At 47.1% G+C, this 71,399-nt stretch overlaps 3 protein-coding genes and 1 pseudogene across 4 annotated transcripts in view; all 4 read right to left on the bottom strand.

The window, feature by feature from the left end:
- GLOD5 (glyoxalase domain containing 5) overlaps positions 1-3,962 on the bottom strand; it is a gene marked incomplete at both ends in the record, with an annotated part of 8,893 nt that extends 4,931 nt beyond the window's left edge. Inside the window, 2 exons of the mRNA XM_081081810.1 lie at positions 637-774; positions 3,900-3,962. Coding sequence (XP_080937936.1) covers positions 637-774; positions 3,900-3,962 — 201 coding nt within the window. The remainder of the gene's footprint in view (positions 1-636; positions 775-3,899) is intronic.
- A 14,646-nt stretch (positions 3,963-18,608) lies between these two features.
- On the bottom strand, positions 18,609-28,095 carry LOC308511981 (annotated as a pseudogene). Its single transcript, XR_013997343.1, has 2 exons — positions 28,014-28,095; positions 18,609-19,233 (listed from the first exon to the last, which is right to left on the bottom strand). The product of XR_013997343.1 is annotated as an uncharacterized misc_RNA (transcript).
- Positions 28,096-28,730: 635 nt separating this feature from the next.
- Positions 28,731-40,561, bottom strand: SUV39H1 (SUV39H1 histone lysine methyltransferase; the record flags this gene model as incomplete). Its single annotated transcript, XM_081115289.1, has 6 exons — positions 28,731-28,875; positions 29,628-29,757; positions 29,839-29,985; positions 36,092-36,754; positions 38,226-38,371; positions 40,543-40,561. 6 exons carry the CDS (start codon positions 40,559-40,561, stop codon positions 28,742-28,744), a joined length of 1,239 nt encoding a protein of 412 aa, XP_080971415.1. The 3' UTR covers positions 28,731-28,741.
- Positions 40,562-45,481: 4,920 nt separating this feature from the next.
- WAS (WASP actin nucleation promoting factor) lies at positions 45,482-53,803 on the bottom strand (the record flags this gene model as incomplete). Its single annotated transcript, XM_081081158.1, has 12 exons — positions 45,482-45,608; positions 48,126-48,240; positions 48,479-48,897; positions 49,318-49,471; positions 49,673-49,715; positions 50,658-50,832; positions 51,508-51,561; positions 51,655-51,696; positions 51,815-51,917; positions 52,020-52,106; positions 53,159-53,299; positions 53,672-53,803. 12 exons carry the CDS (start codon positions 53,801-53,803, stop codon positions 45,553-45,555), a joined length of 1,521 nt encoding a protein of 506 aa, XP_080937284.1. The 3' UTR covers positions 45,482-45,552.
- Between the last annotated feature and the right edge of the window lie 17,596 nt (positions 53,804-71,399).

Here is a 71,399-nt window from a genome sequence, read left to right on the forward strand (position 1 = left end):
CTCTGATGCAAATTTTAGGAAATCTGACGTCTGCATATTTCTTTTTCCATTGTAGTTGAACTACTTTTCTTTTTAACCTCTCTGAAATTTCCTAGGGTTTTCATTTTCACTTTGATGTTCTTTAACTTCTTAAGAACACAGCTAAGTGTCAATGTACTGGATATTCAGCTAACGCTTTCCATGTAAGGACTGGAAATTCTCTTGAATTATTTCTATGGTAATTTCCTCCCCTCCATTTCTCCATTCTCTCTCTGGAAGTTCCACTATTCAAAATTTGGAATCTCCTTCACTGATCCTTTAAATTTTTCTCACAGATTTGTTGTGGGTTTTTTAAAGTTAATTTAAAAAGTATTATCATCAACTTTTACTCCACCTATAATTTGGCATTTGTGTAAATAATTACCTTGAGCCCTAGCTGGTTTGGCTCAGTGGATAGAATGTTGGCCTGCAGACTAAAGGGTCCCGGGTTTGATTTCAGTCAAGGGCACAAGACCGGGTTGCAGGCTCGATCCAGTAGGGAACGTGCAGTAGGCAGCCAATCAATGATTCTCTCTCATTATCGATGTTTTTCTCTCTCTCTCCCTCTTCTTTCCTCTCTGAAATCAATAAAATTATATTTTAAAAAATAATAATTACCTTGAATGTTATGATCTCCATGCCCAGAATTTTGGAATAAAACATGGTGGTGTCTTTGATATTCTTTACTGTCATCACGATGTGGTCAAGTCTATGGATAAGACATGGGGAAGGGGTCTGACTGCTGTGCCTCCATGACTAAAAAAAAAAAAAATCAGAAGAGATCACATTGACGCTGGTCACACCCGTTTCCTATTTCTTTCTCCTTACCTCCACTCACCTCCCCAATGATTATACTTCCTCCTCACCCCTATTTCAAGGGGAAAGTCCTGAGAGGAAACTTTAGTAGAATCATATTGCCCATGTGTGGCTTCACAAGAGCCCATGTGTCTGCCATGACCACTCTCCATTGCTTTCTTGTTCTCCTTTTTCTTCCAGAGGGGGAGAGGTAAAGATGAGGGGAGTGGAGACCAGGATCAAACCCTCTCTTGTTTTCCCCAAACTGGAATTCATCTCTTTTGCAGGAAATGACAAGATCCAGAGGAGGCCCAACGCTATGAGCACAAGCCCTCCATTGGTCAATTTCACACACGCGCGCGCGCACACACACACACACACACACACACCTTGCCATCTTTCCCCCACTCCAAAGCTATGATCACAGAGGACAAAATAAGAAGGGAGCATTTCAGATAAAATAAATGTTTCTGGAAAGGTGTGTTTACAAATCTACCTTGACACCCAGTAGGAGGGCATACCTCCTTCCCCCAACTTCCTGCCCTCTAACACACCTCCCGCCAGATCTTTTTCTTGATTTGCATTTTTTAGTAATTTGTATATTTACATTACATCTGCTACAGGATTGTAAGGTGCCTGTGGTCTGGCACCATAGGTAGCAGAGCATAGTGGTTAAAGGAACAGACTCCGGAGCCAGACTGACATTTAATTAATCTTTCTATGCCTTAGTTTCCCCTTCTGTAAAATGGGCATGGTTTTATACATATCTTAAAGGGCTGTTGTAAACATTTAAAAAAAGAGTTGTATATTTAAGGGCTTAGAACAATTCCTGACAGGTAGCCAATAGAGTTAATGACCCCCCAATCTCTATAGCCTCATATATTGTTCTTGAACCCCAAGCCACATTGCCCTTTTGCCTATTCCTCATAAGGGCCATCCTTGTACCTTTGGTCTCAGGGCCTTTTGCACATGTTAATATCTGTCTTCTTAATTAGGATATAAGCTTCATAAAGGTAGAGATTTTTCTCTGTTTTGTTCCTCACTGTATCTCAAACAACTAGCAGGTGTTCAATAATATTCAACAATTAGGCCCAGTGCCTAGTACAAAGTCTGTCTTCTCTTCCCTTTCCTTCCTTTTCCTTCCTTTTCCTTTTCTCCTTCCCATTTCATTCCATTCCACCATATGTAATTTTATTCTGTTCCATTCAAGTTCTTACATTTTAAACAGTTGATTTCACTGAGGCCCAGCTTTAAAAAATACTGTGTGTTCTATTTTCATGAGTGGAGGATCAATTAGCAAAGTTGCTGAGTTCTGCTGTCCTCATGGATACAGAGGGTCCACAGGGACACAGAAGCAGTAAAATGAGAAAATGACTGACATGTTGTTAATCCTCACCTGAGGATATTTTTCCCATTGATTTTTAGAGTGGAAAGGAGGGAGGGAAGGAGGAGAAGAGAAAGAGAAATATTGATGTAAGACACATTGATTGGTTGTCTCCCAAATGTGCCTCGACCAGGGCTGGGGATTGAACCTGAACCCATGTATGTGCTCTTGACCAGGGATTGAACCTGCGACCCTTTGGTGTGTGCGCTGACACTCCAACCGCTGAGCAACACAAGCCAGAGCTCTTATTAACCTTTTAACATCTATAGTATCTGTAATAGTACTCTCTTTTCATTCCTGATATTGGTAGTTCATATTTTTTCTCTTAATTGCTTGAGAGAAAACAGAAGTTACTAATATTTTGTTAATCTGTTCAAAGAACCAACTTTTCTGATCTATACATTTAAAGCTTTCCTTAAGCACTGCTTAGCCACATCCCCAATTTTCTTTTTTTTTAAAAAATTTTTACTGACTTTTTTTTAGAAAGAGAAGAAGGGAGAGGGAGAGAAAGAAACATCAATGTGAGAGAGAAACATTGATCAGTTGCCTCCCATACCCACCCGACCGTACGCACTCTGACATGGGTATGTACCCCGACTGGGAATTGAACTGGCTACCTTTCAGTGCACAGGATGACGGTCAACCTACTGAGCCACATTGGCCAGGGTATGTTCCCAATTTTGATAGTCTTTGGAAATCTACTCAACCTATTCCTCTTATTTTTCTTTTATTTTTACTGCCTCTGTTTTTAACAGATTTTTATTTATTGATTTTAGAGAGAGGGAGATCAAGGAGGGGAGAGAGAGAGATCTATTTGTTGTTCCACTTATTTATGCATTCATTGGTTGATTCTTGTATGTGCCCAGACTGGAAATCAAACCCACAACCTTGGCATATCTGGACGACACTCTAACCAACTGAACTACCTGGCCAGGGACCCTCCCATTTTTTACTACCCTGCCAGGTTAGATTCACTCCCCAGATCCTGTTTTGTATATGGGAAACTCCATCTTTGTAAATTCAAGGATGAGCTGGGCTGACTCCCTTAAGGAACAGGAAGAAGGCCACTGTGGCTTAGAATCCAAGCGTGAGTGAGGCATGAGCAGGAGGGGAAGGCAAGGGCCAGATCATCAAGAAATTGCAATCACATAAGGCTTAATGTGCCTTGTTCTAAGCACTATATAAAATAAAATTTTTATTCCTCCCAATAACTCTATATGGATAATAGAGTGCTCAGACCATGATGCCTTCCCTCCTGCCTCCTTCACAGGTAAGGCTTTCTACAAAGTCCTCTATCTTTCTACAAAGTCCTCTTCAAGGTGTCAGGGGCCCCTGGAATTCTTATGGCAAACCTCAAGGTCAGTGGGGTTTCCTGGCTCCTCCCTACCCTGGCCCATCCTAATGTCCCAGCTGAACTAGCTCCCCTGAGCCACCCCGAGGGAGCAGAGCAGCTGGCCCTTAGCTCATGCCTGCACACATGTTGATCAATGACCATATGTTAGAGCAGGACCTTTCCATGTCCCTCTGCTGCCATCTGCTTGCCTTTGAAAGAGGAAGAAAGAAAGAGGAAGAGGGGAAATGTATGCCCACACACCAGGATAGCCCGCATAGAAGAGAAGCAGGTTACCAGGTCTGGGCTGGAAGGTCCTCAGCCTTGGTGACAACACCTGTGCCCTACACCCCCAAGGACCATCCCATTCACCTGCTTCTCCGAAGTCCTGCCCCACATCCTGGCTGGCAACCTGGAGGGCAGACGGGACAGCATGGCAGGCTAAGTGTCCTTGCCCTGGGAACTCCAGACAACCTTCTGGCTCAGCGCCTGGAGATCAAGGAGCAGGAAGGGGAGGGCCACAGGCTGAGGAATGCTAGTGGTGAGAGAGGTAGGCGGTGCAAGTACAAGGACTCTGACATAAAACTCAGGATCTTGAAAGCAAAAGCTTAAGGTGTGTCTTAGACAGCTCAGGCCAACATAACCAAGTACTATAGGCTATCTGGCTTAAAAAACAAAATCTATTTTCTCACAATTTTGGAGGCCTGAAGCCCAAGATCAGGGTGTCAGTATGGTCAGGGTCTGGTGACAGCTCTCTACCTGGCTTGTAGATGGCCACCTTCTTGCCATGTCCTCACATGGCAGAGAGAAAGAGCAAGTTTTCTGGTCTCTTCTTATCAGGGCACTAATCCCATCATGAGGACCCCACCCTCATGACCTCATCTAAACCTAATCACCTCCCAAAGGCCCCACATTCTAATACCATCACACTGGGGGTTAAGGCTTCAACATATGGATTTGAGGGGTTGCAAACATTCAGTTTGTGAATAACAGGCGTATATGTGTGAGGGATTACTTTGTAATACTGAAAACCCACCAATCTTGAAGTAGTGGGAGGCATTATTCTAGGGTGTGAGGCCTCTGGTCTCTTTAAGGGTATGTTCACATAGTGTGAGATCTTTGGTCTGTTTGGAAGTCTGTGTCCAGGGTGTGAAGTTAGGAGCTGAGTTAGAGTATGACCACTATGACTTATTATGGGTCTGTTTACTGGTTCTCCAAAATAGTAAATGTTTTTTGCCTCAGGGTGCAATGTTCCTGAATTCTTTTAGGGTGTGAGCTCTGGGGTCTTCTTCATCTTCGACCTTCCCTCACTCTACCCTCACCCTCCAATGCTGAAAGGCAGGGAACATTCATCAACCCCATTACGCTTGCCTTACCCTGCTCTTGTGGGTTACCTGTCCGGCCCTGGGGAATGTGAGTTTGGGATTCTTGTTCCTAGACATACCCTAGATACCTACCCCGTACACACTCTGTGCTCTGGATATTGTTTTGAGTATATGCTTTTCCTTTATAAAGAGTTATACAGCCCTGCCGGTGTGGCTCAGTGGTTGAGTGTCAACCTATGAACAAGGAGTTCATAGTTCAACTCCTGGTCAGGGTACATGCCCAGGTGCCCAGGTTGTGGGCTTGTTCCCCAGTGTGGGGCACGTAGGAGGCAGCCGATCAGTGATGCTCTCTCATCATTGATGTTTCTGTCTCTCTCTCCCTCTCCCTTCCTCTCTGAAATAAGTAAAAATATATTTTTTAAAAATTTTAAGAGTTATACAAATAATATGTGGACCTAGTTTTGTTGAAAAGGTTCCAACAATACATCAGTATATGGAATACATCAATATATGGACTACACATGTCATCCCCAGCTTCACTCTCCAAAAATGACCACTGGGATTAGCTTCTAGTGTTTTCTTACACACACACACACACACACACACACACACACACACACACGGTCACCATAACCAGCTCCCACCTGCTTTTGCTTGTCAACAGCATGTCCTGTGGAAGGCACCTCCACCCTCACAGGTAAACACAGGTCCCAGTCCTTCTGTATCACATGTGGCTGGTGCTCTGTGGTACAACACCAACTCCCACCATCATCTTACTCTGCAACAGTCATTGGCCACAAATGTACAATTACAAGGGTTTCCCAGTTGTCTGTGCCTACCAGCCTTGTGCGCACAGCTCTGGGCATGTGTGTGGGTGTTAGAAGTGGAATTGTTGGGTCGAAGGGTTCATTCATTCAACAAACACCGAATGTGTGTGTGCTGTGTACTGAGCCTTGTTCTAGGTGCTGGAGAGACATCAGAGAATAAGAAAGACAAATGTTCCTGTCCACATGAGGCTGACATTCTGGTTGGGGAGGAGAAGAGGTTCAATTTTTATTTAGATGTTTCACAAGGTCCTGGAAGGTTTTACTCCCATCAGTGGTACACTTAATGGTTTCTCCCCCACTACTCTCTGCAATGTGGGATCTGCAGCAAGAGGCTGCAGCTGTGGCTTTTTTTCTCTACAAGATCTGCAGTGTCTGGGGCTGGGACAGTCTATTTGGGGATGTGGGACACATTGTGTGTGTGTGTGTGTGTGTGTGTGTGTGTGTGTGTGTGTGGTTAGGGAGAGGGATATAGAAATTGAATGGTCAACTGGGGAAAGTAAAGGGAAATAGGAAGAGACCACTTAATGGTATTGGAGGGAGTTAGGGACAAAATGATCCACTGAATTAGGCATGAACTGCCCCTCCCAGGCCACACCCACAGGGGGTGTAGGGAGCAGCAGCCCTGAGGAATACACTACTATCTTGGAACATACCATTGTGCAGTTGTTGTGTGGGCACTCCTAGGGCCACATGGACTGGGGTGTGGACACCCTTGAGGTCATAGAGACAGAATGTGGGTAATCCTGGAGTCACACTGAATGGGGTGTGAACACTCCTATGGCCACATAGACAGGGGTGTGGATATCATGTATGGTAACACACAAAGGGGTATGGACAGTCTTGGGTTACTCAGATGCGGCTTGGGGCATTCCAGAAGTCACACACACTGGAGAGTGGACACTCCTGGAATCACACACACTGGAGACTATACAATGTTGGGATCACCCAGAGTGGGGTCAGTTTGGCTAGCATGTCAACAGTACTGGAGTCAAAGAAACTGGTGTGTGGGAAGTCCTGGGGTCAAACCGATTTGCACGTGGACACATTTGGGGTCACACACTAGGAGATGGACACTCCCAAGTCACCCAGACAGGTTTGCGGACATTCATAGGATTACACATACTGGGTTGTGGACATCCAAGGGGTCAGATAGCCTGGGTTGTAGATGCCCCTGGGTTGTGGATGCCCATGAAGTAGCACAGATTGGAGTGTGGAGCCTCTTGGGGTCATTCAGACTGGGATGTGGGCCCTTCTGGGCTCAGACCACCTAAGGTGTGGGCAACTGTGAGGTCACAGAGAATGGGTGTGCACAGACATGGAGTCACAAAGCTGGGGGGTTGGACACTCCTGGAGTCACTCAGGCTAGAGTATGGATAGACATGAGGTCACTCAGAAAGGGATGTGAACACTCCAAGGGTCACACAAACTGGAAAGTCAACATTCCTGGAGTCTCCAGAGGGAGTTTGAGACTCTTGAAGTTAAACACACTGAGGATTGGACACTCCTGAATCACATGTGTTGTAGACTGGACATTTCCTCATGTCACACAGACTGGGGTGTGAGTATCCATGGTGTTGCACAGAGGAGAGGACGCTCTTGGGGTCAGAGTGACTGAGGTGGATGTCCAATGGTCACATAGACTGTGTTGTGGACATACCTGTGATCTCAGTGAAAGGAGAGTGGACATTCTTGTGGTCAAAGAAATGATGAGTTACCACCCCTGGGGTCAGACATTAAGGCAAGGTCACTCCTATGGTCACACAGAGTAGCTGATGGACACTCCTCCATATAGACTTGGAAGTGGACACTGCTGAGATCAGAGACTGTGGTGTGGGTGGCCCTGGGGTCACACAAATGGGTATTTGGACACTTATGTGGTCACACAGACTGGGAAGTCAACACTCCTGGCGTCACTCACATGGTGGTTTGAACACTCCTGATCATATGGCCTGGGTCGTGGACACTGCTGGTGTGACACAGATCAGGGTTTGGCTACTCCTAGGATCACACACTGGGATGGGGACATTTCTGGCTTCACACGGTTGTACATGCTCATGACGTCACACAGACTGGGGAGAAAGTGATGCTGGAGGCGTGTATTGGAGACCAGGAACGAAGAAGGAAAAGTTCAAATACCACCTGTTAAAGTAGTTAGAAGGGGGCCATTAGACTGAGGTGGCTCTGATGCCTTGCTATCCTGCATAAGCAAACTGAAAACTAAGCCAGAGTCAATGCATTTGTATCCAAGAAATCAAAATTAATGAAAAACCAATGACAAACAGCCAACTAGGCCTTCCCAAATAAGGCAGCCTTAAGTCCTAACCAGTCAAATGATCACCTCGTTTTGCTTCCACATCTGCTCTATAAAAGCCTTGCCCCATGCCCAGCTGGTACGGCTCAGTGACTGAGCATCGACCTAAGAACCAGGAGGTCACGGTTCCATTCCCAGTCAGGGCACATGCCTGGGTTGTGGTCTTGATTCTCAGTGTGGGGCATGCAGGAGGCAGCTGATCAATGATTCTCGCTCATCATTGATGTTTGTCTCCCTCCCTCTCCTTTGCTCTCTGAAATCAATAAAATATATTTTAGCCCTAGCTGGTTTGGCTCAGTGGATTGAGCATCGACCTATGAACCAGGAGGTCACGGTTCCATTCCCAGTCAGGGCACATGCCCAGGTTGTGGTCTCCATCCTCAGTGTGGGGCGTGCAGGAGGCAGCTGATCAATGATTCTCTTTCATCACTGATGTTTCTCTCTCTTCCTCTCTGAAATCAATAAAAATATATATTAAAAAATTAAAAAATATATTTTTAAAAAAGCCTTGCCCCAGCTTCTGTCATGAAATGCTCCTACCCACTTCTGGGTGATGCTCAATTTGAATCGTTTGTTCAAATAAATCCACTAACAGCATGTCTTTGAGACAGTCCCTCCAACCAGCACACGTGTGTCACCATTATGTTTGTGTCTAGACCACTGAATTGTTTTGTGGTTTATGTCGAGTGTGTCTGCCCTGGCCTGTGTGTTCAAATGGTTAGAGCATATTCCCAGTTAAGGGCACATGCCTGGATTGCAGGTTCAATCCCAGACCCAGGAGCCCATGTGGGAGGCAACCAATCAATGTGTCTGTCTCGCATTGATGTTTCCCTCGCCCTCCCTTCCTTCCACTCTCTCTAAAAACCAATGGAAAAAATATATCCTCGGTTAAGGATTTCAAAAAAGTCTGAAGTATTTGCCAAGATTTTTAATATATATCCCAGGTGCTGAGGTCTCTGGGCTGTTTTGGGCTCTGTGTCCATGGCATGCGGAATGTGAGCTGTTTGGAGTTTGTGGCCCAGTGTGGAAAGTCCCTGAGGTGTGTTGTTGGAGTTCCAAGGTGTGAGAGCTCTGAGATGTTTGTAGGAGTATGTGACCAGAGGAAGAGATGTGTAAAATAACAGATTACCGACATCTCATTATGTGAGTTCTAGGAGCTTTCTGCCAGCCTGTGGCCAGAGTGTGAGGTCTGCAGGCCCTTTTGTGGTCTGTGGTCACCGTGTCCAAGCTCTTTGTGCTGTATGTCCAGTGATGTGGCATCCCTGAGCCATCTGGGGTGTGTTTCCTGTGGGGACGCCTCATTCTGTCTCACTGTCAGCCAGTTCTCCATGGTATAGCATGAACCACCTATTTTCATTAACACTTTTCCTCCTACGTGTTTGCTCCTCCCATGCTTGTGCACACAGACCTGTTCATGTGTGTTTCCTTAGAACACATATTTTAGAAGTGGAATTGTCCGTTCAAAGGAGTCATTTATTCAACAAAGTCCCTTTTTAGCAACTATTGTGTGCAGGGCTGTTGAAAACGGGGGGGGGGGGGGGGGGGCGGGACTGGAAATCCACACACACCCAGGTGGTATTGTCATTCTAGTGGGGAGAGGTGCCAATTATTATTATTTTTTTTTGATAGTTGCTGCCACACAAATTCCCACTTCTGTCGGTGGCACCAGGGGGATGAATGCCTGTGTATAGCCCAAGGCTCTGCAGCAGGGGGTGGGACACCTTTACTAGGCTCTTAATGATCATGGGGTAAAGGGATGGGATGGTCCACTGGGGGACATGTGGAGGGGAGACAGGGATGAAACGTGGGTGGGGAAGACATGAGTCTGTTTAGTTGTGTTGGGGTGAAACGAAGACTGAGCCATTCCTGGGACGTTGACATGAAACAGTCCTTCGTAGGTCGCATACACAAGGAGAGTGTGAGGGGTGGAAATGAAGAGTTAATGAGACAGGGCAGCTCCAAGACACACCCTATCGCTATGCGGACATGGAACAGTCCGCTTCGGGAGGTACCACGGGGGTAGGGGGATCGTGTATTTTGGAAGAAACTACTTTATATGTAGGTACACGAAAGGTCTCCTGATCCCATGCGTGGATCGGGCCCCACCCCAGACAAAGAAGAGAATGGCGCTGCCCTGACACACTCCACCCTGGCTCAAAAGCCTCTACCTATCCGGAAGCCGCCAACGCCATGATCTTAAGTCTAGTCCCGCCCAATTGGCTGTGCATATTCGAATCAACGGCGGAGATGGGTGGGGCTAGGGCCAGATTAAATCCTTCCCTGATCTCTGATTGGTCACCGCGAGATAACCGACCCCAAGCTCTTCCAGGGTAGCAAGGGTTTACGAATCACTTTCGGGTGGTGAGTCGGGTCCTCTGGCTATGCATTGTTATTGGCTGCCGGCTTGGCGCAGACGCTGTGGTTCCTGGGCTGGCGTTCGGGATTGCAGAGTCAGGGCTTTGGCTATTGGAGGTCACAGGTTCGAATCCTGTATAGGAACTTCAGTTTACGCACCTGTAAAAGAAGCTGGCATTATTGGCTGGCACAGAATGTGTCGGGTAATCTTTTCTATTCTCTTCTACCTGTTCTTTTTAAAGCAATGCTTATTGCATCCCATTATACTAGTTTTTGGAACCCCTGACCATTCACAACAGCACTGGGAACAATTCTTCTCCAGGGTTCCTGACATCTGTACTTTAGGCGGTCTGTAGCTCTGAGTCCTGCACAGAAGGTTCAAGATGATCTCATGATCCTCCTCCAAGCCATACCCACCTTCCCTCGGAGAAGGTGATTTGGAGGTGTCCTGTCCCCTCTGGGCTAGGGGTGTGTGGAGGTGTGTGTGTGTGTGTGTGTGTGTGTGTGTGTGTGTGTGTGTGTGGAGGAGCAGGGTGAGGGTGGGACATAAATGCTAAAAATGCATGTTTTCATGCTTTGAGATGGAAAGGTGGGTGGCAATTAAAAGAATTTTGCTAGAGGAAGGAGCAAGACTAAACTCAAAGGAGTAAACTTTTTAGTGATGGGATTTTAAGCATCAGGCAGGGAAGGTGTTGGGCTGAGTATAGATTACTAGGAGGACAGTGGTTCTCAAGTCAGTCAACTCCTAAGGTAGTTAACACATTGGATGCAGTTTGGAGGACTGTGTCCAGGATGTGAAGTCTCAGACTTGTTTTGGAATCTCAGTTCAGGGTATGACAAACTGTGAAGTCTCTCAGCTGTTTGGGGGTCTGTGTCACAGAGGTGTAGGTCTTCCAGATGTTTGTGGTTCTCTCCCAGGGTGTGAAGTCTCTAAGCTATTTGGGGGTCCTTGTCCCTGGATGTACAGGTTTTTTGTTTTTTTCTTAAAGTTGAATTTCATTTTTGTTTTGTTGTCATTTCTCTATCAAAGGGGCTTAATAATGTTTTCTGAGCTTGTTGGCAAGATGTATTCAAGGTTTTTTAAAATTGTTTTTTAGAGGGAGAGGAAGGGAGAGAGGGGGAGAGAGAGAGAAAACAACAACAACACTGATGTGAGAGCGAAACATCAATCGGCTGCCTCCTGCACGGTGCCTACTGGGGATCAAACCTAAAACCTGGGCACGTGCCCCAACAGAGAATTGGTGCACCGGACCACGCCCAGCTAACTGAGCCACACTAGCCAGGGTGACATTGAGATGAAACAGCCCTTCCTAGGTCACATACACAAGGAGAGCATGAGGGGTGGGAATGAAGAGTTAATGAGACAGGGCAGCTCCTGGCCATATGCATGTTCAGAAAGGCAGTGAGAAGTGGGAGTCACATGATTGGCTATGAACTCCTCCACAGGAATCATAGCAACCCTGGCTTCCTTGTTTAGACCATGAAGTTTAATAGTACGTAGCAACCTACTTAAGAATCTCTGTCATGCCCTTTGTTTTGGAAGTCACAATCTCCCTTGACAACATTCGTGGAGACTGTGTAGGGAGGTGCTTGTGTCTCCTGACACCAACCCTGGAGTGGGAACCCTGTGTCTCAGGATGGACATTGCTTAAATGAACATTTGAGTCCATCTCTCCTCAGACCTCATTCACACCCAGTACTACCAGTTCACACCTAGTGCAGGTGAGGTTTGGAGCCTGGTAGACCCTATTTCAGAGCCTGGAACCCCCAATTCCTGGTTTAATGGTAGGAGAGTCTAGCTTTTGGGTTTTTTAAATTAAATATTTTTATTGATTTCAGAGACGAAGAGAGAGGGAGAGAGAAAGAAACATCAATGACGAGAATCATTGATTGGCTGCCTCCTGCACCCCCCACACTGAGGATCGAGCCCGCAATCCAGGCATGTCCCTTGACCAAGAATCAGACTATGACCTCCTGGTTCATAGGTTGATGCTCAACCACTGAGCCACACCAGCCAGGCAGAGTCTAGCTTTTTGGATCATCTTTCTAAGCCTTAACTTGACCTGCTGAAGTTTTATAAGACTGCTCTGAGTCAGGACAATATACAACCCACATACCTATACTCCCCTAATTTCAGCCCCTTCCCCTTAATCACACATTCCTTCTAAAAGAATTCAGGGCTGGGGGAGAAGACATGAACCAGGTAAATGCCATCTCTGGCCAGGGCCAGTTTGTGTCTGAGACTGTCTCAGTTGAAACTTATGAGTAACGTGGACATATCATTTTACATAAATGTGTTTTGGATTCATGAAAGAGTAAAAACTCTCCAGAACTGGGTCTCCACCTCTAGTAAACCCACAATTACTTCAGCTGTTCTCTCAAGAACATTCATAACAGGCTGTGCATCATAAGGCAGGGATGCACAGTGAGAAAAAGCATTCTTCTGCTCTGGCTGGGTCAGTTGAAGCATCGTCCTATACACAAAAGGTTACAGGCTCAATTCCCAGTCAGGGCACATACCTGGGTTGTGGGTTCGATCCTCAGTAGGGGCATGTATGGGAGGCAACCTATCAATGTTTCTCTCTCTCTCTCCTTCCCCCCTCTCTAAAAATCAATAAAACATATCCTCAGGTGATGATTTTAAAAAAAGAAGTCTTGGCCAGTTTTGCTTAGTGATTAGAGCCTCCACCTGCAGACTGAAGGCTCTCAGGTTTGATTCCTGGTCAAGGGCATGTACCTCGGTTGCAGGTTCCCCAGCCTCAGTAGGGGCTTGTGCAGAAGGCAACCAATTGATGTGTCTCTCTCACGTCGATGTTTCTATCTCTCCCTTCTTCTCCCTCCCTTCCACTCTCTCTATAAATCAGTGGGAAAATATCCATGGGCGAGAATTAAAAAAAAAAAAAAGGAAGAAAGAAAGAAAAAACTGTTCCTCTTGTGAAAACGTGAATCTGGTTATAAGAGATACAGGTTTGTACATTTATGCAAGAAGCAGGGCCTGAGCTCTAGAGGAAGGCTTTAGGGGAGGGTGCAGAGGCTCAATGAGTCAAAGGAGCCTTAAGATAAATTTAAAAATACTTTGAACAAAATGAAAATTTGTGAGATGCAGCAAAGTGCTACTTAGAGGGAAGTTTAAAAGGAATTGGGCTTCCACCTTGCTCTATCTTGATCACTCGCTCTATTGGAAGCCAGCCACCATAAAAAGGGTATCCCAAAATTCACGCAAGAAGTAATTTTGATAGAAAACACAGGTTTATAATTAAAAATTGTAAATTTTTTATTGATTCATAAAGTATACAATATAGGGTTATGTATGGAATAGCATATCGGGTAAATGGCCTCCACGGCTTTGCTGGCACATACGCACTCTTTTGTTGAAATTTTCCATGACCGTTTTGCATAAATGTGGCTGAATTTCGTTGATACAGCGCTCAATTTCCTCCTTCAAGGCGTGGGTGGTCGTGGGCTTGTTGGCATAAACCTTAGACTTCAAAAAACCCCAAAGAAAAAAGTCCAATGGCGTTAAATTGCATGATCTGGGCGGCCAATTCTGATCACCAAAACGGGAAATTACATGACCAGGAAATGACTCATGCAGTAATTGAATTGTTTCTCGGGCTGTATGGCATGTGGCACCATCTTGTTGAAACCACATGTCGTCCACATCCATATCTTGCAATTTAGGCACAAAAAACTGGATTATCATGTCCCGATAGTGAGCACCAATTAATTCAAATCTTGCGACACCCTTTACAAATTATGAGGACACTCAAGCAGCCCATGGAGAGATCCATGGACCACAGAACTGATGCATCCCAGCCAAAAGCCAGCACTAAGCTGCTCCCTTTTAGGGTAATTTGTGGTGTTCCAGGGTCTTTGTGAGTCTCTGTCCAGGGTTTGATATTTCTGAGCTTTTTGTGACCTGTATCCATATAGGGGTATTTTGGGCACTCTGTCTCACTGTTTTATTAATTACTAGAGGCCCGGTGCACGAATTCGTGCACCAGTGGGATCCCTCGACCTGGCCTGCAGGATCAGGCTGAAACTGGCTCTCTGACATGCCCTAATGCAGTGGTTCTCAACCTTCTGGCCCTTTAAATACAGTTCCTCATGTTGTGACACAACCATAAAATTATTTTCGTTGCTACTTTATAACTGTAATGTTGCTACTATTATGAATCATAATGTAAATATCTGGTATGCAAGATGGTCTTAGGCAACCCCTGTGAAAGAGTCGTTCAACCGCCAAAGGGGTCATGACCCACAGGTTGAGAACCGCTGCCCTAAGAGATCCCAGATTGTAAGAGGGTACAGGCCAGGCCAAGGGACCCCACCAGTGCACGATCAGGGCTGGGGAGGAATGTGGGAGGTTGGCCAGCCGGAGAGGGACTGTGGGAGGGCTCCAGGGTGTGTCCGGCCCATCTAGCTAAGTCCCGATCTGCCAGACACCAGCAGCAAGCTAACCTACTGGTCGGAGCGTCTGCCCCCTGGTGGTAAGTGCACATCATAGTGAGCGGTTGAGCGGCCTTAGCATATCATTAGCATATTATGCTTTGATTGGTTGAATGGATGACCAGAGGACCGAACACTTAGCATATTCGGCTTTTATTATATAGGATTTTTTTAATCCTCACTGGAGGACATTTTTTAAAAATATTTTTTTACTGATTCAGAGTGGGAGAGAGAGATAGAAACATCAATGATGAGAGTGAAATTGATCAGCTGCTTCCGGCACACCCTCTACTGGGGATCGAGCCTGCAACCTGGGTATGTGCCCTGACCGGGAATTGAACCGTGAACTCCTGGTTCATAGGTCAGTGCTCAACCACTGACCCACACCAGCTGGGCAACATATTTTTATTGATTGTAAAGGGAGAGAGGAAAGGAGAGGGAGAGAGAGAGAAAAAAACATTGACTCAAGAGAAATATCCATGGGTCTCCTATCCCACCTCCCACCCAGGATGCACCCCAACTGGTGGATGGAAACTGGGCATGTGCCCTGATTGGGAATTGAACCTAAGAACCTGCAACCCTTAGGTGCACCGGACAACACTCTAACCAACTGAGCCATACTTACTAGAGCTGGTTCACATTTTTAGATCTCCAGGTTTTTAGATATTTTAACTGGGGTTCTATGTCCCCAAGTATGGGAATTCTGGGCTGTTCTCTGTTCATGTCCAGAATGTGATCATAACTATTTGGGATTCTTAATCCCAGGGTCTGATGTCTCTAAGAGACTTTGTCCTTGAGGCCAGGCTTTGAAGTCTCAGATCTCTGGCAGTCTGTGTTCTGGGTGCGGGGGCATTGAGTTGTTTAGAAGTCTTTGTCTCAGGTTTCACAGCCATGAACTCTTTGGAGAACCCTGTAGGAGTTTTGTTCCTTCTGTGAATTGTATGGATTTCTAAGTCCCAGACATCACTGAGGTGACCAGAGTCTGCATCCAGGCTGTTAGGTGTCTGAGCAGTTTGGGCCACTGAGTCCCTTAGAGAGGAAGTTTCTGTGGGGTTTGAGAGTCTATGTCCAGATATTGCTTTAATGATTTTGAGGATGGGGGAATCTGTGTCCCAGGGTATCATCTCTCTGAACTGTTTATGGGTGTGTATCCCAGGATGTAAGGTTCCTGAGCTTTTTGTGGGAGCTTTTTGTGGGTATATGTCCCCAAAGTGTGGGGTCCCTGACATGCTTGTGGCTGTAAGTTGCAGTATATGAGGTCTCTGTTCATGGATGCATGTACCAGGTGTGAGGTATCTCAGCTCTTTGAGTAGTATCTGAGATTATGAGGTCTCTGATCTGTTTGGGTGTTTGTTCTCCAGGATGAGAGATTTCTGATTTGGTGGTGGGTATATATTCCAGGATGCGAGTTCTCTGATCCGTTTGTGTGTGTGTATGTGTGTCCAGGATGTGAAGTTTCTGCTCTGTTTGTGGGTGTGAGATCTCTGGTCCATTTGTTGCTGTATACTACTATGATACTAGTATCTGTCTTCATTGCTGTATGTCAAGGCCTGTTTGTGCATATACTTCCCAGAGTATGAGGTCTCTGATCTGTTTCTGGGTGTGCTTCCCAGTAATAAGTCTCTGTGTGTCTGATCTTTTCATAGCTGTAGCAAGAGTTTGAGGTCTTTCATCTCTTTGTGGTTATAATTCCCAGGTGTAATGTCTGCATGGTATCTGTGGCTGTATGTCCTAAAATTTTAGGGTAGTTTCTGCAAGTGTGTCCCAGGATGTGAGGTCTCTGATCTCTTTGTGTATGTCCCAGTTGTGAGGCCTTTGATCTGTTTGTATGTTCATCAGAATGGAAGATCTCTGATATGTTCACGGGTGTATGTCCCAGCGTGTGAGGTGTCTGATCCGTTTGTGCATATAGGCCCAGGATTTGATCTGCTTGTCACTATAATTATCAGTGTATGAGGTGTCTTTCATGGGTGTATGCCAAGAATATAAGTTCTCTGATATGTTTGTGGTTGTATGAACCTGGGTGTTAGGTCTCATTTTTTGGTGTGTGTGTGTGTGTGTGTGTGTGTGTGTGTGTGTGATTGTGTAAGGCCTGCAAGGTCTTTCTGGGTTTGTGTTCCATTTCCCTTGGTTTGAAACCTTTAGCCTGTTTGGGAGTATATCCCAGAATACAAACTCTCTGATCTTTTAATGAGTGCCTGTTGCAAGATTTCAGGCCTCTGATTAGTTTCTGGCTCTTTTTCTTAGAATATGAGGTCTCTGACTTGATTGTGGATGTATATTGCTGGATTTGAGATCTCTGATTTGTTTGTAGGTATCTATCTATCTCAGGTTGTGAGGTCTCTGACCTGTATGTGTCTGATATCTTTGTGTGGGTTTATCAAGGGTGTAAGGTCTATTCAGTTTGCTGTTACATGTCCATGTTTGTGAGGTATGTGTTTGTGGGTTTATGTCTAAACTGTATTTCACTTTGCAATTTATGTGTATATTTCCCAGATGGTGGGTTCTCTTATGTTTTTGTGAGTATAATTCCAAGTGATTGAGGACTTTTTTTCTATATATGTCCTAAAATGTGTGTGTGTCTGTTCTTTTTGAATTTATATTAGCAGGCGGGAAGTGTTCGTCCCCCCAAAAATGTATACACACTTTAATAGCTGATAGCTCCATTTTGAAAATGAAATGTATTTTAATAAGCACTGCCTTCATAATTATTCATTTTTGGGACACCCTGTATTTGAAAGTATATGACTCAGAATGTGAGGTCTGTGAGCAGTTCGTGCATGTATGTCTCTGGTGACTGAATAATAGCACCCCAAACGTGTCTACTTCCTAATCCCTGGAACATATGATTATGTTAATTTACATGGAAAAAGAGACTTTGCAGACATGATTAAGTAAAACATCTTGAGATTAGGAAATTCTCCTATATTATCTAAGTGGGCCCAGTATCATCCCAAGTGTCCTTATATGGGGGAGAAAGAGTCAGAGAACATGATGTAGTGTTAGAAAAGGTTATGTAAGCCCTAGCCAGTTTTGCTCAGTGATTAGAGCATCAGCCTGTGGACTCAAGGGTCCCAGGTTCGATTCCGGTCAAGGACATGTACCTTGGTTGAGGGCACATCCCCAGTGGGGAGTGTGCAGGAGGCAGCTCATCGATGTTTCTCTTTCATCGATGTTTCTAACTCTCTGTCCCTCTCCCTTCCTCTCCGTAAAAAATCAATAAAATATATTTTTAAAAAAATATATATATATAATTAAAAAAGAAAAAGAAAAGGTGATGTGAGCCCTGTCAGCGTGGCTTAGTGGTTGAGCATTGACCCATGGACCAGGAGGTCACGGTTTGGTTCCCCATCAAGGCATATACCTGGGTTGTGGGCTTCTTCCCTGTTCGGGGGAGGGGGGCATGCGGGAGGCAGAGGATCAATGATTTTCTCTCATCAATGATGTTTCTCTCTCTCCCTCTCCCTTCCTCTCTGAAATCAATAAAAATATGTTAAAAAAAGAAAAGGTGATGTAATGATATAAGCAGATATAGAGGTAGAGATAGATGGATACAGAAAGAGATTAGAAGATGAAATACTAATTTCAAAGGTGGAGGAAGGGGCCATGAGCTCAGGAGTGCAGGTGTCCTATACGAACTGGATTCTCTCCTAGGAACTCCAGAAGGAAGTCAACTTTGTTGACATGACACCATGACTTTTCTTAATTTTTATTTCTTTATTTTTTTAAAATATATTTTATTGATTTTTTACAGAGAGAAAGGGAGAGGGATAGAGAGGGATAGATAGAAACATCGATGAGAGAGAAACATCGATCAGCTGCCTCCTGCACACTCCTTACCGGGGATGTGCCCGCAACCAAGGTACATGCCCTTGACCGGAATCAAACCTGGGACCCTTGAGTCCGCAGGCTGACGCTCCATCCACTGAGCCAAACCAGCTAGGGCATGACTTTTTTTTAAAGTACAATTTCCATTTATTTTTCCCCCAGAGAACTTTTCTTCAGTCCTCAAGGACTTACCTCCTTGCATGGGCTTTGGTAGAAGTGGTGGGGCAGCACCCGTAGGTCTGAATCCGGTTGGGGTGTCTGGTCCTTCCGGGCTTCACGAGAGCGATTCCTTACTACCTTGTTGTGAATGGCACAGCTCACACAGTCATGTACTTTCACATACAGCTTGGGGAGCACATAGACGTTGAAGACCCTTGCTTTGGAGATGTCCCTAATGGCTGTGGCCTCTACTATGTTTTGAATGACGAACTTCGTAATGGCCTTATCCTTGGGCACACATCAGGTGCAGTTGGTGCAATGAATAGGCTGCACATAACCACAGCCTTTTTTGGCATGACCATTATTCCTTCTTTTCTTGGTCATCTTGGAAACGAGGACCCAAGAGAGAGCTTGACTTTTACCCTTGTAAGACTCCTTGTCAGTCTTCCGACCTACAGAAATATAAGATAATAAATTTGTGTTGTTTTATGACAATAAAATGGTGGTGATTTGTTACAGCAGCAAGTCCAGAGCCCTGAGGAGATAAAAGGTCTGCTCCTTCAAGAAATGGAATAAGTATGGTCTTCTTTTCTAAAAAGGAAGGAAGGAAGACAGTGTCCCAGGTTGTGATGTCTCTGAATATTGTTGCATATCCAGGGTGAACTCCACATTTGTTTGTGTGTGTCTGATGGTGGGAGGCCTAGATATGTTTGCAAGTGTATGAACCAGGTGTGAAGTCTCTGATCTCTTTGATGGTGTGTTGCACAGAATTTGCGAGCCCAGCTATTTGCGGGTGTATGTGCTAGGAGGGGAGGTCTCTGATCTGATTTTGTGTACAGGTCCCAAGACATGAGTTCTCTGAACTGCTGAGGTATGTATGTTCAGGGTGAAAGGATTCTGAGCTCTTTGTGGGAATATTCCCTTTGCTTGAAATCTCTGATCCATTTCTGAGTTTATATCCCAGGAAGTGAGGCTTCCTGTCCTGTTTGTTTGTGTCTGTCCTGTGGTATTCATGAGACATGTTTTCTGGTGAGTGAAGCAGGGTGTATGTCCCATGGTAGGAATCTCCTCATCTGCTTGTGGGCACTTGTCTGATAATGTGAAGAGTCTGATCTTTTTGTTTCAGGTGTTTTCCTAGGAGCTGAGTGCCCTGATTTGTTTCTCAATGCATGTCCTAGGTGTGAGGTCTCTCATATTGTGTGACTGTATATCCCAGAGTGTGAGGTCTGAGCTGTATGTGGGTATATGTTCCAGGTTGTCGGATCTGATATCTTATATAGATATTTGCAAGCATTTTTTGTTTTGTTGTTAATCCTCACCCAAGGAAATTTTTCCCATTGATTTTTAGAGAGAGCGGAAAGGAGGGGGGGAGGAAGGAGAGAGAGAGAGAGAGAGAGAGAGAGAGAGAGAGATCAATGTGAGAGAGACACATCCTACATGCACCCCTACTGGGGCCAGGGATCAAACCTGCAACCCAGGTATGTACCCTTGATTGGAAGTCGAACCCGAGACCCTCTGGTACACAGGCTGGTGCTCTAACCACTGATCCATGCCAGCCAGGGCACAAGCATTCACTTGTTTGCTGGGATATATGCCATGAAGTGAAATTCTTATCTGCTAAGGCAGTGGTTCTCAACTTCAGGCCCTTTAAATACAGTTCCTCATGTTGTGACCCAACCATAAAATTATTTTCGTTGCTACTTCACAACTGTAATGTTGCTACTGTGATGAATCGTCATGTAAATATCTGATATGCAGGATGGTCTTAGGCGATCCCTGTGAAAGGGTCGTTCGACCGCCAAAGGGGTCGCGACCCACAGGTTGAGAACCGCTGTGCTAAGGTGTGTATGTGTATATATGTATATATGTGTATATATATATGTGTCTGGGATGTGAGATTTCTGAGCTGGTTCTGGGTGTATGTTTCAGGATGTGAGGCCTCTGATCTGTTTGTGGGTGCATGTCCCACATTGACAGCTCTGTGATATGTTTCTGGGTGCATTTCCGTGCATGTTGTTTCTGGGAGGATCTCTGTTCGTGAGTGTATATCCAGGATCTGAGCTGTCTGATCTCCCTGAGTCTGTACACCCCAAGATTTCAGGTATCTGTATTTATCTGCTGCATTTACCAGCATGTGAGGGTTGTAACTTCTTTGTTGGTTCATGCTACAGGATTGGAGGTATCTGGTGTGGTTTGGGTTGTATTTCTCAGATCAGATCTTTGATCTGGTTATGTTTGTATTTCACATATATGAGTGTGCATTCTCCTTGGGTATGTTTGTAAAAGAGAGGAGGTCTGTTCTCTATGTGGTTATATGTCCCAGTCTGTGAGATCTGTTTGTGTGTATGTCAGAAAATGTGCGCTTTTTCTTGCTCTGTGTGAATATGTCCCAAAGTCAAAGATGTAGTCTGTTTGGGGGGTCTTAGAATGTGGATCTCCAGTCTCTTAGTGGGGTATATGTCCCAGAGAGTGAGTTCTCTTATGTCTTTGTGGGTTTAATTCCCGGAGTGTGAGGGCTCTAAGAATTCTTTGGTAAATGTCCCAGAATGGTTTTCTCATGTTCTGTATGTATGTCTCAGGGTGGAAGGTCTCTGATCTCTTGGGAGGTGTATGACTCCAGACGTGAAGTCCTTGAGCACTTCATGGATGTATGTCCCAGGATGTGATGTTTATTTTTTGTGTGTATGTGTGTTGTTTTTGCTCAAATAATGGATCACCAAATATGTCCTCACCGCATTCTTGGAACTTGTTAATATGTTGTCTTACCTGGAAAAGGGGACTTGGCAGATACATAGTAGGCAAGCATCCTGAGATGGGCGGTTATCCTGGATTATCTAGGACAGGGGTGGGGAACATCCGGGCCGAGGCCATATAAGACCCGAGAAATCATTTGGTCTGGCCCTGCCAAGACATTAGGGGTGAGTTAATTAAATGTTTGACCAAACATAGCAGGTCAATATCTTTTGTTGTTATTAATCCTCACCTGAGGATATTTTTCCATTGATTTTTAGAGAGAGTGGAAGAGAGAGGGAAAGACAGGGAGAAACATTGATGTGAGAGAAACACATCAATTGATTGCCTCCTGCATGAGCCCGTCATGTCCGGGGAGGTGCCTGCAACCAAGGTACATGCCCTTGACCAGAATCGAACCTGGGACCCTTTGGTCCACAGGCCAATGCTCTATCCACTGAGCCAAACCAGCTAGGGCTAGCAGGTTAATTTTTAAGATGATAATTTTGTATGGCCCACAAATGATGTTATAAATATCCAAATGGCCCTTGGCAGAAAAAAGGTCCCCCACTCCTGATCTAGGAGGTCCCACTTGTAATCACAAGGGTCATTACAGGAGGAAGGCCGAAACTTCAAGATCAGAGAAGACTAAGTGACTATGTATGTCAAGACAAGGAGGGGCATGTGATGAGTGAAGTAGAGTCACAAAAATTGATGGGATGGCAGAAGCAGAGGTCAGAGAGAGATTTGAAGCTAAAATGCTGGATCCTCTGATCTCTTTGTGGACTTTGTCTACCACCTGGTGTATTTTTCAGCATGTGGAGTGTCAGACTTGATTGTGGGTGTATGTTGCGGGATTTGAAGTCTCTGATCTGTTTGTTTTGTATGATCCAGGATGGTGTCTCTGAGCCATTTGTTCATGTATGTTGTTGGATGGAGGTCTCTGACCTGTGTGTGGGTGCACGTCCAGGTGGCAAGGTCACTAATCGTTTTGTCAGTGTATATCTCAGTACGTGAGCCCTCTAATGTGTTTTTGGGTGGATTCCCCTATATGAGGGCTGATGTTTCCATGTCTGATTTGTAGGTTTTTGAGGTGTCTGACCTGTTGGTGTATGTCCAAGGATGTGAAGTCTCTAAGGGGTTTGTGGTTGTATTTTCCAACATATGGGATTTTTCTGAGCTGTTTGTGGTATGCATTCCAGAATGTGTCTCTCTCCACTCTGTGTTTTGTCGGTGGGCCTCTCTGATCTGTTTATGGCTGTCTTCCCAGGATTTTATCTGACATATTTCTGGGTGTGTGCCTCAGGATCTGTTATCTGTATTCTCTTTGTGGGTAGTTCCCAGATATGAGGTCTCTGATTTGTTTGCCGTTGTTTGCTCCAGGATGCAGTGTTTATGAATGGTTTATGGGTTGTGTTTTCCAGGATTTTATGTCTGTGATCTGTTTGAGGGTGTGTTCTAGGATGTGAGGTTTCTGATCTGTTTCTGTGCATATTTCCCAGCATGTGAAGTCTGTAAACATCTTGAAGTCTGTAAACTATATGTCCCAAGATGTGATAACTCTAACCTCTTCGTGTATATTATCAAGCTTTTGAGGTCTCTGGTTTGCTTCTTGCTGTTAGTTCCAGGATGTGAAATCCCCAGCTGTTTGTGGGTATGTTTCTCAGGGTATGTAGTTTATGATCTGTTTGTGGGCATATATCCCAGGGTTTAAGGTCTCTAATCTCTTTGTGAATGTATTTCCCAGGATTTTGAAGTGTATTTCCTAGAATATGCATCTCTGATTTATTTTGCTGTACGTCAAAGGGTGGGCAGTATCTGACCTCTTTGTGGGTGTACATTCCATGGGGTGTGCTCTGATGTTTTGCAGGCGTGCCTTAAGATAGGAGTCTCTGTTGTAATTATGGGTGTTGTGTGCTAAGACCTGAGTTCTCTTACTTCTTTTTGGGTTTATGTCCCCGGATGAGACGTCTTTCATCTAGTTCTGTGTGTCTTTCCAACTTGCAAGCTCTACTGTCTGTGGGTGTATGTCCACAGGTGTTTAGTCTGATCCATTTGAGGGTCCGTGGCCCAGGGTGTCAGATTTGTTTGTGGGTGTCCATCAGGATGTGAGGTATTTCTTATGGTTGTTTGTCTCAGGTGTGACAGTCTGTCCTTGTATGTTTGTCAACAGTATGTGGTCTCTGGTCTGTCTATGGCTGTGTGTCCCAGGTTGCCACCTATTTTCCTTTGATCTAGCATGTGAGGTCTCTGAGGTGTTTTGAGTTTATGCCCCATGATTTGAGTCTCTGGTCTCTTTGTGGGTATAGGTCTCAATGTGTGAGCTACCTGACGCATTTGGTTCATTTCCCAGGATGTGAGTGCTCTGATCTGTGTGTGGGTGTATGTCCCTGAATGCTATTTCTCTGAAATATTTCTGGGTATAAAGCTCAGTTCATGTGGTTATTTTTGTGCATATGTCACAGGGTGTGGGGTCTACTCTTTGGGAGCATTTATTTCTTAGAATTTGAATTCTCTGAGCTGTTTTTGTGTGTATGTCTCAGGGTGTGAGGTCCCTGACCTGTTTGGTTGTGTATGTCCCACAATTTGAGGTCTCTGAATGATTTGATGTTCTGTATCCAGCATATTAATTCTCTGAATTATGGATTCAAGAGTTCTGAGCTTTTTCTGGTCTACTTTCCAGGGGTGAGTTCACTGAGCTGTTTGGGTGACTGTCCTACAATACATGGTCCCTGAGCTCTTTTGGTTCAAGAGCTCCTTGACCTGTTCGGGATATAGTTTCAGGTATGAAACCTCTTCATCTTGGGAGGTCTGTCCCAGGGTGTGACTCATTAGGGGTTTGTTCCAGGGTACGGTCTGTGAGCTTTCAGTGGTGTGTGTGTGTGTGTGTGTGTGTGTGTGTGTGTGTGTATGTGCACATATGCCCCAGTTAGTTTTTCTGAGCTGAAAGCCTTTATTTTGTGTATAAAATCTCTCAATGCTGTGGTGGTGTCTGTGCAGAGTATGGTGTCTCTGAACTATTTAGAAGTCTCTTTTTTCAGGTCTGAGGGCCCATAACCCTCAGATGAGGACTCTGATGTGTTTGAGTGTCTGTGCTCAGGGTGTGAACACTTTTGAGCCCATATCCTAGGGAGGGAATGAGTTCTCTATGATGTTGTGACTTTTGTCCTCGGTGTGATTTTTCAGAGCAGTTTCAGAATCTGTTTCCTGAGTTTTGATGTCTGCTGTTTCAGACTTCTGAGGTGTGTCCCTGAGTGTGAGATCTCTGATCTCCGTATCCCTTGGTGGTGAGGTCCCTAACTGTTGGGCTGTGTTTCCAAGGGCACAGTAGTTCCTATTGAGGGAATCTCAGTTCCAGAGTCTGAGGTCTCTGAGTGGTTTGGGGTTCTGTTACCAGTGTGATGTCTCTCAGGTGTTTGCGGGGGGGGGGGGGGTGTCTGTGTACAGGTGGTTATGTATGTGAGCTGTGTGGGGATGTGTCCTAGGGTGCAAGTTGTGTTAACTCCGAGCACTTTGGCATTGTCTAACGTGTGGGGCCTCTGGAAAACCTGTGGGTCTGCTTTGCAGATTGTGAGGTTAATGAACTCCCTGAAAGTTTCTGTCCCATAATGTGAAGTACTTGAGCTGTGGGGGCTACGCAGCCAAATGTGCTGCCTCTGAGCTCTTTTTGTATCTCCCAGGTTAGAAGTTCTCTGAAGCCCTAGCTGGTCTGGCTCAGCGGATAGAGCATCTGCCTGCAGACTATAGAGTCCAGGGTTCAATTTCAATCAAGGGCACATGCCCACGTTGAGGGCTCGATCCCTAAAAGGGGGCATGCAGGAGGCAGCTGATCAATGATTCTCTCATCATTGATGTTTTTCTCTCTCTCCCCTTCCCTTCCTCTCTGGAAATCAATAAAAAATATATTTTTAAAAAGTTCTCTGAGAGCCTGTGTCCACAATGTAAGGTCCCTCTGCTGCTATGGGTCTCTGTCCGTTATGAGGTCTCTGCTGTTTGTGGCAGACTTTGCACAAAATGTGAGGTTTCTAGGCTGTTTGATCTCTGTCAATTCTAGATATGAGTACAAAGGGTAAGTTCCATGAATGGTTCTGAGGTCTGAGTCCAGGGTATGATATTTCTGAATCATTTGGAGGATTGTGCTTACAGTGTGAAGATTCTGAGCTGTTTGGGGACTTAAAGCCAGGATGTGAGGTTTATAAGCTGTTAGGGGTCTGTGTCCAGGTTGTGTGATCTCAGATATATTTGGGGTATCACAAGTGTGAAGTCTCTAAACTATGTAGAGGATTAGTATTCAGATTTTCAGATCTTTGAGCTCTTCTGCAAACCGAGTGAGGCCTCTTGGGGGTCTCTCGGTATATGAAGGCTCTGAGCTATTTTTAGGAAGTCTGTGTCCAGTACATGACCTCTCTGAACAGCAATCTGTGTCAAGATCATGGTCTCTGAGCTGGTTCAGGGCCTGTGTTCGAGTGTAGGACTTGGGAACTCTTGGGTATTGTGTTCAGGGTGTGAGGTCTCTTAGTTGTCTGGTGGTCTGGAAGAGGGTGTGAGGTCTCTGAACTACTTGTCCATCTCTCTCCCAGTGTGTAAGTTCTCTGAGGAATTGGTGGGTCTGTATCCCTGGTTCTGAAGTGTCTGAGCATTGTGGGGATCTGTAGGCAGACTTTCAGATGTGCGGGTTACAAAGCTTGAGGTCTCTGAAGCATTTGGTAGTCTTTCCTCTGGTGCCCTATTCTGAACCATTTCGGGGTGTCAGGTGTGAGGTCTCTGAGCTATACACAGATCTCCTTCCCAGCGTCAGAATTCTCTAAACATGGCACTGGGCTGTGAGATCTCTAAGCTCTTTGGGGTCTATGTCTAAGACTTGAGGCTCTAAGTTGTTGTGGCACCATATTCTAGGGAGTGAGGTCTTTCGGGTGTTTAGTTTTTCAGGATGTCTCTGAGCAATTTGGGGGTCTGTGTCCAAGAAGTAAGGTTTCAGGATCATTTAGGGATATGTGTTCCAAGTGTGAGGTCTCAGGTGTTTGGGGTGTGACATCTCAGCTGTGTGGGGATCTGTCCCAGGATGGGAGGGCTCCAAGCAGTCTGGGAATCGATTATCAGGGTGTGAAAACTCTGAATAACTTAGGTAACAGTATCCCAGGCTGTGAGGTCTTTGAGATGTTTGTACATTTCTATCCCAAAAGAAAGTTCTGTGATGTGTTTGGGGTCCAGATCCCAGCATAGGAGGCAGCATTTAGGTCTTGGGGCTGTTTGCGAGTCTGGCTCCCTAGTTTTGGTGTAGCCTGTTATTCAGGGCCTATGTCCCAGATCTCCGAGCTGGATCCCAGGTGTGAGGTCTCTGAGGTCTGGGGTTAGTACCCAGAGTACATGTCTGTGAGCTGTTTGGAGGCCTATGTCCTACATGCTGTGTGTGGAGGTCTCTTAGTTTTTTAGGATTCTGTCACCTGTATGTCAAGTCTCTGAAATCTCTGGGTAAGTGTGTCACAGCATGTGACGTCTCTGAGCAAGAACAAAAGGCACAGCCTCACATTCAGGTTGAGGGATGATCAAAACAAGTATATCTGAAACATCATCTCCTTACTCTCCACTTTCTACCCTGGTGCATATTAGGTGCTCAATAATTATTTGCAGAAAATGTAAATACAACAAAAATACAAAATTTTCTGTTTGAATGGAGTAGGCAGGCTTTGGGTTCAAAGCCTCTAAGAGCCGGGAGGGCCCAGCTAGAATTGTATCACATTTCTGTATTTCCACCGTGTTTATTTCTTGGGTTATTTTTCTTTATGGCAAATGATAATGGTTTGTCTATTGAGACAGCAATGGATTTAGTTTGCTTTTTCAGTGCATTTTAAAATTTTAAGTATAAAACAAGCTTCTTTTAAGTCAAGATGTTAGGGAGACAATGGTGGAGGTGGTATGCTGTGGGGGTGTTCTAGTCATATGGTTGAGGTTTGAGGAACATGTCCCTGGGTACCCCAGCTCCCAGCATCTCATCCCCCCAACCCCACCTACGTGAGGTCTTCAATCCCCACACCTTGGTTTGTTCAGTCAGCAACTCATTTTATTGATGCCTACCCCAGGCTGGGTTGGGCCAAGAAATATACAAGAGGAGAATGAGATTCAGTCCATGCCTGAAATTCAGTCTAGGGGCAGGGAGCACAGACACACAGACAGCCACACAGATCTGGTGGCAGGGCACAGTCTCACAGAGGGGCACTCTGGGCACAGGTACTCAGGGAAGGCTTCCTGGAGAAGACCTCACAGGGGAAGCAAGGGGTGAGGCAGCCATCAGAGCCTTCGTCTTCTGTACATCTGTGGGCAGGTAACTTTTGAGACTGTACTTGGCCTCCTGCCATATGGGCCCTTTCCTAGGATCCACCTCCACAGTTTTTAAGGCTTCCCTGAGACAATCTATGTAGACCAGGTGCTCAGCCCAGTGCCTGGCACCTCAGCACCACCCCATCAATGCACATTTTTGTCCTAAGTGCTATCTACAGCCTACCTAGGTCTTGGTTCCAGCTCTGAGTAGTCCCAGCAGTCGTCACACGCCGACGGGGCTCCCAGGCGCCTTCTGTGCACCTCATGGGCAGAGCTCAATCCCAGTCCACCTTAAGGGTTCGGAGAGTCTGGACTGCCTTCCTCTCATTGGCCAGTGACCAGTGAGCCATGGGCATCCACTCTCCTTCCAGTGGCATGTGGGCAGCTACTTCTGGGATGCAAAGCCTACATGTGAGCATAAGCAGAAACCAGTCCCCAGCCCTACAAACCCTCTTTCTTTCACCAAGTAGGCTGGGAAGTCTGAACTCTGATGTCAGCCTGCGCTGGGGCAGCTTCCACACTCCTGGAGCAGTAGGGAGAGGGCCCGCAACAGACCTCTCAAGCTCTAGGCTGAAGCAGGTGAATAACCATCTTTCTATTCTGGGGCTGGGGTTCACCCCTGGGACCCCCTTGATAGGCTGTGACTCTCAACTGCAGAAACTCCTGATGTTAACAACTTACTTCGCAAAATGGGCAGAGGGTTGTTAAGTGCAACCCATGGAGCTAGGACGGGGAGAAGGGATTTCTGAAAGTCAGTCCTCACCACAACCCCGAGCACAGGGCAGGTGGGGGTGAGTGGAAGCAGGCGGGAGGCCCTGGCAGTCATTCCTCAACAGGAGGGCAAGTGGGTACAGGGGTGGGTGAGATGGGCTTTAGGCCCCCACAGTCAGTCTGGCCTCAGATTTCGAAGGGCTAGAAGAGGTATTTGCGGCAGGATTCAGTCCCACACTTGCATTCAATACGGACCCGCTTCTTGGGGGAGCCGGGGAGCACAGCCAGGCCAAAGTTGGAGTCCATGCGGGTGCTCTCCATGTCCACGGGGTCCACTGTGGAGTCACACAGCCAGGGAGGGCAGGAGGGGGGAGGGGACTTGTTAGAAGGCCTAGGTGTAGTGTCCCACTGCCCCTTTACCATGAGACCCAGGGATCTTGGGGGCTGGGAACAGGTCTGGGATTTGGGTCAGGAGGGGGGGTCATGGAGTTGGTAATTTGGGGCTGGGGCCAGGGCTTAGCACTAGAGGGTGTTCACATGTTAGGAAGATGGCCAGGATTTGGGGGTTATACGGGGGAAAGGAAGATGGCCCGGGGTTGTGGGGAGGCAGGGGGTGTTGGGGAGAACCAGGAGGGTTGTGGCAGGCAGAGGTCTGGGAATGAAGGGTCACCTGGGCATCAGAGGGATATCTGAACTCTCCTGCCAAAGATCCCCTCTTGAGTGTCTCAGAGGTGGCTAGTTTGTCAAGTAGGGGACTGGTTGGAGGCCATAGGGTGTCCAGAGGCTTAGAACGAGGAAAGCCAAAAAGGGTTAGGAACAGGGAGGGTTGGGGGACTGAGGATATTTCAGACAAGATTGAAATCAGGAGAAGTATTAATTCTCAAGCCAAACATCTTCCTCCCCCAGGAGTCTTGGGAGAAGTTGGTCCAGGGGTTGGGAATGAGGGGACCCCCAAAGGGTAGGCAGGGGTCCAAAAGTCCAGATGGGAGATTGGGAGTCAGAAAGAGCATCTTAAAGCTCCTTGGGGAGGGGTCTTTGTGTCCCATGTCACTGTGTGCCCCTGCCCCCAGTCCCTTGACACCCCCACCTTGCATGTTGTAATCAAAAGTGAGCTCCTCGCCTGCCCAGATGGTTCTTGTGGCAAAGAAAGCAATGCGGGGCAGCCGCTCATCAAGGTTGTCTATGAAGACGTTGTACACCTGGAGGTTGGGGTCGCACTGGGAGAAAGAGAACAGCAGGAGGGTGAGGAGGGGCCCAGCCTGCTCCTCCCGACCCTCGCCCACCTGCAGGGTACCCACACTGTGGTTGACAAAGTGGGAGATGTTGCCATAATAGGCGGCATCCACAGTGTACACATCCTCCACGTAGTCCAGGTCAAAGAGGTATGTAGCACCCTGGCGGTCGTAGATCTGGCCCCGCCGCTCCGCCTCCTCCGAAGTAATAATCTGGGGAGAGGGTCATGGGAGAGAAGGGATTGGTCAAGAAAGCTAAGGAAAGCCAGCACAGTGCCTGGCCCCCCAGGAGGAGAAAAACAAGTGAGCAGGGAGGCACCCCACCCATGTGGCTGGAAGGCATGGACACATGGGAGGCAGTGAGGCAGAGGGTCTGTCAGTCCTCCCAGGGGGCTGGGCCTCAGCTGCCCACCACCCATCCATCCTCAGGCCTCTGGATGGTCTAAGGCAGCGGTCGCCAACTGGTGGTCCGCAGACCACTGGTGGTCCATAAGGTCCGAAAGGTTGGCGACCGCTGGTCTAGGGGGCCTCTCAATGGTGAGTGAAGGCTGGCCACAAGGTCTAGTGGTGATAAAGTAATCAGTCAGACAGACAGACACAGATATAGTCCCATCATGAGACCCATAGTGAGATATAGGAGATGCAAATCAAGGGCAAGAAAGAAAAAGACTCAGGGCTCAACAGAGAGGGGAGAGGAAAGCAGGGAGAATGAGAGGCTGACTAATCCAGGGCAAAGGGGCCCGAGGCTTCGCAGGACCCAGCACAAGACAAGACAGCCTGTACAGGGCCATGTACACAGCGGTGAGGAGGACACAGAGAAGCAGACGAGCCCTGGGTTGGTGGGGACAGGGAGACTGAATGGGAGACTCAGACAGGAGAGCTAGAGGCAGGGTGAGAAACACAGCCAGAAGCTTAATATGAAAGATCCAGGTCCAGAGATAAGACCAAGATCCCTGAGAATCTCAGATGCAAGAAAAAGGCTGAGGCCAAAAACACAGAAGGAAGATGAAAGAGAGGAGACAGGAGCTTGGGTAGGAATCCCTCCCTCAGCCCCAAGGCTATGCAGTATCAAGTACTGGAATTTAAGATGGCAGGAGACATCTCTCAAAGGCTGGGTTCCCTGCTAACCTAGTAAACATGAAGCTGCTCTATGATCCTAGCCTGACCTGTCCTTGCCTTCCAAAGGCTGTAGAGCAGGGGTCCTCAAACTACGGCCCGCGGGCCACATGCAAATACAAATATTGTATTTGTTCCCGTTTTGTTTTTTTACTTCAAAATAAGATATGTGCAGTTTGCATAGGAATTTGTTCATAGTTTTTTTTTAAACTATAGTCCGGCCTCCAACGGTCTGAGGGACAGTGAACTGGCCCCCTGTTGAAAAAGTTTGAGGACCCCTGCTATAGATGGATTCTCCACCCCACCGCCATCCCGCCCAATCTATCCTCTCCATCCCTCAAGTTCTCTCTTCCCCCTGGGGCCAAGCATAACAGCATTCTGGTAATCCCCACGTGTAGCTGACCATGCCAGTCTCTGGGTGAGGGTTCCCTGGTACCTAAAACTGCCCACGCCTCAGCCTAGGGTCCCTCCAGACCAGGCAGATCTTTCTCTTCTCCCAGGATTCCACCCAGCCCTCAAAAACAAGTGCCAGCAGTGTACAGCACACAGCAGACTCGCAAGAAACGCCATTTTATTCTTTCTAGCCCAGCAACCTATACCATGTCCAGCAGTAGTCCTACTGGCAACTCAAACACTTCCCCCTACACACACACACCTTCTTCCTTCCCTCTCCTTTTGTTGCAGACCCAGTGCCCATCACCAGCCCCCTTCTGACACTGGATCTACCCTTGCCTCCTTTCTTGCTCATCCTCATGCCAGCTAGGAGCCACGCTGTTTCTACTTTCAGATCTCCCCTTCTAGCTTTGACCACCCTGTTTTCTCCACTCTGGGTGGCCACACTAGTGTCCTGTCTCCTACCTGCCTCTTACACCATCACCTCCAGCTTGTCCCCTGTCAAATGCTGATCAACAACACCTTTAGGAGAACAAGATTTATCCCTCAGATCACACTGCTCACTGCCCCATACTCCAGCTTTTCCTTCAGGAACCTGGCTTCCCTGTACCCCAAGGATTTATTTGTCCACTCATTCATTCAGTGGATTTTTATGAGGCTTACCCTGTACCTGGTTGTAATGCTCAGAAGTCAGTGTCTGCAGAGGCAGGCATGGGTCACAGTTGGGCGGGGGAGACAACACAGGAACCAGGCTCGGTCCTGGCCCTCAGGGGTCAGTTCAGTGGGGGAGTCACAGGGACCAGGCCCAGTCCTATCTTTCATGGGTCAGGCTTGTGACAGAGAAGAGATGGATTCAGACATTAACAGTGAAAGAATGTGGAGGGTTTCAAGAGCAATGGGAAAGAGAAACACCATCGAAAGCAAACTGCAGGTCATAAAAGGGCTTTGACACTAGATTGAAGAGTGGGGACTCTCTCCTGAGGGACACAACAGGAGGCACAGCAGCATTTTGAGGAAGAGGACGGCAAGGCCAGTCTCCCTCTACCTCCTGGAGAGCACGCACTCTTCTTTTGTGGTGGCAGCTCCAGATGTTACTTCTCTGTGCAGCCTTCCTCAATCTCCCAGTCCCCACCCACCAAGCCTCTCTGAAGCCGTAGGATCAAAGGGCAGCCTCTGCTGGGCTTCCAGCACACTGGGTGGTGTCTGAGCCAGCTTTTGCCTTTCAGCCCCTCCCCAACCAGAGGGAATGCCCCACAGCTTCCCCAGTCTCATCTTCCTGCCTGTTCTGCCCCTACCTGCTCTCCCTGTCTCACCAGGAATGAGTCACACTGCAAGCCCTCCAGGGCACAAACCGTTCCTGCTGTCTTCTTTTCAGTCCCACTCTGTAAGGGTTGGGCCACCCTGAGAACTCAGGAACAAATCAGTTCGTGTTTCTGCTTCCTAGCAACTCTCCAGAATGACGGGGGAAGATAGGTGGGCTATAGCTGGCAGCTTGGAAAGGGTGCTGCCGTGAACAGAACCACAAGACTCTGCCCCCTCCCAGATATGGGGACCCTAAATGTTCGCTCCCTACACCTGTTTCCTCAGCCAAAAAACAAAAACAAAAAAAAAAAACAAAAAACAAAAAACAAAAAAAACCCCAGAAAACAGAAAAATCCACCAGGTCTGGCAGGGCACCAATTTTAAACACTTGGGCCTTTTTTTTTTTTATCCACTTGACTAACTTTCTGACTCTGAGCCCTTTACTATACTGCTCTAGGCCTCATTTTTCCAGACTGTAGAATGGGGATGACAATGACAGAATCCCAGCCAGACAGGGGCTGTTGTAAAGATTTGACAAGATGAGGGATGTGAAAGGTGTTTGTGTTTTCGTTTCAGTTAGGAACAAAGCTATGTGCCCTTTCCCCAAGAAAGGAGAAACTGCTGCTCATTAAATGATATGCAATCATTTAATTAAACTAATCGAGACTCACTGTCACTTCAGAGTTTTTAAAATAAGAAGACAATGTTTTAGAAAGGATGAAACAGGCTATGGCTCTCTGTTGAGTGAGGGTAGGGATGTTCTGACAGAAGGTAGAAAGGTGCAAAGGAGAGGAAGGGCAGCTCACGCAAAGGAACTCTCAGCGCAGACACAGAGGTAGGAGAGTGAATGCCGTGTCCAGATTGTAGGATAGGGTGGCGAACAGGTATGAGATGTGTACCCTCGATTGTATAACACTAGGTAGGGTCTGGGACAACACCACGTAATCAAGTCAATTAATATTTCTACGATGAAATTTATGAATAGTTATACCAAGTAAGAGAAAGACTATAAATATGCCCAAATCAGGTCCAGTTAGGTTTTATAGCCAGATGGGTTACAAAAAACTTTTGGGTTTCTGAATTTTGGAATATAATGGCTAACACTGATTGGAGACTTACTCTATACTGAATAGTATGTAAATGCTTCACACATGATAACTCTTTTAGTTCTTACACAAGTGTATGAGGTGGGTGCAATTATCATTCCCATTCTACAGATCAGGGGACAGACACAAAGCAGTGAAGTGACAGCTGATGAGTGGTGGAGCTAGGTTTCAATCTCGGGCACCAGGCTCCACCCTTCTGCCATGCTGCCTCCTCAGGAGGATGCAAGATGAGTTTGGCTCTGGTAGTGTTTTGGGGGCCTCTGTTGCCACCAGATCCCACAGATCTGAGGGTATTGCAGGGGGGTCTGGAAGTTGCTGAATATAGCGGGAGGGAGGCTAAGAAATAGCTCAGAGAGAATGTGTGGAGAGGAGGAAGAGTAAAGACAGGGAACAAGAGGGTCCCTGAAAACCCTGGTGTTTACAGTGTAGCGGAGTAAGGACACTAAGGAAGAACAGCCAGAAAAGTACCCGGCCTAGGGGACTTTGGGGTGCCTGGGGGCTGCAGATTCTTCCTCCTCTTTGCCTCAGGATCCTCTGTTGTAGACAGCCTTTCCTTAAGATCATCAGTAGAGTGAGGCTAGAGACACTATCTGTCCTGGACTTCCTCTAGGACTGCTGGTCTCCTGTGGGGTCAGGACACCTCCTCCTCTAGACCATCAGAAGCTCTGGAGTATGCACACATCCTCCTCCAGAATGGTGACATCCCTCTGAGGTGTCAACATCTCCTCCCAACTGTTAGCATCCCTCAGAGGTCTAGACACCTCCTCCAGGGTGTCAGGACCTAAGGGTGTGGACAGTTCCTCTAGGCTTTAGGGTCCTTTTGGGTGTAGACCTGATCTTTTGACAGTCAAAATCCCTCTGGGGTGAGGACATTTCTTTTTCTTGACTGTCAGGACAGGGTGGGTGCAGACACCTCCTAAGGCAGACCACCAGGGTCCTCTGGAGTGTGGAGTGTTTGCTCTTATCCTCTAGGTCACTCTGGGATGTGGACATCTCTTCCTGCAGATTGTCAGGACCCCTCTGGGTTAATGCCACCTCCTCCTTCTTCCAGACTGTCAGGTCCTTTGACATGTGGACATTTCCTCCACCAGACCACCAGGATTATCTGGGGTATGGACATTTCCTCATCCAGACTCCCCATCAGGGTTCTCTGCAGTGTGGGCTGCTCTGCCTCCAGATCATCTCTGCCCCTCAGGGCAATGACTCTCTCTACTTTATAGTTTGTCAAAGTGGGAGCCTGTCCTCTTCATCAGTTTCATTACCACTGTGTAGACACCCTCAGGGGTATGTCCCTTATGCCAATTTCTGTCACTTCCCAATCATAGCAACCCCTAAGAAACCTGTGGAAATATGGAGGAATTTGGGGTTGTCACCATGACAGGGCACACTCATAGATTTAAATGGTCCAGGTCCAGGGATGTTAAAAGTTCCTCAATGCATGAGATGGTCCTACGTAACAAAGAACTGCCCCACCCCAAATGCTCAATGCCTCCCACCTTTGAAAGTGACACTACAGACACTTAGTTACTCACCCAAATCCCTGTTTTTCACCTGGGCACATAGCTAAGTCATACTTCTCAGCCTGCCCTGCATGGAGGTAAGGCCAGTGATTCGGTTCCAGGCAGTGGAGGTGGACAGACGTGATGTGCACTGTGTCCAGGCCTGACCCATTAGGAACCTCCTCTTCTCCCCCCACTCAGTCTACTTACTACTTACCAGGCAAGGCTGAGGATCACAGGCAGCTCCAAGGCTCTCAGGCATGGCAAAGGCACAAGAGGGAAAGAGCCCCATGGCCACACCACTGTATAGGACACTACCCAAACACCCATGCCAGACTGTTACAGGAGCAAACAGACTTCTCGTTTGCAAAGTCACTAAGACCTGCGAGTTGTTTGGTCTGGCAGCTAGCCTGCCTAATATTGCTGGTCTTTCCAGTATCCTGCAAGTCTAGAGGAGGAAGCAGCCAACCTCCTTAAGGCATGTCTATGTCCTACTCCTAACTGTTCTTTTGTGCAGATTTGTAAAAGGCGATCTTTCTGGGAAGACACTGCTTAGCAGTAAGCCAGACCCTTGTAAAATGAGAAATGCCTTTGCAGGTAACGCAACCCCACACGGCCCATTAAAAGGAACACTGCCTGGATTTCAGTTCCCACTCTTCTCTTTGCTAGGTACCCTTATGAAATCAACCCAGTCTAGAAGTGTTTCAATATGCTTTTAACTACCAGCTTGGAATACTCTCCCCTGCCAGGATATCCCTAGCCCTTGGGTTAAACACCACCACCACCCACATTTTCCACAGGGAAAGCAGGAAAGTTACAGGCACTGTGATGAGAGCTGGGCGCACACAGTAGAAACACAAGATGGGAAGAGCTGCACACACACGCATGGTCCTGACTCCCTACCTCTCCCACGTACTCCATGACGAAGCTGTTCTTGCGGATCTTCTCCAGTGTGCGGACGCCCCAGCCACGCCCATCATCCGTGCGGAAGATGCAGAGGTTGTAGCGGATGCCCTTCTGTACCACACGGTTGGGGCAGTCATAGCCACAGCGGCAACGGGAGTTGCACTCGTAGATGGGCAGCCCAGCTCGCAGCCGCACCTGGCCCTGGTCATTGTAGGCAAACTTGTGCAGCGATGCCCCGGGGCAGCAGCCTCCAGCAGGTGCCCACAAGCAGTCCTTACACTCACAGCCCACGGCCACCTGGTTGAGGGTGATGCCCTCACCAACGCGGTACTCGTTAATGTATACAAAGGCCCGAGGGGGGCCATCCAGATCCACCTCATTCTCCACAGTGATGCGTCCCAGATGGTTGCGTTTGGCATTGAGCTCCTGCTCCCAGAGCTGGAGTGCCCGTCTCTGCTTGGCCTTCTGCACCAGGTAGCTGGCCAAGCTTGGGTCCAGGTGCCGGGGTGGCTTTGACCGGTGGCGCCGCCGGACCAACTCTCGTTCTAAGTCCTTGTGGAACTGCTTGAGAATGCGCACACACTTGAGATTCTGCCGTGGCTCCCAGGTACTCTCTGACTCTGGGTATCCACGCCATTTTACCAGGTAATACTCCTGTTCCTGTTGGGGGGACCAGGGGGATGGGGGCCACCATAAGTGGCGAGACCCTTGGGCCAGCCCTCGTGAGACTTCCACTCCAAAACCAATGGATAACACCCAAACCACTCCCCACCCTTTTCTGGAATGGCTCCATGCATTGGTTAAAAAGCATGGGCTCTAAAGCCAGGATCAGTAGGTTCAAGTCCTGTTCTACTCATGCTGTCTAAATTCTAACTTTTTAAAGAGTAATTTTAATTGATTTTTAGAGAGAGAAACATTGACCGGCCACCTCCTGCACGCCCCCGACTGGGAATCAAACCTGCAACCTGGGCATGTGCCCTGGGAATGGAACCAGCAACCTTTCAGTGCATGGGACAATGCCCAACCAACTTAGCCACACTGGCCAGGGTCAAATTCTAAATTTTAATTTTATCTCCTAAACCTACTCCCTTCTCTGTCTTCCTCATCATTAGCTCCCTCCTGCTAGCAGCTCAGGCCCCAACTCTTGGGAGTCATCCTTGACTCCTTTCTCTAACACTCCTCACATCCACCCTCAGCAAATCCTGTCAACCCCACCTTCAAACTACATCCAGAATTCAACCACTTACAACCATCATCACTGTCACCACTCGCCTGGACTGCAGCAGTGGCCTCCTCACTGGTCCCCTTGCTTCTGCCCTTGCCCCTATAGTCTGTTCTCCAAACAGCAGCCAGAGGGACCTTCTCTTGCTGGGGGCGGCTATAGGACACAGTTTAACTACACAGACACCCTGGGTACAAATTCTGAACCTTCATTCCCTAGTGGTATGGCCTTGGACAAGTTATTTAATTTTGCTGAGCCTTGGTTTCCTCATCTGTAAATAAGGGGAAAAGCTTAAATTTTTTGGTTAACATTCATTATGTAGCATGTACTGTTTTAATGTACTGTATTAACTTATAGAATCCTCACAACTCTATATGAGGTAGATAATACTAAGCATCCCCATTTTATAGATAAGGAAAATAAAGTATAGAGAATTTGCATTAAGTATCCGGGGGTTACACGACTAGGATTTGAACTGATGTGTGCTAACGCCAGTCTGTTCTCTTAACTATCCTAACATTACCTCCTATGGCCATGATAATAGTTCCCATTTCACAGTGTTGTTGGGGGCATTAAATGAGTTTCTGAGGGAAATCACCTTGCACAAGTGCTCATAACTGTTAGCTATCCTCATCCCCACTCTTGGGCTCAGCAGCTCAACTGGTTTGTATTCTTAGGGAAGTGGGAGGAGAGACTTATTTGGGGATTCATCCTGGCTCCTGGCTCCCTCAGAATGTTACTAGGTTTCTCCATCAGTAAGACAGGAATGAGAAGAGGGCCTACTAATCCTATTTTTTAAGATCAGAGAAGAAAATTCCATTTAGAATCATATGCAGACAGGAGGGCAAGGGAGCAGGAAGCCAGCTTCCTTGAGACACCCCTGCCCAGCCATGGTCTCCCCAGACTCACGCGGATCTTCTTGTAGTCACACAGGTACTCGACTTCAAAGTCATAGAGGTTCCTCTTGGAGATTCCGAGGGCAGGGCATGAGAGCTTGGCCAGGCGGCACAGGTCCTGTAGCTGATTCCAAGAAGATTTGCAACACACACTGCAGCCTAGAACACAAAAGACATTACTGGGCATCCTGGCAAAGCCAGGAGTCAAAGAGTACACCAAGTCCTCCCTGGGACTTCGAAAGAACTCCCTCAGAGTCAGTGAAACCTAACCCAGAGGTCTTCCAAATGCTAAGATGTTTCTACCACAAAAATGTGCCAGCTCCTTCAACACCAATGCTCACTATCCAAGGCCACTCCTGGAGCAAAAGAACTCAAAGTAGGATCTGCTGCATGGATTGTCCTAAAGGAATCTATTCCCAGAGCTCCCAACTCCCTCTATACTATTCCTAAAACTGCCTGCAAAACCATCCTAGCGTTCAGGACCTAATCCTCCTCTCCTCTACACTTTGCAAAAAGACAATAACCTCCCACCTAAGGAGGGAGCACTGCCCCGAGAGTGTAGGTGGTATGAGGTTAAAATATCCAGGGCACCAAACAAACTGGAAAGACTGGTCAGCAAGCCCTGATCTGAAATCCCTGGGGACCAGATGTGTTTTGGAAATTTTTTATTTTATTTTACAAGTGTAGTTCTCGGTATCGCCCACATATTACCTAACACCCCCAGTGCATGCAGGGGCTTCAACTCATAATCAAACATTTCAATAATTCTGCAGCAAAAGTCTGGATTTTCACATTAAATAGGAGAAATAAAGAAGTAAGGTAGTGCGACGGAACAGTCCCACCTTATAGTCTAGCTTTGCCACTGAATGGTGCCAAACTTAAGTGTTCAGAGCTTTTTAAATTTCAGAATTATGAATAAGAGAGTGTGCAGTGGTGTTACATTACAGGAATACAGGAAACCTCATTGAATGATTACCTGGGTGCCTTAAACCCACGAGGTATATTTTTTTCACACTGCATTTTGAGTTTCTCAGCCTCATTCACATTTCTGTGAAGGGTAAAGCTTGCCCACAGGAATTCAGGAACAGGCAAAGCAGTAATAGGTTAGTGGCAATGATTCTTTAAATATGCCTGGGATGTTTCTGGGGCTACCAAAAATTTCCAAGACACACAGATCCTTTTTTAAAAAGCCTTCTGATTCAAAGATTCAAGGTACATTCTCAATGTGCTTTAGAAGCCATTTTATCAGATCATTTCACACAACACATTATAAACGTACAGTCATTCCTAACCCTGTTAATATTTTCTACCTCCTATTCAAAAACATTGAAACTCATGATGAAATGCTCTAGATGTCAACCTCAACATGTATAAGAGCTCTGCAACACTTCGTGTGCACTTCCCCCTACACACACAGACACAGACACACACACACACACACACAACACACACAGACACACACGGAGACACACACACACACAGACACACACAGAGACACACAGATACACACACACACACTTAGGCCTAGTGGAGACACGGCCTGTGCCCACGCCTTCCTCTCCCTATGACGTCTCTCCCTTTCAAATCCCTTAACTTGCATTTGAACCCCCACTAAAGTGGTCCCAACTCACATCTCCAGCTGCTGGCGCCGCACTGACCACAGGTGGAATCTCCTATCCCTTAGAGTCCCCCTCCACACTCATGGAACCCATCCTCCCCGCAGCTTTCCTCACCCAGAGGAGCCCCCCCCCCCAATATACTGAGAAAATCACCCCTTTTCCCCCTGCACACGGAGGAGTCCAGCTCTCCCATTCCGGAAGACCCTGCCCCTCTTCCTGAGGGAGTCCTCTCTAGCGCAGCCCCTTCCCTCATCACGCTGAGAGGAGATCCCCAGAGCACAAGATCCCCCCGCCCCCCCACTCTCCAAAGGAGGTTCGTCCCCTCCCCTTCTCTCTCCTTCCGGCGTCTCGCGTGGACACCCAGCGGGTAACGGTCACCGGCGGCAGATTTTCCCGCGCGCGGGCACGGCCTCCCAGACCAGCCGCCCCCGCGCGCGCGCGCACGCGCCGGCCAGTCGCTTCGGCGGCGCGCGCCCCCTCGCCAGTGCCCACTGCGCCCCGCGCCCGCCGCCGCGAAGCACGCGCCCCCTCCTCTCAGCCCCGCCCTGCCTCGCGCGCCAGGCCCGCGCTCCCCGGCCCCAGCCTCTCGGCGCTGGCCTTCCGGCTCCCGGCTCCGTGGCTTCGGACGCCCGGGTCCCGAGCCCGCGACGCTACCCCTCCAGCCCACGCAGCCTGGCCAGCAGGCCGGCGCCGCTGCCACCACTCCTTCACCTTTTAAATTTTCCGCCATCTTTCCCCACGGCTAACGACATTCGGGCCTAACCGGCCTCGCGAGAAGAGACCTCGCGCGGGCGTGGCCGAGAACGCACAGCCTATTGGCCGCACCGCTCCGCGAGCTGGGCCCGCGCGGACCAACCGGCGAGCCGTGACCGGACCCCTCCCGCCACTCTGCTCGGTCCCGGAGGCGGATGCTCGCCGGCGCTTTCCCAGCGTGCGTCTGCGCGGCGGCGGTGGCGGCGGCGCGGCTACGGGGATTGCGGGAGGCCCTGCCGGTCCGCCCGGTCTGTCTGTCACGCTGTCAGCCAATCGTGTTGTCAGCCAGCCAGACCGGGGCGGCAGGGGTTGGAAGACTGGTGGCGGAAATCCGTCGTGCTGTCAGACCCCCAGTTACCACCCCCGGGCAGCCCGTCACGTTTTAAGCCCGAGCAGATCGTGACTCCCCGCCTACGGTAGACTACGGTCTCAGGATCAGTCCCGACTCAAATGGCACAATGAGTCTCATCACAGCTGCCTATCAGACCCCGCCTGCCATGCGTGCCATTCACACCATCAGTCACCAGCAGCAGCCATCCGCCTGCACTCCCCCACCCCCGCCAGCGGCAAGTCCCTAGAGGCGGACATGCTCTGCTTACTAACAGCTACACGGCTCGTGAGCCTGTCACTGCCCCAGCCGGTCCCTGTCCCTCCTTCGCTGGCAGTCACTCAAGCAGCGATTTCTCTGGCTATCCTTGCACTGGCGCCTGCTCTGAGTCTCCCTGGGGAAGTCATCTCACTCCCCACTCAGGAAGCCCCAGACACCAGCCATGCCCTCGGGCAGGCTGCCATTAGGTCAGGCCTGGCTGGCATTGTCAGCATCTCATGTAACCCTGTCAGGCAGTCACACTATCCACCATCAGTTGTCAAACGACTGTCATTCCCCCCTCATTCCGACCATGATCAGGTAGTTTATTCTCTCAGAGCAAATAGTCACAGAAAGTAAAGGTAGCATTAAGCCTCCAAGCCACCTGTCAGTGGGTCAGCAGTCTGTCCTTTTCCAGGGAGGCATGCCTCCCATTGGACAGTCACCCATCAGGGCAACTGTGATTCTTTGTTGTGTTTTGTTTGTTCATCCTTACCCAAGGATATTTTTCCATTGATCTTTTAGAGAGAGTGGAAGAGAGAAGGAAAGACAGAAACATTGATGTCAGAGAAACACATCGATTTGTTGCCTCCTGCACACACCCTGACCAAGGCCTGGGCTGGGAAGGAGCCTGCAACCAAGGTACACCAAGGTACGTGCCATTGACCAGAATTGAACCCAGGACTCTTTGGTCCTCAGGCCAATACTCTATCCACTGAGCCAAACCGGCTAGGGCTGGGCAACTGTGACTCTAACCTCATACAGTCATCAACTCAGGCAGTTACACTGCTCTTTCTTGGTCAGCTGGCTTGTGACCCATTCTGTCTGCCCTTCATTGTATTGTAGATCAGCCAGGTAGCCATGCTCAGCATCCAACTGAGCACATGATCTGTCAAACATGCTGTAATTTGGTCTGGGCAGACAGTCAGTCACCAGAGACAGCTGCCTATCAGAGGGCCACAGATCTGTCCATCAGCCAGCCTGAAGTCTCCCCAGCGTAGCCCTCCTTTACACATCACCAGGCAGTGTAACATCCAGACACTGCCACTCCCTCTGGCCAGGTGTGATTCCTAGCAATGGTCATCCTCCACCCACAGCATCCATGGGTCAGGAGTCATCCAGCATGTCAGTCCCTCTGGAGGCTTCCAGTCTTCTACACTGTCAGAACACCAGCCCTAGTCAGTCCCAGGTGGGCTGTAATTGTTAGCTATTCAGTACTGCACAACATCAGAAAACCTTATGTCAGTTACTGAAATTGCCCCTCTCTTTGTCGGTCCATGAGTTATGTAGTCAACCAGTTATATGGTTATACAGTTATAAGGTTACTAGAGGCCCAGTGCACGAATTCATGCACCAGTGGGGTCCCTCGGCCTGGCCTGTGGGGATCAGGCTGAAACTGGCTATCCAACATCCCCTGAGGGGTCCTGGATTGTATGATCGACCGAGGAGGGACCACAGGAGGTTGGCCAACCAGGGAGGGAACTCAGGAGGGCTCCAGGGTATGTCCGGCCCATCTCACCCAGTCCCCATCGGCCGGACCCCAGCAGCAAGCTAACCTACCGGTCAGAGCTTCTGCTCCTGGTGGTCAGTGCATGTCATAGCGACTGGTCAAATGATTGAACAAACGGTCGGACACTTAGCATATTAAGTGTTTATTATATAGGATTCTGTCTGTCAGTCCAGCTGTGAGCTGTTTGGAGAAATGACAGGTTCCATCAGCCCCTGCTTGCCATAAGTGGAATAGTCAACAGCATAAGTCCCACCATACATTCCCCTTCCTTCCCTAATTCCATCTAGAACAGAGTCTAATGTTAGTCCTCACAGGCTCCCCATCTCCTGGGGCAGGCAGTTCCCTCCCACTCCCTGAAGTCCAAGAGACCCGTCCAACCCATGAGAGTGGTTTAAAGTATGATCTTTTTTTTTTTTTTTTACTTAAAACTTTAAAAATACGTTAAAGGAATTTTAAAAGGAAAAAACTCCCTAGACACAATGTTTCCCTGTTCCTTTCCAGTTTTTTCTATAGATACATTCCCAAAACAAGTATTCTGGAGGGCAAGTCCTGGAGGAGGAGGAGGAGGGGTGGCCCAGTGGGCTCCCAGTTGGAAATTTGTTACGCGTTGTGACCCCCATTGTATAGATAAGAAAACTGAGACTCAGGGGTGTGGCGTCTTGCCTGGGTTCTACAGCAGATCTATCTGATGGCCTCTTCCATTGCCATTGGCCAGGACTTGGTTTACACTGGGTACTGGGCACAACCAAATTTTAATGCTAAGAGGGGGATTCTCTGTTTTCCACTATAAATATAACACAAGCTATATGTGATTTTGTAATAGCCATTGGTAATCAATGAGATTTTACTATAGCTGTCTTAGATGTCTGGGGCCTTGATGTCCTTTGTCTAGGTAATTCTTCCGGGTTGCTAGTGACCATACAGTTTGTGATCACATGATCATCTCTATTCCTGTTATATAGGACTGACTGAAATTACAACTGGATTGAGCAAAAAAAGGATTAAGATGATTAAGACTCAAACTTGGGAGGAACTAAGGCAGTGGAAGGACTCAGAACATGTGAAATTCCTTAAATAGCCGTAACCGGATTGGCTCAGTGGATAGAGTGTTGGCCTGCGGACTCAAGGGTCCCAGGTTCAATTCCGGTCAAGGGCATGTACCTTGGTTGCGGGCACATCCCCAGTAGGGGTGTGAAGGAGGCAGCTCATCGATGTTTCTCTCTCATCAATGTTTCTAACTCTCTATTCCTCTTCCTTCCTCTCTGTAAAAAATCAATAAAATATATTTTAAAAAAAGAAATTCCTTAAATAAAAATTTATTAACTTTAAATAATTGTGCCTGTTACAAATAATAAAAACCCTATTGCAGAAAAAAAGAGGGGAATTCTGCCCATTAGGATCCTATGTGAGTTGTGTGCTTGGAGAGTGGGGAAGTCTGACCATTGAGAACTCTCTTGATCTAGTATTGTGTTGATTGAACAGATTTTAAAAAATAAGTAAGTGAATGAATAAAGAACTCTCCCACTCGTTTACCACACCCAGCCCCATGCCAAGCTCTTCCCCACTTTGGGGGCTTTGCACTAGCTGTTCCTTCTGCCTGGAATGCCCTTCCCCCAAATATTCACCTGGTTGACTCCTTTGCCTTTAGGTTCAGCATAACTGTCACCTCCTCCAAGTGGCTTTCCCTGAACACCATATCTGAATGTCATTTCCCCTCAGCATACAGCACTTATCATGGTCTGTAACTATCTTTTGTTTCTATTTTATTCCTTCTTTCTTGTCTGTCTCCTCCCCTAGAATGTCAGCCCCTAGAATGTCAACCCCACTAGGGCAAGAACTTTTGTCAATTTTTCCCACTGCTTTATCCCAGACTCTAAAGTAGTGCCTGACAATAAATATCTGTGGGAAGAAAAAAGGGCAGAAGGAAACAAAGAAACACAGGTTAAATGACTGAGGAAACAAGTAAAAGAATGTATGTGTAAAGCTAAATAAATGAAATAGGATAGATGAGTGGGGGAGCGGTGCGCAGGGTGGAGGGGGTCAATGGGAAAAAAGGGGACATATGTGGCCTGGCTAGAGTGGCTCAGCGGTTGAGCGTTGACCTATGAACCAGGAGATCACAATTTGATTCTGTGGGACATGCAGGAGGCAGCTGATCAATGATTCTCTCTCATCATTAATGTTTCTATCTCTCTCTCCCTCTCTCCCTTCATCTCTAAAATCAATAAAAGATGTATTTTTAAAGAAAGTCATGTTATGTTTTTTTTAAATATATTTTTATTGATTTCATAGCGGAAGGGAGAGGGAGAGAGAGAGATAGAAACATCAATAATGAGAGAAAGCCATTGATCAACTGCCTCCTGCACACCCCACTCCAGGGATCAAGCTCACAACCTGGGCATGTGCCCTTGACCGGAATCAAACCTGGGAACCCTTCTGTCTGCAGGCCAACGCTCTATCCACTGAGCCAAACCAGCCAGGGCAAAAAATATTTTTTAAAGGGGGAGATATATGTAATACTTTCAATAATAAAAATAAATTAAAAAGTAAATTTAAAAAATAAGATAGATGAATAAAAGGGACTTTGGGAGAAAAGAACCCAAAATTCCCACATTTGGAATATAAACAAACAGATTTAGAGAAACAAAAAGACAGTTATTTTATTTTTATTTTAAAATCCTTGACTGAGAACTGAGAAATTTTGTATAAAAAGGGGCTATTGCTAAGGCGACTGGGAGTCAGTCAGGGATTACAGCATTGGAGGGGTTGGTAGAGAAGAAATGGGCCTTGGGGCCCTGGAAGCAGAGAGAAGAAGGTTGTAAGCAACAGCTGCCAGGGGATCAGGTGCAGAACAGGTGGGGATGGTGGTGACCTAGTCGTCCCATTCATCGTCCTCTTCATCATCTCCGGCCTGGTCCTCCCCTTCGTCTGGAGGGAAGCAGAAAGAGTGGAACTCAGATGGGCAGGAGGGTTCACAAGCCCTGGAGAGGGGGGTTCCTAGGGATTAAGAACTCAGGACTCAGGGTCCTGGGGGTGCTGAAGTCTCCTGTGAGGAAGTTAGGTCTGGGGCTAAGGATGAGGCCCCCTCAGAGGAGAGGGAATTAGGGTTTCTGTTTGGGACAAGATATAGTTGGGGTCTGGGTTCCAGTTGGAGTTTAAGTTAATATTATTGTCAAAAATGTATGGTTAGTTGGGATATTATTGTCACACAAAGGGTTAACATTAACAGGCTTGTCACTTAATGGGGTGAATTTAAATATTATTAGCAAAAGTGGACTAAATCACAATATTATTGTTTCACAGCAGGTTAATGTTAATATTGTTGACACATAATGGAGTTAATAATATATTAACTCCAAAAGATATGGAGTTTATTATAATACTAGTGGCCCAGTGCACAGATTCGTGCATATTGAAAGGAAATTAATTACAAGAAATATTTTAATACCGCTTATTTGCCTTTTCTTTATAATAGAAGTGTCAGAGATTAAAGAAAATTAGTAAAATGTATATGAAAATAATATATAAATCAATCAATAAATAACCTGATATAACAACAACATTGATAAAAACAATGACTGATAAATTGATTAAGCTTATTCTAATAGTTCCCTGTACACCACATTAAGAGTAAAAACACTTTCAGAGTGCTTGACTAATTTCCCTTGTGAAGAAGTATTTACAACTTTAACTTTAATGTGACACACTCTTCGAACTCGAGAGAAAACAACATATAACTGACCATGTCCAAAAACGGGTTCAGGTAGGAATATTCCTACTCTGTCTAGAGTTTGTCTTTGTGATTTATTAATAGTCATCACAAATGCTGACATCACAGGAAACTGTCTTTGAATTAATTTATATGGAAGGCCAGTGTTAGATGGGGACAAATCAATTCTTGGAATTAGAACAACCTCTCCTTCCGCAGATCCTGTTAATACTTCAGCTTTGATTATGTTAGGTCTGAAACATCCCAAACACTACAGCACTTTAAACTCATTTGTACTATGGCCAATGGCATAGCATGCAGCACAACACTGAGACATTGTAGACTTAGCCTTTTATAAATATTCTGTCGATGACATGCTTTCTTTCAGCTTCAGAATGTCAACACAAACAACCAAATTCACAATCGACAATGACAGATCAAAACATACGCATGCGATTGGTGCCAGCAAGAGCTTTACATGTATTGCACATGCACAAGTTAACGCTTATTTTTAAATTGCCAGTGTGCGTCATATGTACTGGCCGGTTGGTTGGTTGGAGGGTCTGACATATGTACGGTCAGTCACTTAGCCTTTTATATATAGAGATATAGATAGAAGATTGTCATATAATGGATTCATGTTAATCTTGTGAATACACTCTGGGATATTAATATTATTGTCCAAATTGGAGTTAATTATATTATTGTCACCTAATAGGTTGAACTCCATATTATCCTCACATAATTGTCATATAACAATATTGTTGACACACTAAGGGATTCCTATTAACATTATTACAAAAAGATTGGGTTAGTTATAATACTATCACATAGTTACTGTTAATCTATTGACATATAGAGGTAGGGTGTCAAAGATGGGGTTCTTTCTAATCTCTATATATAAAAACCTAAGCGATCATTATGACTGGTCAACCACTCAACCGGTCGACCAGTAGCTATGACAACACACTGACCACCAGGGGGTAGACACTCAATGCAGGAGCTTCCCCCCTGGTGGGCAATGCGCTCCCACAGCCAACCTCCTGTGGCCAGCCAACCTCCCCAGGTCCTTCCCCCTGGTTGGCCAGCCCGATCGGCCCTGATCGGCCCAGACCGCAGACCAGGCAGAGGGATCCCACCCATGCATAAATTCGTGCACCGGGCCTCTAATATTATCATAACAGAGTGGGCTAATGTTAACACTACTGAACAAATGGGATTGATGTTAATAATGTGGACATACCTTGTCATTAATGTTAATATTATTGTCAAAGATAGACTTACTTATACTATTGTTACATAATGACAACATTAACATTGTCAAAAAGGAGACTGAGCTCTGCCAGCATAGCTCAGTGGCTGAGCGTCAACCTATGAACCGGGAGGTCACAGTTCAATTCCTGGTCAGGACACATGCCTGGGTTGCAGGCTCGCACCCCGTGCAGCAGGCAGCCGATAGATGATTCTCTCTCATCATTGATGTTTCTATCTCTCTCTCTCTCCCTCTTCTTTCCTCTCTGAAATCAATAAAAAACATTTTTTAAAAAAAGAGAGAGAGACTGATACAAGATCCACCTTATCACTATCATCAACAGATGGGGCTAATGCTACTATTGATGGAGACTGTTGGGGTTGTTTTTAGGCCAACACTAGCCATGGGAAGCAGGGTCACTGTCCTGGCAGGTTGGACTCCAGAGAGGGCAGCCTGCAAGTGGCAGGGGAGGGCAGACTCTCACCTGAGGAGTGGATGGCTTTGCTTCTCTTCTGCATTACGTGCATCAGGGCACCCACCAGCCCCTCGGAGCTCTGAGGTGGTGGCTGCAGCGCAGAACTTTCCGAGGCTCCAGGGGTCTGCAGCAAGCAGGGTCCAGCAGAGAGGGCTCAGGGCCTGTGAGAGCATTTCTCCCCACCCCTTCCAGTCCCCTTCAAGGCTCCAAGCCCACCTCTCAACATCAACCTCCCAACCCTGTCACTGAACTCCACAAGCCTGGGACCCCCATCAGTTTCAGCCCCAGTCCCCTAACATCCTTATTTGCACAATACAACCCAGAATGCCAGGCTCCCAGTCCTTCATCCTGCTGGTCCTCACCTTGTTCAGCTGAATTCCCTGCCGGATTTGATCCAAAAGGGCACCCCGACTTCCAACAGGGGCCAGGCCCCCCACAGGCCCCAGAGTAGGAGGGACTGGGGGAGGCACTGGCACATCCCCAGAGCTGGGTGGTGGTGGTGGTGGTGGTGGAGGTGGTGGTGGTGGCATGGGTGGACCCCCAGCTCCAGGGAGCGGAGCGGGTGGTGGCGCAGAACGTCCTGTGGCTGGAGGGGGTGGGGGTGGAGGGCCCCCTCGGCCCGGAGGTGGGGGTCCCCGAGGAGTTGGTGGTGGTGGTGGCGGCACACCTCCCAAAGGTACAGGAGGCAGTGGACCAGAACGACCCTTGTTACTCCCCACAGTTGGGGGCCGGGGGGGCTGGTTCCCTCCTCGGGATGGCGGTGGGGGTGGTGGAAGCGGCTCTGAGGGCGGAAATAACACATAGCTATTATTACAGTTTTCTTCCAAGCCTGTTTCACTCATTTGTAAATTGGGTACCTGAGCCCTAGCTGGTTTGGCTCAGTGGATAGAGCGTCAGCCTGTGGACTGAAGGGTCCCAGGTTTGATTCTGGTCAAGGGCATATGCCCAGGTTGCCAGCCCATCCCCAGTGTGAGGCCTGCAGGAGGTAGCCAATCAATGATTCTCTCTCATCATGGATGTTTCTCTCTCTCTCTCCCTCTCCCTTCCTCTCTGAAATCAATAAAAAAAATTTTTTAATAGGTACCCAACTGACCAACTCCCAATTGTAGCAGTAGAGGGGTTTCAGAAGACTAAGTGATTACTTCTGGAAATCAGCCACCAGGGTTGGAGAAGAAGGGGGTGTCCAGAAGAAGGGACTCACCCTGGCGCCTCATCTCCTGCCGCACAGCTTCCAGCCCGCCCTGATCCTCAATGAAGTCATAGATAAGTTTGGAGGTCTCAGCATCGGTGAGCTGGGCCTCACTGATTCCTGCCCTAGAGAACAGGCTCCGCAGATCCGGGTCCAGGTTGTTTACCTGCCCCGAAGGAAAAGGTCAGGGGCAGGAGTGGGTGAATAAGGTGGGGAGGGAAGGGACATGGATTGTCATCGGGTCCACCCCAGAGAGGGAGCTGAGAGGGCTGTGGGAAGGGGAGGGTCTGGAGGTAGGTCTGATCGCTGGACTATGGAAGGGTAGGTGGGAGCTGAACAGGGGCCAGGGGACTTCGGAGTTACTCACGTCAAATCCATTCTGGGGGTCCCACCCCACGTGGCTGACATGTCTAGGGGAGGGGAGGAGACCCCAGTGAAGCCCTCCTGCCCTTTCTTCTCTCCCTTCCTAGTGAAGCCCCCTGCCATCTTTTGCCCAGAGGGACCAGAATTAACAAATGAGCCATAAGTGAATGAATGAGTGAATGAGTGAGAACAGTAGTTATGGAATTAGAAGGGGTCCATAGTTTATGGTACCCATTTCATCCTATTTCCACCATCTATCCACCATCCATTTGTCCAACTAGCCATCCCCATTCACCTGTCAGACTACTGATCCATATTTGTCTCTCCACTTATCTGCCTACACACATCTGTTTATCCATTTGCCCAACAATCTGTCCTCACACACACTTGTCCCTCCACCAATCCATCTATCCATGGGCTCACCTTTCCATTCATCCACTCATTTGTCTCCATTCAACCACACACTTCTGTCCTGTTATCCATTGAACTGTTCATTCATCCACAATTCTGGCCATCTATCCATCCCCATCCACCTTGTCTGTGAACCAATCAGCCTATAGATCCACCCTTTTATCCCCAATTCCCATTTACCCATCCTCCCATCCATCCAACCACCTATCCATTTATTCTCCTCCCACTCATTCATTCATTCATTCATTCATTCATTCATTCATTCATCTATTTATCTACCCACCCATCTACTCACCCTCCAGCCCACCCAGATTAAAACTAGAGTGAGGCAAGTGAGACGCCTAGGGTACAAAATTTAAGGAGGCACTCACTCTCAGTCATGAATTGAACTTGCATGACCCTGAAAATTTTGCAACCTTAGTGTCTCACTTGCCTCTCCCTATTCCTGGCCTTGCACCCACCCACCCATCCAATCATCTACCCACTCCCCCGCCCAAGCATATGCCCATCCTTTCATCCACTTAGCTCATCTGCCCCCCTCCCAGGAATCTGTGGGCCCGATGGAGAAAGGTTCTCACTTGAATCCACTAGGTGCACCAATATCAGCCTTTCTGATCTTTTTCTTCCCTGAGCGTTTCTTATCAACTGGGCCAGGGCCAGGTACCGGAAGCCCACGGTATCGTGAACTCGTGATGTCCGGGTTCTGGATGTCCACTGTCCCCATCCCCAGGGACAGTGATCCAGCTGCTGGGCCTGTGGGGAAATAGAGTGACTAAACCATTGACCCACTTACCTACCAACCAAAGTATAGGGGCGAGAGAGAGGAAGACTGTTTGGGGAAATTTCTGTGTGTGTTTGATGGTCATGGAGGGAGTGGGTGAGGGATTCAAGGAGGGTTTATGGAGAAGTGAATGGGTGGTTCCCAAAAACCATTCATACATTCACTGATTCAATTATTTATTCAGTCACTCATACTTATCACTTAAGTATTGACTCATTCATTCACTGGCTTATTAACTAATTAATTTTTTAAATTATTTTTTCATTCATTCATTCATTCATTCATTCAATCATTGATTTCTTTGCTGATTGAAATTTTATATCACTTTTTCATTTGTTCACTGTTCAGGTCATTCACTCACTCATTCATTAATTTACTAAATCATCCCTCCATCCATTCATCCACTTATCCACATAGCAATTCACCTATGCATTTATACACCCACTTATACATCTATATATCTATCTACATTTCATCCTCCCATCAATTCATCCCCTTACACAACCATCTATCCACCACCAATCCTTCCACCCACACATCCATACATTCATCCACCCACTCAATCACCCACTTATCTCTGCACCCACCAAATTACTCACCCACCGACCCACCTGTCCATCCAGAGACAAGGAAGAATTAGCACTCACCCCCTTGGTCTCCACCTGGGTGCGAGGGCAGGGGTGGGAACCCTCCTCTTCTCTCTGGGAAGATGGAATGGGTAGAAAGCTCTGACAACCTTGCCACGGGTTCCTGTGTTAGCCTCTTATTATCCTTACTTGCAATAGAGGACTCACCTTCATTGACTGGTGCTGGTGGTGGGGGTAGCTGGCGTCTGTCTGTAGAGAGACAGGTACAGGTAGACTGGGAACCAGAACCATGAGAGGGGCTTTTACAGCTCCCCACTCTTGCATTCACCTCAGCCCAACCTCCTTTCCTTCTCCAAGGCCTCCTCACCTCCACTTTGCCTTTGATTCCTTTTCTGTATCTTCTCCTGCACCAGGGCCTGGAAGGCCTGGGCCTCGCTCTCATCTGCAAAGTTCAGCCCCACTTGGCAGTCCTGCGCACACCTTGGGGTCAGCAGCCTTCCAGGACACCCATACCTTCCCCATAACCCCCACACACATCCCAAGTGAGGCCCAGAGGTCAGGTGGTCACTTACATCTCCAGCAAAGGTGTGGAAGAAGGAGGTGGGAGTGGAGTAAACCAGCTGTGAGTATAGCTCCTGTTCCCAGAGTAACAGGCCTGTCTGGAGAGGAGGAGAACACACTGGCACTGAGGTGTGCCCTGGGTGGCAGGTCTCTGTTATGTGGGCAGGGAACATGGTGTTCAAATTTGGAGCCCCGGGATCTGATTTGGATATTTCTAACTCAGCATCAGAGAGTTGGGGGTCTAGGGGTCAAGATGTGGAAGGTTGGGTTACTATATGGGAGTTAGACAACATAGTGAGAGATTTGGATTTGGGGTTTGGGGCCCTAGATGTGGGACTTGGGGGGCTGAATTTGAGGATTTGGGACTCCAGTGCTAGGAAACTGAGCCCATTCTAGATTCCATCCCATACCCCCCTTATGAAGGCCTTCATTTGGGCAGGCAGGGCTCCAGTATTGGGAGTTGGGGTTGAGAGCTGAGGTTCAGACATACAGACTTGGGAATTTGTGGGGAGGGTTTCAGGCAAGGTATGTGTAATTTGAGGTTTGAAGAACAGAGTTATGGCTTAAGAGTTTAGTTAGTATTTGATTGCTCTGGGATATTAATGTGGGTATGCTGGGTTCATCTTTATGGGTTTAGAAGCATGAATTTGGGATATATGCCTAGGAAGTTCAGGTTGGGAGCCTGTGGAACAGATTCAGGAATTCTGGGGTCCATGTTATGGGGTTAAAAGGACAGATTTTGGCATATTCAGGTTTGTGGTTTGGGGGCATAGGTTTATGACTTAGGAGCTAAACATCTGAGGTTCAGGAGTTTTGATGGGGGATTTCTGGGGCCCAAAATGTTGATTTAAAGTAGATTTGAGTTTCAGAAAAAAATATAATGCTCACTTTTGGGGTGAGGGGAGTTTATGGAACAGATTAGACTTAGGCAGTATACTAATATGTGGGGGTTATAGACATTGAAATGGAGACTCTAGGGTCAATCATCACAGACTTAGAAAGGCAAACCAGATTTGACATCTGGATGAAGTCTTTGGTTCTGGGGTCCAAGGGTTCACTGATCTGCCGAGAGCTCAGGGCTCAGGACACAGATCTAGGTTTGCAGGTTGAAAATGGCTTTGCATGTGCAGCGGGGGAGGGCGGGGATCACCTGAAGGCTGTAAAGGCGGATGAAGTAGGACTTCTGGGGGTTATCCTTCACAAAGCACACAGCCCCACAATGCTTCTTGGTCCAGCGCTCAGCTCCAGGGGGCATCGCCATGTACAGTTGAATAACTGAGGTGGCCAATGTCTGGGAGGGGAGAGCGGGGTTCAGTGGAGTCTGGGAGGGGGCAACCAGAGGGTCTGGGAACCAGACTTGGTCCTCCATTGCCCATGGCTGGTGTGGCCCCAAAGGAAGAGCTACAACCAGAGAGAAAGTGAATAGACATGAAGATCTTCCTGGTATTGATGAATGGGGGTAAGTGGATTCTAGGAGAGGAGATGATGGAGAGGGACCGTAGGAGGGGAAAAAAGAGGAGGAGGAGATTGGGGAAGATGAGGAGAGAGGAAGGGGAGGAAATGAGAAGAGAGGGAGGATGCGGAAGAGGAGGAGGAGGAAAATGAGGAGAGGAAGAGGAGGAAAGGGAGAAAGACAGGGAGGGCCAGGAGGTCCCCAGCTCACCCAGCATTTCCTTCCGAGCATGTCGAAGACTCGCTGGTTCTCATGGTCTTGGAGTAGGGTGGAGGGTATGTTCTGCTGAACCGCCTGTGTTCCGCGGCCCCCAGGCCTGCCTCCCACAGGGCCCCCACTCATGGTGCCTCCTGCCCTTGTCCTCTCCGGCTAGGCTCTGGGTGCAGGGTAAGAAGAGGAACTTCCGCAGTGAGCAGGGGAACAGGAAGTACAAAAAACCACAAGAGAAACAAGTTCTCCACAGCTCCCTCTGTGGGCCTGGGCTCCTCCTCCCTGGGACAGACTTAGACCCTCTGCCCTCCGTTTGGGGTCCTCCTCATTTGACTGGGTAGACCACCTTTTGGACTAGCCCATGTCCTATTCCTTCTTTCTTATTTTCTGGGGCCCACCTCCCTCTAACTGGCTGAGATCCTCCTCCCTCTGATTGGCAGGAAGAGTGAGGCCACTACTGCACTTCTGCAAGGCATTCTGTGGTTGGTCATTGAGAACAGTCATGGGGCTGAATGGCCTCCTTCTTCCCCAAAGTATTCAGTTAGCCTGGGAGGCCTGAGGTCCTAGGCCCCTAGTGCTAAAGGATTACTGCGCTAAAACTTTCCCTTTATTACACAGTGAGTGGCAAGTGCCTGGGATCCCACCTTTCTCCTGAGACCCCAACAACCCAGCTCACTTCCCCATCCCTTACCCCTGCCTCCCCACAGCTCCCAAATTATGCTCTGCTTATCATCCCTCCCCCTTTTAAATTTGTTTTTATTGATTTCAGAGAGGAAGGGAGAGAGAGAGAGAAACATCAATGATGAGAGAGAGTCATTGATCAGCTGTCTCCTGCACACCCCACACTGGGGATCAAGCCCACAACCTGGGCATGTGCCCTGACCGGCAGTCAAAGCATGACCTTCTGGTTCATAGGTCGACACTCAACCACTGAGCCATGCCGGCCAAGCCATTCATTCCTTTTAACACTGCTCATTGAGCTCTCAGTGTGTGTAAAGCATATCTCCAGTATCTGGCACAAACTAGACATTCAATAAATGGAGGATTGAATGAGGGATTAATGTCTAATTGATCTAGTGTTTTCTGAGTTTTTTCTAAGTGCCTTACTTTAATAATTCATTTCCTATTCACAGAGGACACGATGACGTAAGCACAACTGTCCCCTCCATTTTACTGATAGGGATGCCGGGGCCCAGAGCTTAGCTAACTTGCCTGAGATCACACAGCTTTGTGGAGCTGAGGTTAACTATGTGAGTTCCTAAACTGTTAAGTGCCACATGGGGGCTGAGATAAAATTCTTCTGCTCCTTCTCTGTGTCTTTGGTTCTCCACCTTCCTGCACTTTTTAAAAAATATATTTCATTGATTTTAGAGAGGAAGGGAGAGAAAGGGAGAGAAACATCAATGATGAGAGGGAATCATTGATCGGCTGCCTCCTGCATGTCCCCTACTGGGGATCGAGCCTGCAACCCAGGCACATGCCCTTGGCCGGAATCAAACCTGAGACCCTTCAGTCTGCAGGCTGATGCTCTATCCACTGAGCCAAACCAGCTAGGGCCCTGCTCTTTTTTAAAAATATATGTTTTTATTGATTTCAGGGAGAGGGAGAGAGGGATGGAAATATCAATGATGAGAGAGAATCACTGATTGGCTGCCTCCTGTATGCTCCTCATTGGGGATTGAGCCCACAACATGAGCATGTGTCCTGACCAGAAATCGAACCATGACCTCCTGGTTCATAGTTGGATGCTCAACCACTGAGCAATGCTGGCCGGGCCTTGTCTGTCTTATTCATTGCCGAATCCCCACCACCCTAGCACAGGACCCTGCACGCAGAAGCTCAACCAGTATTTGTTGAATCATCATTGTATAGTCTAGATTTCTATGCTATAACTTACTGTCCTCTTCCCACAAGGCTTCCCCTGTCATCTTTTCACCTCCACGCCTGGGGAAAGGGGAGAGAAAAACTCAGAGTGTGCAGGGGCCAGCTCCCCACCCACGGAGATGTCCACACTGTTCACTGATGCTACAGGCAAATGGGTGCTTTAGGGCCCCTCAAGGGAGATGCAATTGCTAGTCCTGGTTGGTGGAGTGAGGACAGGGTGTGCACAGAAAAGCAGACACCTGAAGAAATAAGAATTTCTCAATGGTTAGAACCACCGATTCTGGAGCCTTCCAGCCTAGATCTGGCACTTACCAGCTGCTTAAAGTCTGGTAACCTCTCAGTGCCTCAGTGCTCTCATCCATAAAGTGAAGATAGTAATAGCAGTTAAGGCTGTTGTGAAGACTAAATGAGATAATTCATGTACAGTGATCAGTACAGAGCTTAACACGTTATAATTCTGTATAGTTGTTTTTACGAAATAGCTAAATTGGATAAATGAATTATATCCCTTCAGCCTAGCATTCCCCGTGTCTCCCCCCACCCCCATCCTCTCCTCACCCTCCATCAGACTGTCAGATCCCACCACCACTGGCAGATGGTCAGAGACCCAGAACACATGGCCACCTTCCCACTGCCCTTTCTCTACCTCTCCCTGCTGCACAGCCCATCTCAGAGATCTATTCCATGGACCCACCCATTCACAGTCCTCCAGAACTGTGACATGTTCCTGGAGCCCTCCATGCCAACCTCAGAGGTCTCACCCGTCATGTTTCCCACCCTACTCCCGTCCCCCCCCCCCCCCGACCATCACTTGCACAAGAAATTACTGTGCCAGCCAGCTCTCCTTCCTTTCTAGATCTGTGGCTGATAGCCAGGGAGCCAGAGGTCCTCTCCTAGTTCCTGCACTGCCCACACCCTCAACGTCATCACAACTCTCTCTACATGGGTGTTCTCTATGGCCCTGCACCCCAGTCTATGTGACCCAAGTGTCCATTCCTCAGCCTGTGACACCAGAAGTGTCCACACCCATGTGTGACCCTAAGAGTATCTACTCCGTAATGTGTGTGACCCTGGGTGTCCAAATCCCTGTGTGTATGACTCAAGGAGTGTCCACTTCCCAGTCTGTAGGTCTCAAGGGCTGCCCACACCCTTGACTTTGTGATCCCAGGAGTGTTGTTTTTGTTTTCCAAAATAAAAAGTGTTATTAGCTGAAACCGGTTTGGCTCAGTGGATAGAGCATCGGCCTGCGGACTGAAGGGTCCCAGGTTCGATTCCGGTCAAGGGCATGTACCTGGGTTGCGGGTACATCCCCAGTGGGAGATGTGCAGGAGGCGGCTGATCGATGTTTCTCTCCCATTGATGTTTCTAACTCTCTATCTCTCTCTCCCTTCCTCTCTGTAAAAACTCAATAAAATATATTTTTTAAAAAAAGTGTTATTAATTCTGGTGTCTTCAAAGAACCCGGGGCGGGGGCGGGGATGGGAGTAGATATCACTATTCCCACATTTCAGCCCCGGGTCCAGAAACCAAAGGGCTGCTCCTGCAGGCAGTGCAGGCCCAGAGGCCAAATCAGTCCTGGCCACCTGCTTAAAGCAGCTCAGCCTGTGTGCTTGGCTCTTAGGGAGTCTCTGGGAGGCTGCTTGCCTCAGTTTGGAGAGTCCAGGCCCTGGACTCGGGATGAGAGATCAGGAGTCAAGTTAAGAAATATGGAAGCCAAAGCCACTCAGTTCTGTGGTCCAGCAGAGAGGGCCAGAGGCTATGTCCCACTTGCTAAATCCTGGGCTGGGGACCCGAGGAGAGTAGGCCATTTAGTACTGATGGTCCATCAGGGGCAGGGCAGCTGGGCTATAGCACTCCTTACCAGGGGCAGGCAGGTCACCCGAAGTCCATCTGGGCATGCCACTCTTAGGAGCACTGCTGCCCAAGTAAGGAATGTTCTGGGTTGCCCTGGGGATGGTGGTGAGACATCGGTGCTGATACCTGGGCTGAGGCTGAAGTCTAGTGGTGCCTGAGACTTGGGGGTGCTTCCTTTGGGGCTCCCTGAGGCTGGCTCCCCCTCGGGTCCCACCAGTCCCTTCCCACCCCCGAGGCTCCACTTCCCACTGGGACACTCAGAACAGAGACCAGGGCCAGGGGGCCGGGGACCCTCAGTGGGGGCGGGCGAAATGGGGGGTTGGGGGGGAGTTCAGGCAGCCTAGGGAAATGTCACTGCTGCAGAGAGGGGCGCCCATCACCAGAACTGATGAGAGGGCCTTGGGCCCCAGCCAGTGCCTGGAGGGAGGGGTTGGTTCTCAGGTGTGGGGTGTGCCAAGGGGGGATGTTGCTGAGGGAGGTCAAGCCACGGCTTCCACCACAGTCGGAGTCATCCACGTTAAGGCCACTATTGCAGCCGGCACCACAGCCCTTCTGTAGCCTCTGCCAGCGGTGCAGGAGCCAGGGGACAATGGCGCCCAGGTTGACAGGGCCACCCCACCGCGCCCGCGTCCCAGGAGTGTTACCGCTGCAGCCTGGAACGCACCACAGCGAACATGGGGAGGGATGCAAAATGGTACAGTCCGCCTGGGAGCCCAGCGCGGGGGAGGGGCGGCCATGCTGCAAGACCATTTTATTTGAGGGGGAGAAATACGACGGCTGCCTCATCCCCTCATGGAGAGGGGACTGTCGAAATCCCGCTGGTCCCACGACCCCCATCCCATCTCCCCGACTCCCACCGCCTTGGCGAGCCTGGTTCTCTGGTCGCGCCCGCCTCTCTCACATCCGCCATTTTACCCATCTCCCCACCCCGCCTCGCCGCGGTTGCTGTCAAGCACCAGAGCTGACAATTGCCATCGTGGGCTCTGATTGGTCCACGGCTATTCTAGTCCTTGCCTTTCTCTGAAGCTACCTGGCCTGGGAGAATAACGTAGCCCCGCCTTTGCTCCCGTGCGCCAGGCTCCCATTGGGCACGCGTTCTGGGCATGCGCAGTGGATGCCAGCCCAGTGAGAAGGGCAGCTGAAGCGGGACTTTGGGCACTTGGGGTGGTGGGGCAGACTGTTCACCTGTGGAAGGGGCAGGAGGTGGTGCTCACTGCTGGGAGTTAGTGACATCACACGCTGGGCGATCCAATCATCAGCTCTGTAACAAGCTCTGCACCTGGTGGTTCCTTTATTCTCTACTCAAAACAAAAAGTGTTCTTTGAATTTGAGTTTCAGAAAAACTCTAAGAAGCTATAATAATAAAATTAAATCCTGGTGCAGTAGCGCAGGCACAGTGGGGTGTCTGGCTTTCCCATAAATAAAAAAGTGGACATTTTGTGGTCTTTGAATTCAATGTACTAAAGTTATTAATTTTACTCCTGATTACAAAATGTACAGCAATTAAAAGCCCTAAAAGTGAGGCCTTTGACAAAGTGTGTTTTAAAGAACAAGCACTTTGCCCTGGCCGGTTTGGCTCAGTGGATAGAGCGTCGGCCTGCAGACTGAAGGGTCCCATGTTGGATTCCAGTCAGGGCACAACATGCCGGGGTTGTGGGCTCAAGCCCCAGTGTGGAGCGTGCAGGAGGCAGCCAATCCATGATTCTCTCTCATCATTGATGTTTCTATCTCTCTCCCTCAACCTTCCTCTCTGAAATCAATAAACATATATTTAAAAGTAAATAAATACCCAAAGCACTTCTAGTATTAAACATTGACATTGTGTGAGCTATACAAGAAGAGCATTCTTTTCCAACCCATTTATTTCAGGTCAGGGTCTCGGGTGGCAGGACCCTATCCCTACAGCTCAGGATGCAAAGAGGGACCCAACCCTGGACAGGACGTCCCTCCATGGCAGGATGCACTCACACCCACACCCACGCTCACTCAGACTGGGACAGTGTAGACACCACAGCTTATCTGCACAACTCTGGGAGGTGGGAGGATACCGGAGTTCCGGGAGAAAACCCATGCAGACATGGGAGAACCTGCAAACTCCACATAAATTTTAATAAAAAATTTTAAAGGCTTATAAAAAATAAAATAAGCAATTTTAATGTTTTTTTTTCTCTCTAGGTCTTTTTTTAAAAAATTATTTTAAAGAGGAAAGGAGTGGGAGAGAGAAACATCAATGACGAGAGAGAATCATTGATTGGCTGCCTCCTGCACGCCCCCTACTGGGGATCAAGACCCCAATCCCGGCTGGAGCCCTGACTGGGAATCAAAACATGATCTGGTTCATAAGTCAACACTCAACCACTGAGCCTCACTGGCTGGCCAAAATGGCCTGACTATTTTAATATATTTCAGACCATTTTAATATATGTAGGACCCTAAACCCCAAATCTGCCATCTTATTAAAACAGGAAGCTGCTGCTGGTGACAAGGAGGTGATAACTAAACCAATCAGAGCACCATCAGCCATTCCTTCCCCAGCCTTTAGACATTTCTTTAGTGCATCCCTGCATCCACGAATTGGAACTTTCGGATCAATTTCCCTTTTGTTGTAATATATAATTTGCAAAACAAAATTATTTGGCCTCTGATGGCCTGCATCTGTAGCAAGCACCTACTGGTTTGGTTAGCTGTCATCAATAGTGGAACTCTTTATTATTATTATTATTATTATTATTATTATTATTATTATTTTATTTGAGAATGTATTGTTTATTTTTTATTACATCTTTATTGATTTAATCAATACAAATATATTTTTTAAAAACAACAACAAACAAAAGAAATAGCAGTTGAATGAGTGAATAAATGAATGGGTGACTTGCATTCCAAAGGTTTCCACAACCTCCCAGAGTTTCCCATCACAAGAAATGCCTCCTTATTTAGAGCTGGCCCAGGGCTGAGCCCCCTGTGGTGGGGCACAGGGAACAGAAATGAATGAGTCCCACCTGGTGAGTTAACTGCTCATTAGGGAGACAATGCAGAAAACAATGGAGGGAAATGCAGTGTGGTGGAGAAAACAGTGGGGCAGAGGGAGGGCTGCCGAGGGAAGGAAAATAAACTGGTGTTAAGGGAGATGAGGCAAATAACTCTTGGTTTGTCCAAATGAGCTGCTCAATTCAAATATGTATGAGAAAACTTACATGAATATACATTATGAACTGACACCTTTAGGGGGTGGGTGGGTGGGTGGGAGGTAATCAACCAAGGACCTTGTATGCATGTGTGCATAACCCATGGACAGGGACAATGGGGCGGTGAGGGCCTGGGGTGGGGGTGGCAGTGGACTGGAGGGGGTCAATGGGGGGAAAAAGAGGACATATGTAATACTTTCAACAATATTTTTTTAAAAAAAAAATGGGACAAAATGGGATAAACACACACTTTTACCTGTGAGTGAGTTATTATCCAAGTGGATATTATTACAAGCGGCTTATTATTTGCCAGTAATTCCAGGGCATTTCGCTCGTCCCTTTGTCCCCTTCTCAAGGCTCTCACCTTCTCAAGCCCAGGTCCTCTGCGGAGCGTGCACGACTCAGTCATATATTCCCTTCCCTCCAGACACCCAGCTCCCGTCCTTGCTCAGCCAGTTCTCTGGACAGTACAGGGCTGAACTCCCAAGAAGGATGAGAATATTGAGTGACTCATATTTCTGTGCTCCCTCCACAGTGCTCGGGTCAGATCAAGAGAAAGGTAGCCTGGCCGGCGTGGCTCAGTGGTTGAGCATCGATCTATGAACCAACCAGGAGGTCACGGTTTGATTCCTGGTCAGGGCACATGCCCGGGTTGCGGGCTCGATCCCTAGTGTGGGGTGTGCAGGAGGCAGCCGATCAGTGATTCTCTCTCATCCTTGATGTTTCTCTCGCTTCCTCTTCTCTGAAATCAATAAAATATATATGTTTTTAAGGAGATAGAGAAAGGTATATATGTGTGTGATATGTAATATACTGCTTCCTTATAAATATGTTCAGCAATCTGTTTGTCCCTCAGACCCTATTTCAGAATTTCCTGGTCTAATAGTTTCAGATTTCACTGCTGCAGGTAGACATAATGCCAGCTCCAGGCCAAATACCACACCTGTCATCACCTGCTGGGCAGCCCAAGGGCAGGTGGATGAGCCAAAGGAATGTTTACTGGGAGTAGAATTAGAATGTCGATGAGAGGTTTCTGTTTCAGGATTTGGGAAATGCATAGAGCTTAACTCTTTACGTTCTTTTTGTAATCCTGTATCCTATTTTTATTTTACTTTTCCCTCTGTAATATATCTTTTTTTCTTTGCTAATAAGAATTGATAATATATTTTTAATTAGGGAAAATAAAAGCAGTTTGGGCACATTGCTTCAACATTGCAACTCAGAAACCAAATTATGGGAAAGGGAAAAAATCCCCTTTGAATCAGTTATGAAATTCTTAGGATTTATAAGATATGAGTAAGGACTGATACATACATATTTACTGTCCGTAGTTATTCTAAAATACATGAAAGTCAGATAAAGGAGCGATTGGGGGGTCTGGATTTGGGATTGGTTGGTTTGCAGATCAAAGGCATTGCTCAAGGTCGAATTTGTTGTTTGCTATCTCTAGGAATTAGCTAGCCTTGGGAGGGTAGCCTCTCCAGGATTAGCAAGGCTCCAAAATGTCCAAGGATAAACCATAAAATACAGATAATTTAAAAAATGAGTAATACATAACTTGATCATAAAAGAGTAAAGTGATTTGTGCAGAGACCTCAGATGTCTCAACTTCGTTTGCCTCATTGTCACTTTTCTCACGGCAAGTTAGCGAAGTTGCTTTGCAAAAACAAAGTAGCAAAACAACAAAGTAGCTTTGAAGCAGCTTCCACAGCAGAACTGGTGCTGCTCAGTGGAGAATAGGTGCAACCGCCATGTCCTTCAACTTAGATTTCCACCATTGCTTTTCTTGTCTTTTTTTGAAATATATTTTTATTGATTTCAGAGAGGAAGGGAGAGGGAGAGAGACATAGAAACATCAATGATGAGAGAGAATCACAGATCAGCTGCCTCCTGCACGCCCCACACTGGGGATCGAGCCCACAACCCGGGCATGTGCCCTTGACCAAAATCGAACCCAGGACCCTTCAGTCCGCAGGCCAACGCTCTATCCACTGAGCCAAACCAGCTCCACCATTCCTTTTCATTCATGTCTCTGACACTCTACAAACTATAGCTTTTGTTTTCATCAAATCATTTAAGTATTGAAATTAATATTAAACAATGTTATAACAAATGTTTCAAGACCTGCTTTAAATCTCTACAGGGTAAACACTATTATTATCCCCATTTTATTTTGTATTTGTAAAAAAACATGTTTTATTGCCCTACCAGCATAGCTCAGTGTTTGAGTGTGGACCCATAAACCAAGAGGTCCCTGGTTCAGAAAAAAAAAAAAAAAAAGAGGTCCCTGGTTCGTTTTCCGTCAGGGCACGATCCCCGGGAGCGGGTGTGCAGAGGCAGCTGATCAATGATGTTTCTCATGGATGTTTCTATCTCTCTATCCCTCTCTCTCTCTCTTTAAAAATCAATAAAAACATATTAAAAATAAACTGATACACTGAGACAATGGCACAGTATTCAGTGCTAAGAAGGACATGAATCAGCAAGCTAGGAAAAGGCAAGGAAGGAGGAAACGTAAATGCACATTACTACGTGAAAGAAGCCAATCATATGATTCCAACGATACGACATTGTGGAAAAAAGCAAAACTATGGAGACAGTAAAAACATCAGTGGTTGCCAGGGGTTACAGAGGAGAGAGGGATGAACAGGCAGAGCACAGGGGATTTTTAGGGCAGTGAAGATGCTATAATGATGGATACATGTCATGATGTATTTGTCCAAATCAATAGAATGAACCTTAATGTGAACCATGGACTTTGGATGATAATGATGTGTTGCTGGTGGGGGAGCCTGTGCGTGAGTGGGTACAGGGAGTATATGGGAATCCTCTACAATTTCTGCTCAATTTTGCTGTGTACCAAAAACTGCTCTTAAAACGGTCTATTTTATAAAAGATTTGAAACGACAATTCTATAGTCATTTTAGGCATATTGGCATTCTGAGATTACAAACAAGGTTATGATTATAAATAAGGTTATGGTTATGGTCAATCAAAAACTATATGACTTGTAGCAAACTGTTCTCTCAAAAAATCTTTAAACTGTAAATTTGTGAGCATTGATTAAGCTGAATGACAATGCAATGCAGTGAAAAACACTTTTCATCTGTTCTCTCCAAAATAGAGTAGTTAATGGTAAAAAAGGGAGCCACCACTCTTCTGTCTTCTTCATTCCTTTCAGACAGAGAAGAGCAATTCTTAAATTGTCTTTGATGGTATTTGTGTGACACCATTAATTCTTGTCATTCAGCATTTTTTCCTTTCAGGTCTTTGCATGGGAAAAGAGGCGGAACAAAGAGAACCCCAGGCCTGGCCCTGTGAGTGTCCTCGGCCCTCTGTGAAATCAATGGCTTCCTAATTGGGCCACAGGTGGGGAGGAGCCCCCCTGCTTCCCCTGACTCCCTGCCCCCCGCTGCTCCCCCTGCCCCTCTTCCTGCTGCTTCACCTGCCCCCCTGCTCCCCGCTGCTCCCCCAGCCCCCTTCCTGCTGCTTCATCTGCCCCCCCTGCTCCCTGCTGCTTCGCCTGCCTCCCCCCTGCCCCCGTGCTTCCCTGATCCCTTTGCCCCCCGCCGTTCCCCTGGCTCCCCGCTGCTCCCTGTCGCTCCACCTGCTTCCCTGGCCCCCCTGCTTCCCGCTGTTTCTCTTCGCCCCTGCGGGCAACTCTGCGCTAAGAAGAGATTCTTGCTGCCACCTTGTGGGGAAGTGAAAAACCAAAGTCAACGTTTGATTACAGTCAAGGGAAAACATCGGATCTTGCTGAAGATACATCCTTTTAATTAATTCCTTTACTACGCAGTTGACATGTGTTTGAAATGTTCACGGTAGAAATAGCATCCCTTTTAGGCCTTCAGCCACCGAATTCTACCGCCTTTGTTCGGCTGCAGTCTCCAGGGATTCCAAAGGGATTAGAAATTGTTTTGGATTTTTAAAAAAATGTATTAATTACCTCGTTGCACAAGGCAGCTTGCCAGGCAATGCCAAAGGTAATGAAACAGTCCTGGCTTCTCCTCTCCAGAAATGTATTGCTGAAGAGGGGCTCGGGGTGCAAGAGGAAGAACAGAATCAGGGGGAGCCAATACCCACGTGCAAAGCTATTTCCCCGAATGTACTACCGACCAGAGACACACACATTTTGGAAACAGAGTTAGGAAAGGGTGGGCCCAGCCGGCGTGGCTCAGTGGTTGAGTGTGGACCTATGAACCAGATGGTCAAGGTTCGATTCCCAGTCAGGGAACATGCCTGGGTTGCAGGCTCGATCCCCAGTGTGGGGGGTGCAGGAGGCAGCCGATCGGTGATTCTCTCTCATCATTGATGCTTCTGTCTCTCTCTCTCCCTCTCCCTTCCTCTCTGAAATCAACAAAAAGGTGGGATGTATTTATATACTTTACAAAGTGATCCCCCTGATGTTTCCCGTACCCACCTGGCATCTACATAGTTATTACAGAATTATTGACTGTACTCCCTGTGCTGTACTTACATCCCGGTGACTGCTTTGTAACACCAATCTGTACTTCGCAATCCCTTCACCTCTTTCACCCAGTCCCCCAACCCCTCCCCTCTGGCAACCACCAGTCTGTTCTCTGTGCCTATGAGTCTGTTTCTGTTTGTTTGTTAATATTGTTCTTTAGATGCCACATAAAGTGAAATCATATGGACAACTATAATTGAAAAAATAAAAATAAATAAAAAGGAAGGATAGAATGCAAAGAACAGGGCCACTGGAGAACAGAATTTTGACAGAGGCACTTGCCATTAAATCTCATGTACTTAATGAAACAAGGCTCCTTAGCCACAAGTCCAAGTTCCCTACATTGTATTCTTCTGTCGTCGTCATCATCATCGGTGTTTTTTGAAACTATCCAATACCCACCTATGTAAAAGATGTGTCTATCATTTCACTTTTTATCCAATCCCAGAGGTTTCCCCCCTTGGCTTTCTCCACCTCCCTAAGCTATCACCAACGGATTTCATGTAACCCACTATGTCTCCTCTTTTGATTGCAACATATAAAATAAGTTGCAAAACTGCCATTCCCCAAGCATTATCTCAATCCGCTGAGATTTTGCTTCCCAGCAATTGTCCTCAGTTTGGCTTACATAAACTCACAAAAATTCTTCACAGTTTTGAATGCTTCTTACATTGACATAACAACTAGAGGTGATGAAAATGTTAGGCTGATAGTTATAATCATTCCACTCCACAATGTATACACACATCAAAACATGTTTTACAACCTAAATATATACAATTTTTAATTTGCCAACAGAAGTAAACTGTGGGTGAAAAAAAGTAAACTCCCAGGGTGTTCCAATCATAAATTCCTAACTGAGCAGGTCAAGCCCCAGACCTTTAACTTTATATATATTTCAAAGAGGAAGGGAGAGGGAGAGATAGAAACATCAAAGAGAGAGGGAGAGATAGAAATATCAATGATGAGAGAGGATCAATGATTGGCTGCCTCCTGCACGCCCCACATCAGGGATTGAGCCCACAACCGAGGCATGTGCCCTGACTGGGAATGGGACCGTGACCTCTTGGTTCATAGGTCAATGCTCAACCACTGAGCCATGCCAGCTGGACAAACCTCTTTAATAAATGGCTTATCCTCATCAGTTTTTTTAAAATTACATATTATTTACTTCTTGGCAGTTCATATTACTCTGTCCAAAATTCTTGTGCTTTTCTGGTTTTATACTAGTAAGTCTGTGGGGCTACAGGACAAGGGTGACACCCTGGGCCACACAGCAGAAAATGGAACATTTGACACAGAACATCCACTTTTTTCTTTATTTTTAAATCCTCACCTGAGGATATGTTTATTGATTTTAGAGAGAGGAAAAGAGAGAGAGAGAAAGAGAGAGAGAACATATTTAAAGTCTAAGAAAATTTAAACACAATATGGACACTAGTCAAATTTTGATGGACTAATGAATCCACACACACACACACACACACACACACACACACACACACAAACATGTGTATCCATGTATGGGTATGTGTGGGAGAGGACAAGAGGTTGACCAACTTTGAATTTTGTCAACTTTGGACACTAACAAACTAACAAAGCCTCAACTTCTACTATTCTCACCATCATTTAAAAAAATAAAAAATTATTTTCACATAAAAAATAGGAAGGACATAATCTTAGTATATAGCCAGTCATCCTGTAGAGCTCCAGAGAAGGAAGCAAGAATGGGTGTGAAGATGTTAAAGATTGAACAGGAAGGAGAGAAGGCAAGGAAACGTCTACTTTTCTAGGTCATGTAGGATGGGACATCTCCTGAAGGGATAAGGAAATGAACTTGGGGGTTCTGGTAAAACTTTGGGAGCTCTTTTGAGGGAAGTAGGGAACAAAGGTGTTTTTCATGGTGTTATGGCCCAGGAGCACCTGTGATCCCTTCTTGGCTTAAGAAATTGATGTGACTGCACCTCACTTGTTATTGGTGATAAGTTAGGGGGAAAGTGGGAGCTAGCACAGAAACCCCAGGCTATTTGTGAAGGCCTGGAAAACTCTGATTTCAAGCCCTGGCCGGTTTGGCTCCGTAGATAAGAGCACTGGTCTGCAGACTGAAGGGTCCTGGGTTTGATTACGGTCAAGGGCACATGCCTGGGTTGTGGGCTAGGTCCCAAGTGGGGGGTGTACAGGAGGCAGCCGATCAATGATTCTCTCTCATCATTGATGTTTCTATCTCTCTCTTCCTCTCCCTTCCTCTCCAAAATCAATATATATATTTTAAGCCAAGAAAATGAAATACTTCTTTATTTTTTAAAAATATATTTTATTGATTTTTTTTACAGAGAGGAAGGGAGAGGGATAGAGAGAAAAATCAATGAGAGAGAAACATCAATCAGCTGCCTCCTGCACACTCCCTACTGGGGATGTGCCCGCAACCAAGGCACATGCCCTTGTCCGGAATCGAACCCGGGACCCTTCAGTCCGCAGGCTGACGCTCTATCCACTGAGCCAAACCAGTTAGGGTGAAATACTTCTTTATATATGATTTTTAGAGAGGGGGAAAGAGAGAAACATCATTGATCAGCTGCCTCCTGCACATCCTATGCAAGGGATTGAGCCCACAACCCTGGCATGTGCCCTGACTGGGAATTGACCTCTTGACCTCTTGGTTTCTGGGTGGACTCTCAACTACTGAGCCACACTGGCTGGGCTGAAATACTTCTTTTGCAAAGATTCCTAGGAAAGCTTGTCCTAACTCTAAGAACCGGCCCATGAGGAAGTCAACAGTCTTTGGTAAGGGGCATGGTGGTGGCAGTAGCATCTCCCCATCCTCAGTTCTCATCTGTGGCATGAAGTTGAACCTGGGCTTATCTGCAAGTCAGAAACTCTGGTTGTTATTGCTGAGGGCGCCGAGACGAGATAAAGTCTGTCCATCTCTCCTGGTTCTCGCCCAGGGCTGCATTTTTATTTTTAAATGGTGAAATAGGCATTCACAAGTTATTATTACTGGAAAACTGCATATGATGTAACAGTGCATTATATGCAGAAGTGAAAAAGTATGGTCCAAAATTATATGTTAGGTCTGATCATATCATTGAATCGATACCCCTTCCCTGGGAACTGACCTTTAAGCCACTTCACAAACAACATTCCCTTTCGCTGAGACCACATTCCACTTGCTAAGACCACATTCCACTTGCTAAGACCATTATCTCTCCTCTTGGGACCTTCCCAGGATCCAGACCCGCATAGAGGATTCTCTGCCCAGAAAACCGTGCCTAGAGTCTTTTAAAATCTCTGATTCCCTGTCCCTGGGTGCTGGCGCCATTTTGGGGCTCAGCCCGTCTGGTGTCCAGATGACCTAATAAATTTATAATCCCTCACCACTTTGGCCCTGTGCATTCCTCCTTTGGTGACCCTAACAATATGTACAAGTGAACCCAATTCTATATAAATATATTTATGTAAATGGAAACTTAGAAATGTATAAATGTAAAGTACAGAAATGAGAAATTATTGCTAGGATATTGGGTTTATGTCTGCCATTTATTTCTACAACAGAGTTCCTTCTTTTCTGAAACACTTGCCAGCAGTGTGGATGCCTTTTCTAGTGGTAAGAGAAAGTACTATTTCTGAAATGAAAGTAAAAGAAATAGGAACCATGTGTGTGTCCTCTGGGTGAGGATCGCGTGGGGCACACTGATGGACTGATGGGGACCTTTTGAAGGTTCCTCCAAGGGCGTGCCCCCAGTAGCTACTTCCCGCTTAGCACAGCTGGTCTAGGGCACTGGTTCTCAGAATCCACTGGAGGGTCTGTTAAAACATAGGCTAAGAAGCCCATCCCCACAGTGGGTCTGGTGTGAGGGTCTCAGAATTTGCATTTCTAAAAAGTTCCCAGTGTTGTGGATGCTTCTAACTACTACACTTTCAGAACCACTGGCCTAGTATCTGGATCTGCAAATGGAGGAGCCCACCTGTAGCCCAGAAGGTGTGAGAGGCCAGCCCTAGCCGGTAGCTCGTTTAGTTAGAGCATCAACCCCATACACCAAGGTTGCGGGTTCGATCACTGGTCAGGGCAAATACAAGAAGCAACCAATGAATGCATACATAAGTGGAACTCCAACTTGATGTTTCTTTCCCTCTCTCTTTCTCTCTAAAATAAATCAATTAAATTATATATAAATTATATATATACATATATATATCTTAAAGGTGCGCAAGGCTCTGCACCTTACAGCTTGGTAGCTGCAGATGGCTCACCCCTCCAAGCCTTTAGTTTCCAGCATTTCTGACAACACAGGACACAGAAAAATTGTGGGATGTAATGTGGAGTTCACTAGGGCGGACTTACAAAGCCTAGGTCAAGTAGAAATGGAATTCTGGAAATGTAAAAGATGGAATTCTAGAAATGATAACTGATAAGAGATGGCAGTTTAGACCTCAGATTGATCCCTGATTCAAAGAAGAAAGGAAAGTACCACAGCAAACCCCCAGCAGGCAGCCTCCTTCCCAGAAGCCTTTGACGTGGTGACATTTTTTCCCCAGACCCTAGGGGTGAGAAAAGAGGCCATGTAGATGGGGGTAGGTTGAGGGAATGCAGGCTTCTTGGCATTTCTGGAGCAACGTTGTCACCGAGATGAACCTCTGATGAAGTGGCAAGCCACATGGAGGAAGAGGATGAGCCTGTAATATGGGAAAGAAAGGCATGCTTTGTTAGCGTTGAAAATTCTAAAATCCTGAGAAAAGGCTCCAGAAGGCAAGTTGACCGTGATCCCACTGATTGCAGATGGGACAATTTGAGCATCAACAAGGATTATAATTGCAAAGGCTTGAAACACATAAAAATAAGCATGTTTACAATCCACAAGTTCAGGATGATACAAATAAAGATAGCTCATTGGTCAACTTGGGGAAAATGATGGAGAAACAACTCTTTATATTGAAAAGTGGTAAATACAGGGAAAAATCATGCGTTTATTCTGTTTTTCTTGTATAAGCCAAAGAGTTGGCAAGGAGAAGTTCTCCTTTATAAAAATACTAGAGGCCCGGTGCACGGATGCGTGCACATTGAAAGGAAATTAATTAGAAGAATTATGAATGAAATTGAGTATATTTTTTACATGTTTATTGACTATTTGTCTTCCTTTTTAAAAAAATATATTTTATTGATTTTTCACAGAGAGGAAGGGAGAGAGATAGAGTCAGAAACATCGATGAGAGAGAAACATCAATCAGCCGCCTCCTGCACATCTCCCAGTGGGGATGTGCCCGCAACCCAGGCACATGCCCTCGACCAGAATCCAACCTGGGACCCTTCAGTCCGCAGGCCAATGCTCTATCCACTGAGCCAAACCGGTTTTGGCTGTCTTCCTTTTTGTGAGCTTTCCATTCATATCTTTTGTCTATTTTCTAGTCACTTTTTGTCTTTCCTTATTGATTTATAAATTAAAGAAGTTAGCCCTTTCTTTTGGGTTCTGGACCCAATTCCACTGTGAGGGCGGGTTTCCCTACACATCCAACAAGCATTTTTCTGACACAAGCTGGGTGTCCTACAAGTGAGCTCAATTTTGACCTGATCTAACCAGAAACAGCATCAGATTCTACAGGTTGAGGGCTCAGACCCACAGACTGTCTCCACAACTTCATTCTTTTTGTTGTTAATCCTCACCTAAGGATACTAGGTATTTTCCCATTGATTTTCAGAGTAAAAGTGAGGAGAGAGAGAGAGAGAGAGAGAGAGACAAAACCATTAATGTGAGAGAGACACATGGATTGGTTGCCTCCTACATGCACGCACCCCGATCAGGGCTGGGGATTGAGCCTGCAACCAAGATAGGTGCCCTTGACCCTTCAGTCCAGGGTCTGACACTCTATCCACTGAGCCAAACCGGCTAGTTCCCAGTCAACTTCAGACCCCAGTCTCAAGGCCAGGTTACTAACTGTATTTCTGTCTGACTTGGCATAACTAGGATGTTCCCACAACCCCAACTTGGGTTTAATTTGCTCAAGTGGGTCAAAGAACTGAGAGAAACATTTACTTACTAGATCACTGCTTTATTATGAAAGGATATGACTCAGGAACAGCCAGATGGAAGAGATGCTTAGAGCAAGGTTTGGGCAAAGGGTACAGAGCGATCTTCTATGCTCTCCCCAAATCTCCTCGTGTTCACCAAAAGAAGCTCTCCAAACCCTATCCTTTTTTTCTTTTCTTTTTTAAGCGGCCTTCATTACAGAGGCATGGCTGATTAAATCATGGTCTTGGGTCATTGAACTCAAGCTCCAGCCCCTCTCCCTTTCCCAGGGGCCAGGGGGTGGCACTGAAAGTCCTAATCCTCTAATCACT

The sequence above is a fragment of the Myotis nattereri genome (assembly GCF_964212035.1).
Source record: "Myotis nattereri genome assembly, chromosome: X".
NCBI lineage: Eukaryota > Metazoa > Chordata > Mammalia > Chiroptera > Vespertilionidae > Myotis > Myotis nattereri.